Consider the following 72089-nt stretch of genomic DNA (forward strand, 5'->3'; position numbering starts at 1 on the left):
ATTCTTCATTATCTTGTACAGTGGAGGGGATCTCATGAATTCTTGCCAATTTGCTCCAAAGCTCCTTGGCATCTTCAAACTCTCCAATTTGTTCCAAGATGTTGCTTGGCAATAAATTGACCAAAAGCTTGGTCACTTTGTCATTGGCCTTACATCTTTGAATTTGGTCTTTGCTCCACTTGCTCCTTTTGAGTACTTTGCCCTTGGAATTTGTGGGAGCTTCAAAACCTTCCATGAGAGCAAACCATTGCTCTATCTCCATCATAAGAAAATTTTCAATTCTTGATCTCCAAGAATCGAAGCTTGCCGATGTGTATGGTGGAGCCACCCTTGTGTCAAATCCAAGTCCATCTTGGAATTGCATCTTGAAGTTGAGCTTGATACAGTCTTGAACTTGAAGAATTTGCTCCAACTTCTTCACCCTCTAGCTTTTCTTGATATGCTTGACCCTTCCGGCGATGATTCTGGTGAAGAGCGACCTCGCTCTGATACCACTTGTTAGGACCAAAAGTAGCTAGAGGGGGGGGGGAATAGCTCGTCGCGTTCTCTCGGTGCTCTGCGTTGCTTGGCGTTGCTTGTTTCTTCAAGAATATGCAGCGGAAAATACAGAAACAAATGCAACAACGCTAACACGGTTGGTTTACTTGGTATCCACCTCACAAGAGGTGACTAGTCCAAGGATCCACACCACGCACGCACCCTCCACTATGAAAACACTCCTTTTCGGTAACTACCGAGGGCGGAGAAGCCCTACAAGACTCTCAGTACAAGAAGAAAGGAAAGGGAAACAAAATACAAGCGCAAAGCTTACAATGAGTACAGAAAACCCTAACCCTAGCTTCTCTTCTTGCCTTTGATCCGCCTCTTGACTTGGAAAGCTTCCAAGATCCTTCAAGAACTAGCGACCTGATCTTTGAGAGCGCTGTGGAGGAGCTGGTGAGTAATCTGGAGTGAATCGGTGAAGCGATTCCGAAGGAATCGTGCGCCTGCGGCTTTTATCGACGCCAACGGTCGGATCCCGATCGATTCGAATGTTCTCAATCGATCGGGGAGACTTTGGATCGATCCACGGATCGATCCAGAGCGTCTCTGTGCTCTGGGAAAACGCCTGGATCGATCCACGGATCGATCCAGCGCTTATCGCGCGAAGCAGCAGCGTCCCAATCGATCGGCTGATCGATTGGGACCTCTGGATCGATCCACCGATCGATCCAGAGGCTCTCTGTTCGCTGGGAAAGATCTGGATCGATCCACTGATCGATCCAGATCCTGGATCGATCCACTGATCGATCCAGCACTTGGTTTTTGCCCAAAACCAAGTCCCGAACCTCTCAAACCAACATCCGGTCAACCTTGACCTATTGGTATGTCATGCCTAGCATCTGGTCACTCCCTTGACCTGCCAGGACTTCCCACCAAGTGTCCGGTCAATCCCTTTGACCCACTTGGACTTTTCTCTGTGCCAAGTATCCGGTCAATCCCTTTGACCTACTTGGACTTCCCAACACCAGATGTCCGATCATCCTTGATCCATCTGAATCTCCCTTGCCTGGCTTCACTCACCAGGACTTTCACCTAGCTTCACTGACTAGGGTTTTCCATCTGCCTAGCTTCACTCACTAGGACTTTCACCTGGCTTCACTCACCAGGACTTTCACCTAGCTTCACTCACTAGGATTTTCTTCTGCCTAGCTTCACTCACTAGGACTTTCCAGTCAAGTATCCGGTCAACCTTGACCTACTTGACTCTCCTTCAATCAGTATCTTATTGTCAAACATCTAAACTCAAACCAAGACTCAGCTTGGTTAACCAGGTCAACCTTGACCTGAGGGATATTGCACCAACAAAGATCTCGAGGTTTTTAGCATACAAGGAAGAGGTAAAACTAGTATTTAATTTTCGCATCATACTAGTTAATTTTTCTTTGTATAAATACCAAATACAAGAGACATTCGATTCTTGTTTTTCGAATTTAATTTCAATGTTGTGTTATTTTTCTTTTTTCCTTGTGATTTGATTGTTCCTTTTGGTTAACCTAGAGTTATATAAGGAAATTAAATATTAACTTCCCTTAAAAGGCTTTGTCTAGTCGGTGGTGGTTGCTCCCATATCTAAGAAGGTCAAGTGCCTCGCCATGCAGTACTAGAAGCCAATTTTGGAAACTAATATTTAATTGAATTTATAACCTAGGTGATTTGGATCAAACGTGTTAAGTTCCACAGGAGATCCAAATCTAAACCTAAAGGAACATATAAGTTAAACTTGGAATCAAACGTGTTAAGTTCCGCAGGAGATACAAGTTTAACTTAAAAGAACACATGGTAGCTAGGAAAGGTTCAGATCACGTACAAAATTTTTGTACAGTGGAGCCATTGGGTTTTTCGAGTAGCAACCAGCACAGGTATCCTAGATCTAACTATTATGGCCCTAATGTGTTTGTGTGTGATTGGACCCTCGCACATGTCAAGGGCATTTTATGTGTGTATGCATGATTGTAATATTAAATACAGCAAGAACTGTATTAGCTATTAGGATTTTATATTTTTGTTCAATTTAGATTATATGCACATTCCTTCATGGAATATAGGATCGATAAATGTAAAATTCTATTTTTGTCGCGGATCGTATCCTTGCGAGGCGTGGTGATATTGGAGGACTAGAGGCGTAGCGGAAAAGGAAGCTCGATGGACACGACGACATGAGCCTTAGGACTAGCGGTTAGAGTTGACGATTGCTAGGGCTGGTGGCACACAAAGGACAGTGATGGAAGAGGTCATAATAGTTGGAAAATTATTTTTTCATATTTATTGCTTTTATTTGCTGTGATGTGTGTATGTGTGCTTGCATGATAAAATTCCTCATTTTAAATAACTAAGTGGGAGAGAGATTTTAAATAAATTCCACGGTCTCCATTACTGGTTTGTAAGTGAGACAAACAAACTTGCGTGTTGGCTCTGAGTTTCTTCCTCCACAATGGATGAGTTTGTTTGCGGATCACTAGATCAAATTTCCTTACTGGATGGTTATAGAAAATTATTTAGAAGTGTGTGATCTTCTCCAACTGAAAGGACACAATCCTATTTAATGGACTAAGTATCAAGAAATGGTATACACTTAGGCACATTTAATATTATCCTCCCCAACGGAGTCACTGCTATTATTTGTGTGACCAAAGAAAAATCAACTATTAATTTGTCATAAAGTTAGGATGACAAGATAATTAATGGGTAAAACCCTCCTTTTACAAATGATTGATTTTGTATACGTCCACACTAACGTGGCATACAAAATTCACGGTGTTTGAGGTGTTGGTGAATTTAAATGAAATTTTTTGAGGAATCAATATTATTTTAAATTCTAAAGTATTAACCAAAACTTATTTTTGTGATTCTTAGGATTTCAAAATGACCTTCAATCCACTTGCTGTTATTCTGAAAGAGAATAAACTTACTGGTCTAAATTATATAGATTGGAAAAGAAAGCTGGACATTGTCCTAACTGCTGAAGGCTATAAGTTTGTACTGATAGAGGTCTACCCTAATGCGCATAGTAGCGATTCTAGTGAAGAGAAGATTGAGTGTTATAAGAAATGGGTTAAGGCAGATGAGATGGCGCGGTGTTACATTTTAGCTTCTATGTCAAATGTGCTGCAACATCAGCATCAGACCATGCCTACTACTTATGACATAATGTACAATCTCAAGGATCTCTTCGAACACCAAAATAGGGCTGCTAGGCAAGAGACTATGAGAAACTTGATGACAACCACCATGTCTGAGGGGACGCCCGTAAGAGATTATATCCTCAAAATGATAGCTTACTTGAATGAGGTACATTTCCTTGGAGTTGAAATCGATGGGGAAACCTAGATCGATATTATTCTCCAAACGCTACCCAGAAGTTTTGAGCAATTCCGCCTGAACTATAACATGAACAAAAGGACTTATACGTTGGCAGAACTTCTGACAGAACTTTAGGCAGCAGAAGGTATATTTCGTCATAGTTCTCAGATTCACTTTGCTGAAAATGTTTCTACTTCTAAGTCGAAAGGCAAGAAGAAGAAAAAGAAATAAGCTGGTTCGACAAAGAAAGTGAATCGATATCTAGGTACTGGACTAAAAGCAGGAGTGAAGAAGCTGAAAGGCAAGTGCTTGTTTGCAAGCAGGTAGGACATTGGAAGGCGGACTGTCCTCGTAGGAAGGAAAACAATAAAGGTATATCTTATTCTCTAGTTGCTGAAACATGTTTAGCGGTGTTATCTACCGGTACCTGGTGTGTAGATACAGGAGCCACTGATTATGTCTTCAATTCATTGTAGGGGTTCTAGGAAACCCAACGACTATATGAAGGAGAGATTACCGTCTACATGGGCAATGCTACGAAAGTGGCAGCTATTGCAGTGGGAGACATCTACTTATCATTTGATAGGAATAGAACTTTGATTTTGAGAAATTATCTTTATGTACCAAGTTTTAGAAAGAATTTAATTTCAGTTTTTAAACTATTTTTGGATGGATATTCTGTTACTTTTGATAACAATATGATTGTCAAGAAAAATAGAGTAATTATCTGTTCAGATATATTGGTTGATAATTTGTATACTCTAAATCCAATTACTCCCACAAAGCAACCAATGAAAATTAATAACACATCTTCTAATTCTAATAAGAGAAAAGAACTTTCGGAAATGAACCAAACATATCTTTGGTATCTTAGGCTAGGTCATATTAACTTGAGTAGAATTCAAAGGTTAATAGCCGATGGCCTTTTGGGTGCATTGGTGGTGGAAAATTTCCCAACCTGCGAGTCTTGCTTGGAAGGAAAGATGATCAAGAGACCTTTTAAGGCCAAGGGGTATAGAGCCAAAAATGTATTGGAATTGGTTCATTCTGATTTATGTGGACCTATAACTATCCAGGTAAGAGGTGGTTTCGAATATTTTATCTCTTTTATAGACGACTATTCGAGATACGGATACATTTACTTAATGCGCCATAAATCTGAGTGCTTTGACAAGTTCAAAGAATACAAGGCTGATGTGGAGAAACGTCATGGTAAAAGTATCAAGACACTACGGTCTGATCGTGGTGGCGAGTACCTCTTAGGAGAGTTTAAGAGTTACTTATCAGAGGCTGGGATTCAATCCCAACTGGCTACACCTGGTACACCCAACAGAATGGTGTGGCAGAACGAAAGAATAGGACTCTTATGGAAATGGTTAGATCAATGATGAGTTATTCAGAATTACCAAATTTGAACATGTTCGGATTTGGAGTCTGAAACATGTTTGGATTTGGAGTAGTCCGACACATGTGCTGAAGGGAGATGCTAATAAGTTGGAATCTCGTACAGAAGTTCGCTTGTTTATAGGATATCCTAAAGGAACGAAAGGTGATCTATTTTATAATCCTAAAGATCAGAAGGTCATTGATAGCACTAATGTCCGATTTTAAAAAAGGACTATATAATAAACTACAAGCCCATGAGTAAAATTGTTCTAGAAGAAATAAGAGAGGACACGTCTACTTTAGTACCAACAGTGCAAAATGAAATATCACAAGAAACTACAACACGTATCACAAATGATACACAACTACAGATAGTGCCTTGTCGTAGTGGGAGGGTTGTGAGGCAACCTGAAAGATTCATGTTTTTGGGAGAGTCTTCAGACTTGATCTCAGGTAAACATGAACCTCATCCCCGAACATATGACGAAACACTCCAAGATAAAGATGCAGCATCTTGGCAAAGAGTAATAAATTCAGAAATAGAATCTATGTATTCTAACAAAGTCTGGGAACTAGTAGAACCATCAAATGGTGTAAAAGCTATTGGATGTAAATGGATCTACAAAAGGAAAAGAGAGACAGACGGGAAGGTGGAAACCTTCAAAGCAAGGCTTGTTGCGAAAGGGTATACTCAAAAAGAATGAATCGATTATGGGGAAATTTTTTCGCCAGTAGCCATGCTTAAGTCTATCCGGACACTTTTATCTATTGCTGCTCATATGTATTATGAGGTTTGGCAAATGGATGTCAAGACAACTTTTCTTAATGAAAGTCTTAAAGAAAACATCCATATGAAGCAACCAGAAGGGTCCATTGCAAAGGGCAAAGAGCATCTTGTATGTAAGCTCAATCGGTCTATTTATGGACTGAAGCAAGCTTCAAGGTCTTGGAACATCCGGTTTAATGAAGTAATCCAATCTTATGGATTTATTCAGTGTCCGGATGAGTCTTGTGTATACAAGAAGTGTGATGGAAACGTGGTGGTATTTCTTGTACTATACGTAGATGGCATTTCGTTAGTTGGCAACAATATCAAAGTGTTATTGGAAGTAAGGGTATGGTTGTCCAAGCAATTCGATATGAAGGACTTGGGAGAATGCGCACATATTCTTGGAATCAAAGTAATAAGGGATCGCAAGAAAAGAATGTTGTGCTTATCCCAAGCTTTATATATCGATACTATCCTAGCTCGTTTTAGCATGCAAGACTCCAAGAAAAGTTTTCTACCTTTTCGGCATGGAGTGTCTTTATCTAAATTTGATGTCTCCTAAGACATCAAAAGAGATAGAAGAAATGAAGGCAGTTCCTTATGCTTCGGCCGTAGGAAGTCTAATGTATGCAATGTTATGTACGAGACCAAATATCTGTTTTACCGTGGGCATGATTAGTAGATATCAATGTAATCCAGGATAGAGACATTGGACTACTGTAAAACATATATTAAAGTACCTGAGTAGGACTAGAGATTATATGCTGGTTTATCAAGCAGATGATTTGCTCCTTGTAGGTTACATGGATTCTGGCTTCCAATCAGATAAGGACAATAGTAAGTCTACCTCAGGTTACGTGTTTACTTTAGGAGGTGGAGCCATCGCATGGAGGAGTGTTAAGAAGAAATGCATTTCAAATTCAACCATGGAAGCTGAGTATGTAGCAGCCTCTAAGGCAGCCAAAGAAGTTGTATGGCTTAGGAACTTTTGGATGGACTTAGATTTGATTCCTGGTTTGCCCAAAATCATCACAATTTATTGTGATAATAGTGGTGCAGTAGCAAACTCGAAGGAACCACGAGCCCATAAGATAAGTAACACATTGAGCGCAAGTACCACCTGATACGAGACATCGTAAAGCGAGGAGAAGTTGTTGTCGCCAAGATTGCATCAGTAAATAACCTGGCAGATCCTTTCACTAAGGCCCTTCTGGTGAATGCTTTTGTTCGGCATGTTAAGGGGATGGGAATCAGATGTATGACAACGTTTATGGCACATTACAACAAAAACCTTCATAGACATCGGTTTTCCACCGGTGTCTATTTCATTTTCGACCGATGTCTATGAAGCCGATGTTAAAAGTCTGCCATTTTAGACATCGGGTAAAAACCGGTGTAGTATCACTTAACGACACCGGTCTTCGAATCGGTTATTAACCGGTGTAGTATCACTTAACGACACCGTTTCATCAACGGTGTAAAACCGATGTAATATTGTATGTTAATAACACCAGTTTTGGCAGCGGTAAATGACCGATGTAATATTAGTTAATAACACCGGTTTTGCAGCGGTGGAAAACCGATGTAATATGTATATTTTTTAACAGCACAAATTTGATTTCCGAAACAATGAAAAACCGACAATAACAAAAAAAAATACACAAATATTCATAAATTATACAAATATTCTTCATTCAATAATATCCATAAAATACACAAATATTCACAAATTATATAAATAATCTTCTTACAGCAATATCCATAAAATACCCAAACATTATTTTTACATCAAAAGCTAGCTAATAGATATCAAAATCAAGGTAGAACATTCTTTTAACACATCAAGGTAGAACCGCACTTCAAATGTAATCTAGCATGCATTTAGTCCACTCGAACCGCACTTCATCAATTTCAACTTTGAAGTATTTGAGATTTGTAAACTGTAAAAACACATAAATCCACCATATGTCAAATAACTAAAACAAATGTGTACATGTATCAAATAAAATAGAATACTGAGTTTTTAAAAGCTGCTGTGGAAGATAACAAATATAACATAGAATCTAAAACTTTCATATATGACACTTAGTATATGCTGCTTAGAATATAACATAGATAATTTACTCCTTCTAATTCAAGTGTACAGATTGATAAGAACTGACAGCATCATACAACAACTTACTAGGCATGATAATGGTTGAACAAAGAAATATGACTACACAACAAATCCAGTGAAGGAAGCATAGAAGAACAAAGCTACCTCTGATGAAGAGATATACTATTTATTGTACTACCTCTGATGCCATCTTGGTATCCTGAATATCCTGCACTAAGCCCCCTATTTTCTGTGATTTCTGCTACCAACCACAGCAGCAAGGAATGCGGCAAGAAGGCAGCTGGCTCCTTAGTTCAGCACCCAAAACAGCAAGTTAGAACTTCCTTTTGGGTCCCTTCAATCCTCTAGTAAGTAGAAACTATTTTCCCTTTGGTTTATGATGGATTTGGAGTGTCTTGACCTAAGATATAATCCTCTTGTAGCCCTCTATATTAAAGGCCAGTATACATGGAAAATTCAGCATGTTCTTCTGAAGTCATAATAGGGTAGGTAAACTTTACTTGTAGTTTTTATTCATTTGCTTCATGTAGGAGTAGATTCTAGTAAATTCCCACACATTTAATGTTTAATGACAGGATGACAGGATGAATTTTGAATTTAAGTAATAGCAATAAAGTTAAACTAGATAACTTGGACAACGTATGATTTGAACACATTAGAAACAATTCAAAGAAATGTCAATCAATCAAAAAAAATTAAAGAAATCAGTCACAGGACAACATCGAGACTGAGGCAAAATAATTAGCTTGCCTTTTGTGCTTCAGTCAAGGTGCGACCAAATCGAGGAGGAGCAGGCCTCTTAGTTAGTCTTTTTACATCTACCTCTGCTCCCCTGTTAGAGTGTAAAGAAATGCAACAAGGAGAATAAGAATCAGATAAAAGATAAAGAACATATTAGGAAAAGTGCAAACATTGTGTCTACAAACTCCCTAATATTCTGAACATTTAAATGTTCCTCTCTTCAAGAAGAAAAGTACATGGATATATTACTGGATGGAAAGCCCTAACAAATATTTTCACCATTTCATATTTAGGTATTTCTGCCAGACTTCACAACACGACCCCGGTAGATCATACCTATTTTCACCCAGCTTATCAACAGGCCACAGCTCATCCCCAAAGAAGCTGCTTGTGTACAATACTTGGTCTCCAGCCCTAAGTCCTGCCTTTGCTGCATTTCCACTAGAATCTACTGCCTAGAAAATAATCAATCATGGTACATTAGTCAACCAAAAAAGATTAACCAAATGCCTATCGATATTATATCACTTGATTGGCGTTCTGTTTTATTATGTGGCATTAGAAGTGACAATAGTCTTGAATAGAATTCAATGCAAAAATAAGATTAACATATCATCATGATGAAAATGAGAGCATTATGGTAACGTCAAGCTACTGGCTAACTTTACCTAGAAATGAAATCTATGCGAGAAACAGATACAAAATTTAAACAGAAACAATCAGGGTGAAAAAAAGACATCCACTCTGCATCTTGTCGATGGAGCCAGAAGCCCCCCTCTCTTTGCAGTGTTGGTACTACTGTCTTTTATTTCAGGAACACATTTATTGAAGTGAGAACTATAAACCGATTAGCTTCTTGTGAGAATGCATGGTATTTTGAGTAACATAAAAAAACTGGTTAATAGATGTTAGTGAGTCATTTGGGATCAAACCTCTGAAACTTCTTGGACAAAAATCTGATCAACATCAAAGATACAATGTTGTCTCCTAATGAACAAATGCAAGGAATTAATCATACACTAACAAGTCAGTGTGAGCATGATTTAATAGTTCAATTAAAATAAAATCAGTACCTATTTGCTTGATCAGAAGAACTGCTTGCTGCCTCACAAGGCGGGATATTAGATCATTTATCAAATGTTACTGCACATCTACAATACCATGAAAAAGATAACAGAGTGTGACTCAGCATCCAAAAAACTTGTCAGGTTTTAACGATCTAGTATGAAAATAAAAAAAGTTTCGACTAAGTATAAAGTTATAATCACATCTTGTGGAGTTTGAAAGTATAAAGATAAATTTAACATGGACCTGATGCATCACAACATAAGCAAAACCTTTTTTAGGAAAACCCTGTAGCCAACAAATAATTCTAGCACTTCTTCAAAGGGTGCCTGCAAGTAGACACAGGTCAGTAGAAACTAAGGAAACATTGTTGTAGTAAAAAAGAGAGTTTAGACTAAAAATAAGTAGATAAATGGTACCTTAAAAAAGAGTGTATCAGTTGCAAAAAACAATAAAAATTTGTCAAATTACTAGACATAACAGTAAAAGCTATAAATGATTGAGCAACTGGTATCTGTGTTACTTTCAAACAGAACAAAACAATTTATAATCAGTTCCCTGTAATTTGATAAGAAGATAAATTAACAAATATATATTGCATCACAAGAGTTTTAAGATGACTTATTGAAGTTCAATCTTGCCCATTACTAGTTACTAGTAGCATCACAAATGTAAATCTGGTAGGTAATGACATACCATTCAATGGTTGACCAATAGAATGCGCAACTTGGTTCAATTTTTCCTTTACAATCTGCAATGCAATAAAAAATATTTTCCTATAAGTACTAAAAGACATCCTAGATAAAACCATGGCCAAAGAACGTGAGAAAAATGCATCTCGATAGAAAGAGATGTCTAAAAATTTGTAGTATTGTAATATGACCAGAAATATGGTGCATAAATTTGCAGTCATACCTCGAATTCTGCATGACTAATAGCCTTATAGGGTAGCTGAAATTCAGACATGAGTGACCTCTACGAGCAATAGAACATAATTTTGGTAAATGAAATTAGATAAGAGCTCCAAACCTCATACAAGGTATCCAGAATATACCTATGACTCGGGGCTTTCTAGTCAGAATCGATAGCGGAAAAGAGAAGTCTCCATGGAAAGAAACCATTTCCTTAATTCATCCCTAGGAGGTGAAGGAGATAACACTCAGGAAAGATAGTGTGATATCAAAATAAAACATGACCATAAAAATCAAAACCTACATTCTACAATATGCAAGACGAAGAACGAAGTGTGAAATGATATCTTTGTTCATGACCTCTGATGGATCTTGATGCCTCATATGTGCCCTCCATAGTTCAGTTACCTAATTTTCCCAAAATAAAACATATATTTAAAAGTAAAATGAACGATCCAAACAAAATCACACGCAATACCAATCTCTCCATCTCTTCGGGCCTTTTTCCTCGAGGCAAACCATCTGAAATACCCTGCAGGACTTCATGAAAACAATCGAATATAAGTTACCAACAAAGCCAAAGAGATGCAGGATAGGGAAGTTGATCAAGGAAGGGAAGGTATACAACGAACCACAAACCCTAGAAATGGGAAAAGATGAGGTTTTGCAAGGTACCTCGGAGGCAATCTATGGCGTAGAGTTCAAAATCTTAATAATGGAGGACTTCGTCGAGTTCATCAAATACAAAATCCTAAGTAAACTTAATCTGTTAGAAAATGGAAGGCATAATAACCTTTTGAAACATTGGTAAACTCTAAACTCAAATTATCACTCTTCAAATATCAAACAATGTATATGTTAGTTTTTAACCTTGTCGTTCTCATATCCAATGCAGTGTGGTGACATCTCGTAGTGAAAGATAAAAAAAAACAAGTATATACGAGGTTTATGAGATTTATATTCCAAACCAAGTTTCTGTTGGAATTATTTCCAACTATGAATTTATTTTAATGTGCTTTGTGGTTGTCAAATGTCATCTTTAAGACAGAATTATCAATCAAATAACAAGTGGAACACATTTTAATTAAGGGCAAGGTTTGTTCTATTTCATTCAGATTTCCCCATGAGTGGTTTAGCATTTGAACCACAAGTACTCATAACATAGATATAGGTATGCAAGACTTTGTAATAAGTCTAAAACCCAAAATTCTACATAGCACATTTCCAGGTTAAATCCAGAATTTATACCATGTAGCTTGACACATTACTTCACTGATAATATCTAAAGCCCAATGTGGGACTTCCAGTTAAAAGCCTAGAGAACTTTAGATCCTTAAGGGAAAAAAAAGTTCAAAACCATGCCAAGCTATTAACCTGTAAATCATTAGTGGAAGCTCTTGACTGTGCTCATTACTTTTGCTACAAGAAAGTAGGAAAGGAAAATGTACATTAGCTAATCTCACATGAATGATAGTATCAGCACCAAAGTTGATCCTCCACTGGAGCATCTCAGACCACATATGAGTAGCTTTTTCAATATTGAACCCTCGTGCCTTTAGAAATCTGGAAATGATAAGTCAAAGGTTCAAAAGAAAATGTGTAGCATGATAAATCATAATCTTACACTAAAATTAGATGCATTTGATAGATCATTCTGACATCCTTAAGTGTGTTCAATCCTTGAGAAGCAATAAGAGTTGATGAGTAGGTGGTTAATAGATTCCAATGAAAAACCACATGTAATTAAGTCATGATCAATTGGTCTAGATGCTTTAAGGCCTGAGTGTGAACTTGTCCAAGTAGGATTAACCAACTATTGAGAGGAATGAAAAATTATATTATGTCACACAGTCCTCCTCCTCAAGCTATAATATAAATGGTATCTATATCCAGCTTATTATGTAAATTAAACAAGATCTCACAGAAGAAAAAGATAAAATGAACTGAGACATGATAACAATGAAAATGAAAATGCCAAAACTAGCACAACAACCTTGCATTGATGATTGGTTGAGGTTTATGGCGATCTTCTTCCTTTTACTTCCCTTCAAATTTAATGAATTGTGGATTTTGAAATTTGTGAGGATGAAATGATAATAGCCCTAGTGGGATAAGGTTTGGTTGTTGTTGTTGTTGTTGAGGATGAAATCATAACTTGTGAGATGTTGCCAAATGAAATAAATAAATCAGGATTCCAACATCTAAGACTTAATATTGAGAGAAAATGAGCAAATGTGGAGAGACAACGACAACAAATGGTTTTCATAGACTAAAAGGAGTTTATGATAATAACCAAGAACACAATCACACTTGGACCGAATCTGGCTTCAAATGTTGTGAGCTTACTTCGAACCATATTAAATCAGCTTCAAATGTTGTGAGCTTACTTCAAACCATATTAAATTGATTTTGTTCCTTTTACTGTGATTGTGTTATTCAACCTTAAGAGATGAAGATCCCACAACATGGACATGTGGTGGAGGCAATTCTACATTTTTAAAGCACAAGATAATATCTACATGGTCTGAGACAATAAGTTGTAGCAAGTGGTGAACAGGTGGTATTAGAGGAATGTGATCCCTAAGTTACATAGAGCTCCCTGAACAGGTGGTGAACAAGTGGGTATTACACAGAGCTCCCTGAACTCTCCCCTCCAAATGTGCAGAAGTTCCCTAAGTTATCCTTCAACTACTCAAAGCTTCTTGAGCTCTTCTCCGATTACTCAGCAGAGCCAAATAGACACAGGATAGGGAAGTTGATCAAGGAAGGGGAGGTATACAACGAACCACAAACCCTAGAAATGGGAAAAGATGAGGTTTTGCAAGGTACCTCGGAGGCGATCTATGGCATAGAGTTCAAAATCTTCCATCTGGACCTCGAGGGAGTAGACAACGAACTACAAACCCTAGAAATGGGAAAAGATGAGGTTTTGCAAGGTACCTCGGAGGCGATATATGGCGTAGAGTTCAAAATCTTCCAGTCGGACCTCGAGGGAGTATACAACGAACCACAAACCTTAAAAATGGGAAAAGATGAGGTTTTGCAAGGTACCTTGGAGGCGATCTATGCCGTAGAGTTCAAAATCTTCTAGCCGAACCTTGAGCGCAGGCGCGGAGCGGTAGAAAGAGAGTTTAGCCGACGTTGTCGAGGCGGCAGCATGAGTCGATTCCCTCTGTGATCGAACAATCTCCATTCCCTACGTCTGTGAATGCTCCAGCAGCTAAGGACTCGGGGGTTATTCGTGTGAGGGTTTGGCCGTATTTGTGGGCAAGCTAGAAAAGGGTTATCGTGACGGTATACGGACGGCGCGATATAGGTTTAGGTTTGGAGGGAAGAATGAAATGTTGCAAATTGTGGTTAAGTATTGGTGGAAAAATTAAAATATTTTATTTTGGTTCATTAACATCGGGTTTTAAAAACCGTTGTTAAAACCGGTGTCTATTAACGAAAAAAAAGGCGCTCATAGACATCGCCTAAAAAACCGATGTCTATGAGCTAAAATCTGCGCTCATAGACACCGGTTTTTGAAAAACCCGGTGTAAAATACTCAAAGACATAGGTTTTTGCTTAAAACCGTTGTTGTTCCACTGATGTCTATTGTAACGACCCACCTTCTGGGTACTAGGCTGTAAGGCGAATCGCTACAGTTAATGCTAAACTATACTGTACGGAAAGCTGGGCTAATTAAAATTTTGCTAACTATTATCTTTGAAAAACTAATCTGAATGTTCTAGGTGTACCTAAGAGTTGTACACATGATAGGGGAGGGAAACTGGACATCCCAACTGAGCTAGGAACTATAAACTAAACTTCCCAACTACCTACCGAACCTGTCGATCGATCCACAGATCGATCGGAGCTGCGGTCGTTCTGTTCCCAACTGGATCGGTCGGCAAACCGATCCAGGTATGTCTGGATCGGTCGGCAGACCGATCCAGGTACCCGAAACTCTCTGGAACACTACTGTATCGTGCTGGATCGGTCGGCTGACCGATCCAGGAGGATACAGTAGCCTACTGTATCTGTCTGGATCGGTCGGCTGACCGATCCAGTGACACTGCCCAGGCCCTGATCGGTCTGGAGACCGATCAGAGTTCTGATTTCAGCCCTGAACTCTGATTTCAGCACTTGTTCGTGCTAAAATCTCACATATGAGTTATACACTACATGAGGGACATACTGATGACATAAAAACTAGTATTCTAACATAATTACTTCAACTTAAACCAATCTTCCATGTGTTAAACATTCTAGCATTTCAAAAGTGCATAAAACACGAAAACTAAAACTAATGAACTGTAAAATGCTATAGTAGGTGCAAATCCCTAGAGGATCTTTTATTCCAGTTCCTGCCACACACATCTTGGTCTGCATTGACCTCCAGCCTCCACTGCTAGTCCATCTTTCCTTTACCTTTATCTGCAGTATAAGGAAAAATAGTATCTGTAAGCTTAAATCTTAGTAAGAAACCATCTACCTCACAAAAACATGCAACGATGCAAATATGATTTAAAATCATGCCGTTTAAAACATATGCTGAATATACCGAGTAAACTAAGCATGGCATGGCATATAAGCACAAAATCATGGCATATATCATACAATACACAGCAATCAAAACTAGCCATGGCATACTATCAACTAAAGCATGTGAACATGAACAGAACATAGAGCTATCATACCCAAATCATAGAAAAACTGGGCTGAACATATAATGAGCTAAGCTGAAACTAACTGATACTGAATTCAACTCAACTAACATAACTAATTTTGAGTTTTGAAAACTAATTCATAATAAGTGAAAATACATAATCATGCTGTTTGGGCCCGGCAGCTGTACTTGCTATGCGCGCATCCCTAACTAGACCCGGGTTTGCAAGTCCCGAATTTAGTAGGGTTAACTAGGTTATCTAAACCTAGGGACGACTGTGGGAGTCCAACCCAATGGATATCTAATCCAGTACAGTGCCACTGAAAATAAAATACTGAAATAGCTAATACTTGCTTATTCTATTGTTTCTAGGTTATCTGAACCTAGAGCTAGGTTATCTAAACCTAGAGGCGACTGTGGGAGCCCACCCATTGGATATCTGATCCATATAAGCTGTAATAAACTGAGAATACTGAATAGATACTTCTAACGTATCTAACTGAGCTGTTAAAGATGCATATAGTGCATTTTTACTAAACTAGCTATTTTATCGAACACTTAGTGTGCCCTAACTCTCCTCTCTATTAGGGAGACCGCCTCTAGGCACCCGACAACATCAACCTCCTATCTGAAGAGGGAAGACATGCCCGGCCCATCTAGAGGTGCTCAACTAAACCCCTAATCTGCGAAGAGAGTTAAATACACCCTAGATATCGATAAAAAATCTGTATACATCCTAACTAAAGCATAAAAACTCAATCGGAAGCTATTATACTGCGGTGAGGGGTTTCTTACCTCCTATTCGTAATTTCTTACGATTCTATTCGCTAGAATTCCGGTGGAGATGAGCTTCTCAACGATCCGCTCACGTCTTCGCGTGCTCTACTCGCAAAGGGAACGTCCTCTTGCTAAAATCGCCGCCGGAGAATATCCTTGGGGCCCTAGGGAGGGAACCCTAGGGTTTCCTTGGTGTGGCGTCGAAAGAAGGAGGAAGGGGAGAAGAGTTGGCGTGAGGGCTTCGGTGGAGAGGGATTTTGCCGAACCAAAATCTAAAATAAACCAAACCCTCTTTAAGTTTCCTATTTATATTAAGTGGTTTAATGAACCCAACTCTAATATAAATATATTTGGTTCTCCTTTCTTTCAGCACGGCCCTACTGGGTTCAACCGGTTACTAACATTATCCCTAAACCATAGGTCTCGGGTTCGATTCCCGCCTAAGCTATTTTGCGGTTCTATTTATTTTTGCTACTTCCGATACTCGGAAAATTCCGGAAAAATATCTAAAATTCCAGAAAAATCATAGAATAATTCTAAAATAGTTTTGAGAATTTTCGGGCGTTACATCTATGAGGGTTTTTGTTGTAGTGGCAACATAGTCTTTTAGTATAAGTGGGAGATTGTTAGAGTGTATACTAAAAGTCTAGCTTTTTGTATAAACAATTATTTTGAAATAAGAATCACATTGGTCAAATATCTACATTTATGCTAAGTGTAATTGTCCATTTAATTTATATTGTAGATAACATGGTGTGAGGAGCCACATAGAAGATCATGTTATCGGATCCTTATAAATTATAAATAAGAGCTCACAACCAAGATGGAATGAGACAAACTATTGGAGTGGTTGTAGTGTAATTTGGTATTAGTTTATCTTGACTATAATATTACACTAGTACACTATGAGTGTATTGAGCAGGACCATTTGAGATATTTTCTTTTTATACTGACTACATAAAAGAACAAAACCTCTGTCATTATGGAAGTGCGTACTCTTAATCATGATATAATAACAAGCACGTATACTTAATATTTGTTTCTTTAATTTATCAAAGGGTGTGATTTAGTTCGTTAAATCAATATGCCCGATAAGTTGGGAAATGATATTATTTATATGGTGTGTTGTTGATTATAGAATGAAACTGTGTCCTACTAATCTAGGTTGATGATGTCCACTTGAGGAGCTCATAAGGATTGTCATGTAAATCTTGCAGATGGACTTAGTCCGACATGACAATAAGGTTGAGTGGTACTACTCTTGGAGCTAGATATTAATTAAGTGAGTTATCAGTAAATCATTTAATTAGTGGACATTAAATATCTTAAACACAGGGAGACTAACGCACTCACGATAAAAAGGAGCTTATATTGTAATATGAGATTGGTGCGGTAGTGCAATAATAACTCTTAAGTGGTATGAGTTATTATTGATGAACTTGAGTTGGGTGTTCGGGGCGAACACGGGAAGCTCAAGCTCATCGGGAGACCAAAACCAATTTCTCCTCTCGGTCTCTATTGTAGCCTCTTATTTATAAAGCCTTATACCCACTTAGAGTCAAACTTCTTACCCATCTTGTTGTGGTCGACCAAGCGATGCTTGGAGCCCAAGCTAGGGCCGGCCAAGCCAAAGGATGGAGCCATGTTTATGGTTGGCTAAGCTTGGAGCCCAAGCTAGGTGGCCGGCCACATTAAATTAAAAGGTTATTTTAATTTTAAATCTTTCCTTTTGTGGATGCCATGATTTTAAAAGAGAATTTTAAAATTTTAAAATATTTCTTTTTATAATTTTCTACAAAGGATTAAGAGAAAGATTTGATATATTTCCTTATTTGTAGTTAAGAGAAAGATTTTAATTTTTTATAAAACTTTCCTTTTTGTAACCATCGACATGTTTTATAAAATTTTCCTTTTATAACCAACAAGGGATTTAAATGAGAAATTTTTATTAAATTTTTTTACCAGAAACAAATAATGAAGTTTTAATTTTATGTTTAAAACTTTCCTTGTTTGGAGCAATAGGGGGTGGTCGGCCATGACAAGAAGAAAAGGAAGTTTTATTTTTTTGTTTTAAAACTTTCCTTTTTAGTAATTGGCAAGGAAAATAAGGAAGTTTTAATTATGTTTAAAACTTTACTTTTTAGTAATTGGCAAGGAAAATAATGAAGTTTTAATTATGTTTAAAACTTTTCCTTTTTGCCAAGACCAAGGATTATAAAAAAGAAGGAGAGGGTGTCTCGCCCAACAACACATCTTCTATTCCTCTCTTCCAATCCTTGGTGGCCGTCCCTTGTTCCTTTGCTCTTCTCCTTTCGTTTTCTTCCTTGGAGGCCAGCGGCATCAATTGTGGGAGTCTCTTAGTGGCCGATTGCTTGAAGGAGAAGAAGAAGAGAAGGAAGCTCTCTTGTCTATAATCCCTTGGAGGTTAGTTGGTGGTCGGATCTTGGAAGCCTTGGAAGAAGCTTGAGTGGATCTCATCTTGGAAGATCGTCGCCCACACGACGTCCAAGAGAAGGAGGGGAATACAACAGAAGATTAAGAGGTCCATAAGCTACAAAAGGTATAACTAGTTATTAGTTTCCGCATCATAACTAGTTCATCTTTTGTATAGATCTTAAAAAACCAAACACAAGAGGTTATCGGTTTTAGTTTATCGTTTTGTTATCGATTTTACTTTTCAATTTCATATTTCGATAATGTGCTTCTATTGAGGTCTCTATAGTTAAACTTAGTTTACTGTAAGAAGTTAAATATCCAATTTCTTTGTGAGAATTTGTCTAAGAAGTGGAGGATGATCTCATACCCAAGAAGGCCTAGTGTCTCGCCATGTTTAACCTGGAAGTCGATCTTTGAAATAGATATTTGATAACTTCTGTAATATAGTTTAACTTAAGAAGATCACATCAGTTAAACTTAGAGTAAGAATGTTAAGTATCATTTCCAATCCAAGTTTAACTTCTGAAGAACAATTTGGATTAATAATGTTAAGCATCGTTTGCAATTCAAATTTAACTTCAGTAGAGCACATGGGTAGCTAGGATAGTTCTATGCTTGTATAAATTTTTATACAGGGGAACTAGGACGGTATTCCGAGTAACAACCAACACCTCCATCTTCACGCTCCTGAATAGGTGAAGGAAGTTCCCACAGACGACGCCAAATTGATCCTGTCCGGAATCTGAGTCAGATGAAGGCCGGATGAGTTGTTGTTAGCGTTGACGGAGGGGCGAATAAGACACCCTTCGCGTATGTACCCTCGAGAACGAACCCCCACGTGGTGCTGACGGACAACAATGACTAAGTTGACGACTAGAGTTCTGCGCACACTCAAATAAGCACACGGAATGTTAGAGCCCGAAAGGGAAAAAGTCTCCGGAGCATACCCTCCGATGTTTTCCCCCAGAAGAACAATGTACGAAGGAGAAAGAAAAGTAGAAGACAAATGCAAATGTGCGAGAGAGTGTACCCGTGTAAGGGAGAGGACCTCCATTTTTATATGACTATGCGTACTTCTGGAGCCTGGCTCATGTCAGAGGATGTTTGGTGTCAGGACTTGTCGGGTAATGGAGGGCACATGCCAACCTTCTATGGGATGGAAGAAGGTTCCACTCACGGAGGATGGTCGACCCTTGGAATATTCCCTGACATGCAATAATCATTCTCTAACAGGCAGTTATGATTCCCTAACCTTGTTGTCATCTAGCGCATTCTGTCCCGCCCGAGTATGACTAAGGGCAGCTCGAGGATGGTCAGTTGACCTATTGGGGGCCAGTCCTGGATATAACCGAGCTGTGGGAATCCGACCAGTTAGAGCAGGTCAGGCATCACCCCTGCTGCCCACCATGCCATAGACCTGGGTGTCTCAAATATGGGATCTTGGTCTGTCAGAACCCGGTCAGGCACCATGTCACTGATATCGTCAAACGGTATTACCTCTTCTTCTCCCTAGCTGCCGATTGTCATGTCATCTTGACTTCTAGTGACCACGCCCCGATGACTTCTAACTGGCACGTCCCCTTGACTTCTGACTGACACGGCCCACTGACTTCTGACTGCTATATCCTCTTGACTTATGATTATCACGTCCCTCTGACTTTTGACTGTCACATCCCCTTAACTTAATTCTGACTGTCACGTCCCTTTGATTTCTGACTGCCCAACTTTATCGGACTCTATTATTATACACACCGTATTACTAGCAATTTAGGTCAAACATGCGAATCGATCTAGCATTTTTAATTAAAAATATTACTTAGATCTAAGCTTACTAAAATTAAAAGTACGAAATAGTATATAGACTAAATTGAGCCGGAATGAAGATTTTGGTTTTGTTTTTTCAACCCGAACCGTTTTCAGTTTGTTTGATAACTCAATTTTTTTAGCTCGACTAATGCTATTTTTTTTCTTATAATTTAATTAAAATATTGAGCTAATTCATTGTACTTATTTGTTTTAATTATTTTTAGTTTGTTAAAGAAAAGTTAAATTCACAAAATAATATGTATTATTATAGTTTATTTGTTCAAATAAATTAATAATCAATATTTGAACAAATTTATTCATAAATTATTCTCAAGTTTTATTTAAAACATTAATCAATCCAATTCATTTATTTTTTATTATTAAGTAAATAAATAAATAAAATAAATGGGCTTTCATGGAATTAAGAGCCTGCGAGGGATATTCCGATAGTTTTAATTTGTTTTAAAAAATGCTAACTAATTCATTAAATCATAAAAATAAAAAAAAACTGATATTTCAGGTACCATATTTATAATTCCTGGCGGTTCAAAAGCAATAATTAATTAACTTGGAAAAACAGTTAGAAAATGAGAACACAAAATAAATCTTAATTTGTAACTTTTGATTAAGATTTACCATAATATATATATAAAAAAATAGCTCGGTGCATGAAGCTCCCGACTCTATTTTTTACAAGAGATTATTTTCATGATTTGAAATCGTGATTTACCAAATTAACATAATTAACATAATTAAATCCAGTGCACACCTGTAACTTAGACCCAAGCCAGTGCATATTAAAGCCACCTTCAACCATTTGAGCTTCACCAACTCCCTCTCTTCTTCTTCTTCTCCTCCTCCTCCTCCTCCTCTTGCTGCTCTCCCTTCTCCGGCGGTTGTCTTGACCACGTGGTAGAAAACAGAGTAGAGGCTCGCGTAGGCTCCGAAGCCGAGGGAGATGAGGAGAGGGAAGTACAGGGAGGGGTGGCGGTGCCGCAGTTGTTCGTCCCCATGAATCGAATAGAGTCCAATGCACGCCGCCAACGGCATGGCCAATTCTCCGATGGTCTTTAAGTTACTAGTGTTTGAAACCCTGGCCTCCTCAGCCACTGCAGTCGGACCACGCCCTCTCCCTGCCCGACCCTCACCATCGCCACCGCAGCCAAGGCCCCAGCCGCCGCCACTACTGTTTGAGACCGCTCTGTCCTCTGCCGCCTTCTCCAGATCTAGCGTCAGCGCATGTGCTGTTGGAAGTTGCAGTTCGGCCTGCGCGTAAAATTTTAAGATGTTTTATGATATATTATTATATTATATATGATTTGATTTTGAGAGGACTCCGCTGTACCTCGAGGGCTTGTGGGAGCTCTCTTTGCAAATTATTTTATAATATGACGGAATTTTAATATACAACTGGTCCTGTCTTAAATGTTAAATGTGAAGAGATAACATAAAGAGATGATATGCCGGACAGATAACACTACTGTTGACTGAGAGATAGAAGGGACTGTCAACGGAGAAAAAGTTAATGAGCTAAATAAGAAAGGGACTCCGGGCACCTTTCTCTTCTTTGTATATATAGAAAAATAAGCCAACACAATATTAAGTGAGAATCAGAAAGGGATCCTTAGTATAGATCCTTTGATACTCAGATTATTTGACGTTCAAGTCAGTAGATTAGTCGAGTGAAAAAATAGGGAAGAATGCAATAGATGCGTATATGTAAATGAGATTGTTGTGTGTTAACTAGAGAGAGAAGAGATAATAAAATAAGCATCTTAATTAATTTGTCCATGAAATATACAGTATATATAGGGAGGTATTATATACTTGGTCAATTGACAAAATAATAAAAGGACACTAGTTAATTGATTTATTCTAATAATTACTATATCTTAATTTTGATTTGGTTTGTTGAATAATTCTCTTTTACCCCTTGCAAATTCAATGGGAGATCTCTGACATTGAATTTGCTTACTAGCTTGTTGAAATATTATTTGGATAATGACTTAGTAAAGATATCAGTAATTTGATCCTCCGTAAAAATATAAGAGATCGATAATTGTTGAGTCACCAGACGCTTTCGAACAAAATAAAAATCAATTTAATTTTTACATGTTTTATATGAGCATGAAAAATTAGATTTACTATGAGATATGTTGCTCCAATATTATTACACTAAATTTTTGGTGCAATATTTGATGCAAGATGAAGTTCAGAAAGAAGTGATTAAAGTCAAATAATTTCAAATGTTGTATTTGCTATAACTTTATATTTTGCCTTAATGCTTGAACGAGATACTGTAGGTTATTTTATTGAATTCAATGAGATAAGGTTCTATCTAAGAAATATTGCATATCCATTAGTAAAGTGTTTAATTATCTTCAGGAGAACTTGCCCAATCTGCATCACTATAGACATGTAAATCTTGAGACGATTGGCGATATAAAAGAAAACCATGTAGAATAGTACCTTTGAGATAGCGAAGTATTCTTTTTACATTATCTTAATTTTGTTTAGTTGGAGCATGCATGAATTGACAAGCACGATTTACTACAAAGGTAATATGCGTGTAATAGTGACATATTGTGAGACTCCAATAATGCTTCGATAAATCTGTGGATTAGATAGAGTAAGAGAGGATAAAGTTGAAAAGTTGTTTATAGTAATTGGTGTAAAGACTGGATGCGCTCCATCTATTTAGCTCTTTGGAGAAGTCCAGTAATGTACTTGCTCTGAGAAAGAAGATAGTCTTCATTATGTAGAATAAGTTCAATACTAAGAAAAAAATGAGCAATACCCAAATCTCGAGTAGAAAATTCTTGATTGAGAAGACTTAATAAAGTTATGATACCCTTGTGATCATTTCCTTTTACTGTGAAGCGTAATTGAGCGTAATCGAGCGTACTTGGCCAACGGAGAGGACTTCCCCTTTCTATATCACCTCTTATAACCTCCACAATCATAAGATGACAAAGAACATCCGATGTCAGTATTTGTCGAGTAAAGGAAGACATACAGCTTAGGAGATGTTTAGTCATCATCTGAGGAATCTTCCGTTATACATGTGCACTGCCTTTGTAGCTTACATCATTAATGAAGCGGTTTAAGAGAATATTCTATCAGCTAAGGGAAGATGTATAGTCATCTTCAAAGAAGGTTCCATTGAATGCATATGTTATAATAGAAGAATATTCTATGGCAAATGTCTATTACTCTTTGACAGATTGTTGTGATTTTTTGGCAATGCTCTCCCCTGAAGATATTTGGGTTGGATCTTTAGTCAACCGACTATATATTGTATAGGCTGATCGATGCATAAGTAGGATACCAAGTCCAATATGACCGTTCGACCCCTAGGCCGCTCGACTAAGTATTGTGATGCTGGGAATCTAATTAAAACAACAGAGAACTAAGTCTCATAGGCCCGTTAGATTCTATGACCGATCGATCATACGTTGGGATACTTGCTTCTGAAGGATAGGGAACCAATTCTCAAGAGATCTGATCGGTACTTTTATCCGATCGAATTTGTCATGAGAATTGTCTGGCGTCTGTCTTGCATACATACAGGAAACAAAGATGTTGAAAAGTGTGAACCTGATCAGCATTATAATCAACCGGCTATATACCAAGAATCATACTATAGCAACGGAGAATTGTATCTCGTATGATCGACCGACGTGTTAAGGTAGGTCGAATTTTCTTTGTGTATCTTGGTAGTGAGTGGAGCTACCAATCCTTGCAATTTGACTAGCTTTAGGGTTGACTGAACCATATGCTGAGAGCTATTCTTTGAGAATGGGAAGATAGATCCCTGAATCTAGCCCAATGTAAGTATGAATGGAGTTATGGAAGACCGACCCTCTATTAAACCCAATCGTCTCATGGATGGTTGGATATATACTAGGCGTCTTAACACAGAAGTTAAGCACTAGGTACTTCTGGTCTGACCGACTCTTGGCAGGTCGTCCTCCTATTGAAAGCTTTAGCGTTGGGTGAGGAGAGAAATCTTGTCAAGAGTGACACGCCGACTACCACCTTCACTTGACTTTTATCGTCACCTCACCTTGACTTTGATTGCTACGTCATTCCTAGGCCCACTCATAACATTCTGTATCACTAGCCTCCCCTTCAAATCTAGTCGAAGGAGGTTTGTAGCCGACTAACTGGACTCGAGTCTTATCTTTGCTCGATCGCCCAAATTATTGGTCCGACTGGCTGGACGTGCTTCCGTTCACTCTTTAAATATTGCGATCAACTTTTATCTTAGAAAGATGCATGCTAGGCTTTTGACAAGCCAAGTAATGCGCTAATGATAAGTGAGAAGGTATTTTGTAGAGTAGTGATGTGGTTGTCTTATTCATCATAAATACCCATTTATAGGTAAGTGCCACATGTCCCACTACCTCATTCTCTGAAGCGATAGCTAACACATGCATTTTCATATGGATCAACGACACTCCCTCCTTTGCAATACAACAATTACCAGTGAGTAAGTCATTTTGATTAAACGATTGAGATTGGTAAGTATCTCATGGCTTTTGTTTAAATACCCAAAGTCATGAGGAAACCCATTACTTGTGCTTCATCTTCTCTGATCTTTCCTCCAATGATTTCTGTCAACGACCTTCTTCTTGCAATCAGTGCTAGTAAGTTCCTTCCTTAATCGTCCTCTATTTTCCTCATACTTCCTCATAGCACATGAAACATTCGCTCTCTGTAACACCTTCACTCGTTCTTGTTGGGGCAAATTTCCCCTGGGTCAAGGTTGACCAGGTTGACTAAGCTTGAGTTGGCTCAAGCTTGAGTCGTGATGTTTAAATTTTGATGTTTGACAATATGTGGAGATTGCAGGTGCAATTGTCCATATGGGAACTGATGGTCAAAGTTTGATTAGAAGTCAAGTAGATCAAGGTTGACCGGATATTTGACTAGGGAGTCCTAATTAGAGGTTAGGTAAGGGCAAGACCAATGAGAAGGTTGGAAGAAGATGAAAATCCAAGTGGGTCAGTGTTAACCGGACACTTGATGTGGAAGTCCCAGTGAGTGAAACCAGACAGTGTAAAAGTCCTGATGAGTGAAGTAACACAGTGTGAATGTCCTGGTGAGTGGAACTAGGCAATTGAAAAAATCCTAGTGAGTGAAGCTAGGCAGTCAGAAAGTCTTGGTGAGTGAAGCCAGTCAGTTGAAAAGTCTCGGTGAGTAAAGCTAGGCAATGAAAAAATCCTAGTGAGTGAAGCTGGGTAATGGAAAGTCCTGGTGAGTGAAAACAGACAATTGGAAAAACTCTAGTGAGTGAAGCTAGGTAGTGAGAAAGTCCTGGTGAGTGAAGCCAAGCAGTTGGGAAGTCCCGGTGAGTGAAGCAGGGTAGTGGGAAAATCTTAGTGAGTAAAGTTAGGTCATGAAAAGTTCTGGTTAGTGAAGCCAAGCAGTTTGAAAGTCCTAGTGAGTTAAGCTAGGCAGATGGAAGTTTTGGTAAGTGAAGTCAGATGAAAAGCCCTAGTGAGTTAAGCTAAGCAGCAGGAAAGTCTTGGTGAGTGAAGCCAGACATGTAGAAATCCAGGTGGATTAAAATTGACCGGACACTTGGTGTTTGGAAGTCCAAGTGGGTTATGGAGGACCGAACATTTGGCACGAGATGGTAAGTCCAAGTGGGTCAAGGTTGACCGGACACTTGTCATGGATAGAAAAGTTCAAGTGGGTCAAAGGATTGACCGAACACTTGGTGACGAAGCCCCAGCAGGTCAAGGTTGACCATATGTTAGGCATGAGAAAGTCCCAACAGGTCGAGGTTAATCGGATGTTGGCAAGGAAGCCCTAGACTTGTTTAGGAGAGATAGGGCAACTGATCGATTAGCCTGAAGCCCAATCGATTAGTTGATTGATTGGGAGCACTATTTCGACAAAGGCGACCCAATTGATTAGCCGATCGATTGGGTTACTCCAATCAATCAGCTAATCAATTGAGAGTTTATCCCAAACATATAGAGGATTTCCTAATCGATCAGTTGATCGATTGGGACACGCCAATCGATCAAGCGATTGATTGAGGATCGATTTCTCATAGTGATACGAGGAAAGTCGAAATTGATTGGTCAATCGATTCTGAGGACTTCTATGATAGCATAGAAGCATTTTGGATCGATCATCAAGTTGATCCAGTTGCTCCCAATCGATCAGCTGATCAATTAGGAGATGACTATTGCATAGGTTGTAACTTTTGGATGGTTGGGATTGCTCAAAACTGACGTGGCAATCAATTGAGAGCAAGCCAAATTGATTGGGAACCCTAGAAGCGTAGATATAAAGGCGACGACAAGTTTAAACACACAATCTCTTCACTCCATCTTCTCCGCCAGTTCTTGGAAGATTTGGGAGACAAAGTGTTATTGCATTTCTTTAAAAACTACTTTGACAATCTTTCTCGAATTTTTTTTTTCAAAATCTTGCTTAGCAAACTTTTTTACTATGAAAATCTTTACTTGGCAAATTATTAGAAAATATTTACTAAAATATCATTCCTTTGCAAATATTTACTTAGAAAATTTTTCCATACAATTATTTTTGATAATCCTTAAATCCTTGTAAAAGTTTACTTAGAAATTAAAAAAAAATATTCAGAAAATTTTAAAGAAGTTTACTTAGAAAATTCTTTAACAAAGCCTTACTTGGACCATAATTTTGAAAGCCTTACTTGGACCATAATTTTGACAAAGCTTTACTTAGAAAATGCTCTTAAAAAATATTTACAAATTTTTTCTGCTAAACTAAACCCTTGTTCAAACCTCTTCCTAAGTCCTATACATACAAAGTGCACACTTTCAATTATGCTTCTGCATTAATATTTGGTATTAGTTATCCTATATCATGCCTATCTTTCTGTTACCTTAGCTTTTTATGATAATTGCCAAAGGAGGAGTGTAAGGGTTAATGTATAAAAAGAACAAATAAACTTGATCAACTAAATCAAATTCAAAACTAACTTAGATCATTTGTTTACATTTTGCATATTGTCTTTCAATATTATTTTTTTAAACTTTAATGCAGGTTATCATTGCATCAAAAAGGGGGAGATTGTTGATACAATTTGTACTAATCTAACTCAGGTTTTGATGAATGATAAGTGAATTAAAGTTAGATTGTTTATGGTCTAATTGTTTTACCACGTATGCAGGAGTTGACGTGTCTAGAGGACCTGACACCAGGCAGAAATCCAGCTAGGTCCGTGGAACTCGATAGCTGGTGCGAAGTTTAAATAGGTCTGTAGGACCCAATATTTGGCGGAAAGTCCAGTTGAGTCCGTAGGACCTGACAACCGGCCAAAATCCAGTTGAGTCTATGGACCTGACAATTGCAGAAAGACCTAGTGGGTCAACGACCAGTCAAGTAACTACAGTTGGTAAGTAAAAGGTAAGTGACTCCAGGAGAGATCCAGTGAGGACACATTCTCGGTTGAGGGAACAGTAGGCATCGGTCCAACTTAGGTCCATTTGAGAAACCTAAGTTGAGACCTTGACTAGATCTTGGTCTTTGGAAGATATGATCTAATTACTACTACTATCTTTTTGTGTTAGCTTTGTTTTGAAAGATAAATATGTTTTCGTTGCCTGGACTAACTTTTTTTTACATGAAAAAGAAGGCTTAAAAGGAGTGGTCCGGGCGCTCGGAAGGGATCCGGTGCCTGGACTAGCTTCACAGGGCGGGTGCTGGGCCAAGCACCCGGGTGGTCCGAGCACCCAAAGCAAGTCCAGGGGCTTGGACAAAAAAATTCATCCAGAAGCTGAGTTCGAGCACGACGATTGGCCGAACCACGTCAACGGTCCAAGTGTTAGAGTGTATACTAAAAGTCTAGCTTTTGTATAAATATTTATAAGAATCACATTGGTCAAATGTCTACATTTATATGTAAAGTGTAGTTGTTCAATTAATTTATATTGTAGATAATATGGTCTGCGGTGTCACACACACAAGATCATGTTATCAGTTCCTTATAAATTATAAACAGTAGCTCACGACTAAGATGGATAGGAACAAACCATTGGAATACTCGTAGTGTAATTTGATATTAGTTTATCTTGACTATAAAGTTACACTAGTACACTCTAGGTGTATTGAGCAGGACCATTTGAGGTAGTTTCTTTTTATACTGACTAAAAAAAATAGCAAGTCCTCTTTTATTATGGAAGTGTGTGCTCTTAATCCTAATATAATAACAAGCACATATACTTAATATTTATTTCTTTGATTTATCAAAGGGTGCGATTTAGTTCGATAAATCAATAGACTCGATAAATTGGAAATGATATTATTTATAGTGTGTGTTGTTGATTATAAAAGGAAACTGTGTCCTAGAAATCTAGGTTGATGATGTCTCCAAGAGGAGCTCATAAGGATTGTCATGTAAACCTTACAGGCGGACTCAGTCGGACATGACGATAAGGTTGAGTGGTACTACTCTTGGAGCTAGATATTAATTAAGTGAGTTGTCAATAGTTCATTTAATTAGTGGGCATTCAATATCTTAAACACAGGGAGATTAACACACTCATGATAAAAATGATCTCATATAGTAATATGGGATTGGTACGGTAGTTCAATAATAACTCTTTAGTAGTATGAGTTATTATTGATAAACTCGAGTTGGGTGTTCGAGGCGAACACGGGAAGCTGAAGTTCATCGGGAGACCAAAATCAATTCCTCCTCTCGGTCCCTATCGTAGCCTCTTAATTATAAAGTATTATACTCACCCCTACCCACCTTCTTACCCACCTTAAGATGGCCAGCCAAGCTTAGCTTGGAGCCCAAGCTAGGAATGGCCAAACCAAGGTTAGATGGGTCAAGGTGGTGGCCGGCCCTAGCTTGAACCCAAGCTTAGGTGGTCGGCCACAATTAAATTAAAAGGATTTTAATTTTTAAAACTTTTCTAATATGGAAGCTATAGTTTTAAAAGAGAGTTTAAAATTTAAATCTTTCCTTTTATAGCTTTCTACAAAAGATTAAGAGAAAAATTTGATATCTTTTCTTATATATAGTTAAAAGGAAGATTTTAATTTTTAATAAAACTTTCTTTTTTTGTAACCATCCTCATGGTTTTAAAAGAGAGTTTTAAAAATTATAAATCTTTCTTTTTATAACTTTCTACAAAAGATTAAAAGAAAGATTTAATATCTTTCCTTATTTATAAATTGAAAGGAAGATTTTAATTTTGGAGAAAACTTTCCTTATTGTAATTATCCACATGTTTTAATAGAGAGATTTTAATTTATAAAAGTTTCCTTTTATAGCTAACCATGAAGGGAATTTTTTAAAAAGAAATTTTTATTTTAAAAATTTCCGGAAACAAATTAGGAAGTTTTAATTTTGTGTTTAAAATTTTTCTTATTTGGAGGAGTTGTAGGGGTCGGCCAATAGAAATAAGAAAAGGAAATTTTAATTTAATTTTCCTTTCATTAGTAAGAAAAATAAGTAAGATTTTATTAAAACTTTCCTTATTTGTCAAGATCAAGGAATATAAAAGAGAGGGTAGAGGTGCCTCACCTCATAATAATATATCATCTATTATTTCCTCTCTTCTCTTCCTTGGTGGTGGCCGACCCTCTCTTCTTTCTCTTCCCCTATTCTTCTTCTTAAGTGGCCGGCGGCATAATCTTCTTGGAGAGATCTCGGTGACCGGATTTTGCTTGGAGAAGAAGGAGAGATAGGAGGCTTTGTTTATTTGCATCTCTTGGAGCTCGATGGTGGTGGTCGAACCTCATCTTCTCTTGGAGTTCTTGTGGTGGCCGAAACTTTCTTGGAGAAGAAGGAAGCTTGGGTGGATTCTCGTCTCGGTAGATCGTCGCCCACACGACGTCCGAGATAAGAAGAGGAATACGACAGAAAATCGTAAGGTTTATAAGCTACATAAGGTATAACTAGTTATTAGTTTCTACATCATAACTATTTCATCCTTTTGTTACATCTTGAAATACCAAACACAAGAGACTAATGAATCTAGGCTATCGAATTTATGTTTTCGATTTTGTGTTTCTTTTGTTTTTCAAACTTGTGATTTGATTATTCTTTTTGGTTAAACCTAGGGTTACTATAAGGAGATTAAATATTGAATTTCGTTGAAAGGCTTTGTCTAGGAAGTAGTGGATGCTCCCATAACCAAGAAGACCTAGTGCCTCGCCATGTTTAACCTGGAAGTCGATCTCTGAAATAAATATTTAATCGAATTTGTAACATGGGTGGATTTGGATCAATAATGTTAAGCATCGTTTGCAATCCAAGTCAAAACCACTAAGAACAGATAAGTTGAATTTGGAATCAATAATGTTAAGTTCCGTTTGCGATTCCAAATTTAATTTCTAAAGAACACAATAGGTTGTTAGGAAAAGGTTCGGGACTTGTACAAAATTTTTGTACAGGAGAACCGGTATGTTATTTCGAGTAGTAACCAACAATTGGTATCAAAGCAAGGGTTTACCTCTATGTGTTTGGTTTTCAATTTAATTATGCACATGTCATACATAATTTAGGTAGGATAATAGTAGGATATGCTAACTCTGTGGTTGCAGGCTCCAACTATTATGACTTATTGTGATTGTGTGTGATTGGACCCTTGGACATGTCAAGGGCATTTTATGTGTGTGCATGATTGTATGTATTAAATATAGCAGGAGTTGTATTAGTTATAGGATTTTATATTTTTGTTTCGATCTAGATTACATGTACATTCCTTTGTGGAATATAGGATTGATAAATGTAAAATTCTATTTTTTTCGCGGATCGTATCCTTGAGAGGCGTGGGACTATTGGAGGACCAGAGGCGTAGTAGAAAAGTAAGCTTGATGGACCCGACGAACGAACCCTAGGGATGGCAGCACACCGAGGACAGTGATGGAAGATGTCATAATAGTTGGAAAATTAATTTCCATATTTATTACTTTTATTTACTGTGATGTGTTTGTGCATGTGATGTGTGCTTGCATAGTTCAAAATTCCTCACTTTAAATAACTAAGTGGGAGAGGAATTAATAAATAAATTCCACGGTCTCTATTACTGGTTTGTAAGTGATGCAACAAACTTGCGTGTTGACTCTGAGTGCCTCCCTCCACAACGGATAAGTTTGTTTGTGGATCACTAGATCAAACTTCCATTATGTATGGTTATAGGAAATTATTTAGGATGTGTGTGATCTTCCCCAACTGAAGGGGCACAATTTTATTTAATGGACTTAGTATCAAGTAATGATATACACTTAGACACATTTAATAGTATACTCCCCAACAGAGTCATTGCTATTATATGTGTGACCAAAGGAAAACCAACTATTAATTTGTCATAAAACTAGGTTGACAAGATAATAAAATTAATGAGCAAATCCCTCTTACAAATGTTTAAATTTGTATAAGTCCACACTAACATGGCATACAAAATTCACGGTGTTTGAGGTAATTTTATTTGTCATAAAGTTAGGTTGAAAAGATAATAAAATTAATGGGTAAAACCCCTCTTACAAATGTTTGATTTATATACGTCCACACTAACGTGATATAAAAAATTCACGGTGTTTGAAGTAATTTTATTTATCATAAAGTTAGGTTGACAAGATGATTAATGGGTAAAACCCTCCTCTTACAAATGTTTGAATTTGTATACGTTCACATTAACGTGTCATACAAAATTCACGGTGTTTGAGGTGTTGGTGAATTTAAATGATATTGTTTTGAGGAATCAATATTATTTTAAATTCTAAAATTTTGACCAAATATTTGAGCGAAGGCAGACCAACTATTAATTTTATTTGTCATAAAGATAGGTTGACAAGAAAATAAAATTAATGGATAAAATCTCCTCTTTGAATTTATATATGTCCACACTAACGTGACATACAAAATTCACGGGGATTTTAAGATATTGGTCTTGACCAAATATTTTTGTGATTCTTAGGATTTCAAATGATTTTCAATCTCCTAGTTGTTATACTAAAGAATAGACTTTGTAGTCCGATTGGAAAACTTGGACACTAAGGTTGACCGTCCTCCTAGAACTGAGAACAATAAAGGTATATTATATTCATTAGTTGTTGAAACATATTTAGTGGTGTTATCTACCGGTACCTGGTGTGTAGATACGGGAGCCACTGATCATGTCTGCAATTCAGTGCAGGGGTTCCAAGAAACCCGACAACTATATGAAATCACCGTCTACATGGGCACTACTGCAAAAGTAGTAGCTGTTGCAGTGAGAGATGTTTATCCTTTGATAGAAATAGAACATGGATTTTAAGAAATTGTCTTTATGTACCAAGTTTAGAAAAAACTTAATTTCAGTTTCTAAACTATTCAAAGAACTTGATATTCTATCTATTTTGATAACAAAGTTGTTATCAAGAAAAATAGGGAAGTTATCTGTTCTGGTACGTTGGTTGGTAATTTATATATTCTAAATCCAAAAACTCCCACGATGCAACAAATGAAAATTAATAACACATCTTCTAACTCTAATAAGAGAGAATAACCTTCGGAAATGAACCAATCATATCTTTGACATCTAAGGCTAGGACATATTAACTTGAGTAGGATTCAAAGGATAATAGCTGATGAATTTTTGGGTTTATTGGTGGTGGAAAACTTTCCAACCTGCGGGTCTTATTTGGAAGGAAAAATGACCAGGAGGCTTTTTAAGTCTAAGGGGTATAAAGCCAAAGATGTGTTGGAATTAGTTCATTCTGATTTGTGTGGACCTATGACTATCCATGAAAGAGGTAGTTTCGAATATTTCGTCTCTTTTATAGATGACTATTCGAGATACGGGTATATTTATTTGATACGCCGCAAGTCTAAGTGCTTTGATAAGTTCAAAGAGCACAAGGCTGATGTGGAGAAATGTGAAGGTAAAAGTATCAAGACACTACGGTGAGATCTAGTGGCAAGTACATCTTAGGAGAGTTTAGGAATCATTAGAAGTCGGGATTCAATCCCAACTAACTGCACCTGGTACACCCTAACAGAATGGTGTGGCAGAACGAAGGCATATGACTCTTATAGAAATGATTAGATCGATGATGAGTTATTCAGAACTACCAAATTCTTTAAAAGGATATATTCTGGAAACGACAATGAACAGAGTACCTTCTAAGTCAGTACCCTCTACTCCCATAGAATTGTGGAATAGGCGTAAGCCTAGTCTGAAGCATATTCAGATTTGGGGTAGTCCAGCACATGTGCTGAAGGGAGACACTGATCACATACAGAAGTTCACTTGGTTGTGAGTTATCCTAGATAAACGAAAGGTGGTTTATAGTCCTAAAGATCAGAAGGTCATTGTTGGAACCAATGCCTGATTTTTAGAAGATAACTATGTTATAAACCACAAGCCCATGAGTAAAATTGTTCTTAAGGAAATAATAAAGCACACATTTAATCTAGTACCAACAGTACAAGATGAGATACCACAAGAAACTGCAACACGTGTCAAAAATGATGCACAATTACAGACGGTGCCTCATCATAGTGGGAGGGTCGTTAGGCAGCCTGAAAGATTCATGTTTTGGGAGAGTCTTTGGACTTGATCTCTGGTGAACATGAATCTGGTCCCTAAACATATGACGAAGCACTCTAAGATAAAGATGCAACATCTTGGCAAAGAGCAATGAATATAGAAATAGAATCTATGTAAGTCTGGGAGCTTGTAGAACCACCAAATGATATAAAAGTCATTGGGTGTAAATATGTCTACAAAAGAAAATAGGGACAAACGGGAGGGTGGAAACCTTCAAAGCAAGGCTTGTTGAAAAAGGGTATTGATTATAAGGAAACCTTTTCACCGGTAGTCATGCTTAAGTCCATCTAGATTCTTTTATCTATTGCTGCTCATATGGATTATGAGATTTAGCAAATGGATGTCAAGACAACTTTCCTTAATGGAAGTCTTGAAGAAAATATCCATATGAAGCAACCAGAGGGATTCATTGCAAAGGGCAAAGAGCATCTTGTATGTAAGCTCAATCGGTCTATGGACTGAAGCAAGCTTCAAGGTCTTGGAACATCCTGTTGTAATCCAGTCTCATGGATTTATTCAGTGTCCGGATGAGTCTTGTGTATACAAGAAGTGTGATGGAAACGTAGTGGTATTTCTTGTACTATACGTAGATGACAATTTTGATAGTTGGAAACAATATCAAAGAGTTGTCGGAAGTAAGGGTATGGTTGTCCAAGCAATTCGATATGAAGGCCTTGCGAGAATACGGACATATTCTTGGATTAAAGTAATTAAGGATCGCAAGAAAAGAATGTTGTGCTTATTCTAAGCTTCATATATCGATACAATCCTAGCTCGTTTTAGCATGCAAGACTCTAAGAAAGGTTTTCTACCTTTTCGGTAAAGAGTATCTTTATCTAAAGAAATATCTCCGAAGACATCAAAAGAGATAGAAGAAATGAAGGCAGTTCCTTATAATTCTACTGTAGGAAGCCTAATATATGCTATGCACGAGATCGGATATCTGTTTTGCCATGGGCATGTTTAGCAGGTATCAAAGTAACTTTGGACAAGGGTATTAGACTGTTATAAAGTATAATTGAAGTACCTAAGAAGAACTAGAGATTATGTTGGTTTACCAAGCAAATGATTTGCTCCCTGTGGGTTACACGGATTCTGACTTCTAATCAGATAGAGACAATAGTAAGTCAACCTCGGGATTTTGTGTTTACTTTAGGAGGTGAAGCCATAACTATGGAGGAGTGTTAAGCATAGGTATTTTTTCAGACTCCACTATGAAAGTTGAGTATATGACAGTCTCTGAGGCAGCCATAGAAGCTGAATGGCTCAGTAACCTCATGATGGACTTAGATGTGATTCCTAGTTCACCAAAATTATTTGGTACAGTAGCAAACTTGAAGGAACCACGAGCCCATAAGGCAAATAAACACATAGAGCGCAAGTATCACCCAATACGAGACATCGTATAAAGAGGAGAAGTTGTTGTCGCCTAGATTGCATCAGCAGATAACCTGGAAGATCCTTTCACTAAGGCCTTAAGGCAAGAACTTTTGATGGGCATGTTGAGGGGTTGAGGAATCAGATGTATTGCAGGATATATGGCAGCATAATCTTTTAGTATAAGTAGGATATTGTTAGAGTGTATAATAAAAGCCTAGCTTTTATATAAATATTTATAAGAATCACATTGGTCAAATGTCTACATTTATATGCTAAGTGTAGTTGTTCAATTAATTTATATTGTAGATAACATGGTGTGTGGTGTCACACACAGAAGATCATGTTATAAGTTCCTTATAAATTATAAACAGTAGCTCACGACTAAGATGGATAGGAAAAAACCATTGGAATAGTCATAGTGTAATTTGGTATTAGTTTATCTTGACTATAAAGTTACACTAGTACACTCTGAGTGTAATGAGCAGGACCATTTGAGGTAGTTTCTTTTTATACTGACTAAATAAAAGAACAAGACATCTGTTATTATGGAAGTGTGTACTCTTAATCCTAATATAATAACAAGCACATATACTTAATATTTATTTCTTTGATTTATCAAAGGGTGCGATTTAGTTCGATAAATCAATAGGCCCGATAAGTTGGAAAAAGATATTATTTATAATGTGTTGTTGATTATAGAAGGAAACTGTGTCCTAGAAATCTAGGTTGATGATGTCCCCAAGAGGAGCTCATAAGGATTGTCATGTAAACCCTACAGGTAGACTTTGTCCGACATGACGATAAGGTTGAGTGGTACTACTCTTGGAGCTAGATATTAATTAAGTGAGTTGTCAGTAATTCATTTAATTAGTAGATATTCAATATCTTAAACACGGGGAGATTAACACACTTATGATAAGAAGGAGCCCATATAGTAATATGAGATTGGTGCGGTAGTTCAATAATAACTCTTTAGTAGTATGAGTTATTATTGATGAACTCGAGTTGGGTGTTCGGGATGAACACGGGAAGCTCAAGTTCATCGGGAGACCAAAACCAATTCCTCCTCTCGGTCCCTGTCATAGCCTCTTAATTATAAAGTGTTATACTCACTCATACCCACCTTGTTACCCACCTTAAGGTGGTCAGCCAAGCTTAGTTTGGAGCCCAAGTTAGGGCCGACCAAACCAAGGTTAGATGGGTCAAGTAGGTGGTCGGCCCTAGCTTGAACCCAAGCTTAGGTGGCCGACCACAATTAAATTAAAAGGATTTTAATTTTTAAAATCTTTTCTTATGTGAAAGCTATGGTTTTAAAAGAGAATTTAAAATTTAAATCTTTCCTCTTATAGCTTTCTACAAAAGATTAAGAGAAAGGTTTGATATCTTTCCTTATTTGTAGTTAAAAAGAAAATTTTAATTTTTGATAAAACTTTCCTTTTTTAACCATCCTCATGGTTTTAAAAGAGAGTTTTAAAAATTTTAAATCTTTCCTTTTATAGCTTTCTACAATAGATTAAAAGAAAATTTTGATATATTTCCTTATTTGTAGATTGAAAGAAGATTTTAATTTTGGAGAAAACTTTCCTTATTGTAATCATCCACATATTTTAATAGAGAGATTTTAATTTATAAAAGTTTCTTTTATAGCCAACTATGAAGGGAATTTTTTAAAGAGAACCTTTTATTTTAAAAAATTTTGGAAACAAATTAGGAAATTTTAATTTTGTGTTTAATACTTTCCTTGTTTGGAGGAGTTGTAGGGGTCGGCCAATAGAAATAAGAAACAGAAATTTTAATTAAATTTTCCATTCATTGGCAAGAAAAATAAAGAAGTTTTTATTAAAACTTTCCTTAATTGTCAAAACCAAGGAATATAAAAGAGATGGTAGAGGTGTCTCACCTCATAACAATATATCATCTATTATTTCCTCTGCTCTCTTACTTGGTTGTGGCCGGCCCTCTCTTTTTTCTCTTCCCCTATTCTTCTTCTTAAGTAGCCGGCGGCATCATCTTCTTGGAGAGATCTTGGTGGCCGGATTTTGCTTGGAGAAGAAGAAGAGATAAGAGGCTTTGTTTCTTTGCATCCCTAGGAGCTTGGTGGTAGTGGTCGAACCTCATCTTCTCTAGGAGTTCTTGTGGTGGCCGAAACTTACTTGGAGAAGAAGAAAGCTTGGGTGGATTCTCGTCTCGGTAGATCGTCATCCACACGACGTCCGAGATAAGAAGAGGAATACGACAGAAGATCGTGAGATCTATAAGCTACATAAGGTATAATTTGTTATTAGTTTCCGCATGATAACAAGTTCATCCTTTTGTTTAGATCTTGAAATACCAAACGAAGAGGCTAATAAATCTAGGCTATCGAATTTATGTTTTCGATTTTGTATTTCTTTTGTTTTTCGAACTTGTGATTCGATTGTTCTTTTTGGTTAAACCTAGGGTTACTATAAGGAGATTAAATATTGATTTTTGTTGAAAGGCTTTGTCTAGGAAGTGGTGGATGCTCCCATAACCAAGAAGACCTAGTGTCTCGCCATGTTTAACCTAGAAATCGATCTCAGAAATAAATATTTAATCGAATTTGTAACATGGGTGGATTTAGATCAATAATGTTAATCATCGTTTGCGATCCAAGTCTAAACCACTAAGAACAGATAAGTCGAATTTGGAATCAATAATGTTAAGTTCCGTTTATGATTCCAAATTTAATTTCTAAAGAACACAATAGGTTGTTAGGAAAGGTTCAGAACTTGTTCAAAATTTTTGTACAGGGGAACCGGTACGTTATTCCGAGTAGCAACCAACAATTGGTATCAGAGCTAGGGTTTGTCTCTATGTGTTTGGTTTTCAGTTTAATTATGCACATGTCATACATAATTTCGGCAAGATAATAGTACGATATACTAACTCTATGGTTGCAGGCTCCAACTATTATGACTTATTGTGATTGTGTGTGATTGGACCCTTAGACATGTCAAGGGCATTTTATGTGTGTGCATGATTATCTGTATTAAATATAGCAGAAGCTGTATTAGTTATAGGATTTTATATTTTTGTTTCGATTTAGATTACATGTACATTCCCTTGTGGAATATAGGATCGATAAATATAAAATTCTATTTTTGTCGCGGATCGTATCCTTGAGAGGCGTGGGACTATTAGAGGACCAGAGGCGTATCAGAAAAGGAAGCTCGATGGACCCGACGACATGAACCTTAAGGATGGCAGCACACAGAGGATAGTGATGGAAGAATCCATAATAGTTGAAAAATTAATTTTCATTTTTATTGTTTTTATTTACTGTGATGTGTGTGTGCATGTGATGTGTGCTTGCATAGTTTAAAATTCCTCACTTTAAATAACTAAGTGGGAAAGGGATTAGTAAATAAATTCCATGGTCTCCATTACTGGTTTATAAGTGATGCAACAAACTTGTGTGTTGGCTCTAAGTGTCTCCCTCCACAACGGATGAGTTTGTTTGCGGATCACTAGATCAAACTTCCTTTATGGATTATTATAGGAAATTATTTAGGATGTGTGTGATCTTCCCCAACTGAAGGGGAACAATTCTATTTAATGGACTTAGTATCAAGTAATAGTATACACTTAGGCACATTTAATAGTATACTCCCCAACGGAGTCACTGCTATTATATGTGTGACCAAAGAAAAACCAACTATTAATTTGTCATAAAACTAGATTGACAAGATAATAAAATTAATGGGTAAAATCTCTCTTACAAATGTTTGAATTTATATACGTCCACACTAACATGGCATACAAAATTCACGGTGTTTAAGGTAATTTTATTTGTCATAAAGTTAGGTTGACATGATGATTAATGGGTAAAACTCTCCTCTTACAAATGTTTGAATTTGTATACGCCCACACTAACGTATCATACAAAATTTACGGTGTTTGAGGTGTTAGTGAATTTAAATGATATTGTTTTGAGGAATCAATATTATTTTAAATTCTAAAATTTTGACCAAATATTTGAGCGAAGATAGATCAACTATTAATTGTATTTGTCATAAAGATAGGTTGACAAGAAAATAAAATTAATGGATAAAATCTCCTCTTTGAATTTGTATATGTCCACACTAACGTGACATACAAAATTCATGGGGATTTTAAGATGTTGGTCTTGACCAAATATTTTTGTGATTCTTAGGATTTCAAATGTTTTTCAATCCCCTAGTTGTTATACTAAAGAATAGACTTTGTAGTCCCAATTATAATGATTGAAAAACTTGGACACTAAGGTTGACTGTCCTCCCAGAACTGAGAACAATAAAGGTGTATTATATTCATTAGTTGTTGAAACATATTTAGTGGTGTTATCTACTGGTACCTGGTGTGTAGATACGGGAGCCACTGATCATGTCTGCAATTCATTACAGGGGTTCCAAGAAACTCGACAACTATATAATATCACCGTCTACATGGGTACTGCTGCAAAAGTAGCAACTATTGCAGTGAGAGATGTTTATCCTCTGATAGGAATAGAACATGAATTTTAAGAAATTGTCTTTACGTACCAAGTTTAGAAAAAACTGGATTTCAGTTTCTAAACTATTCAAAGAACTTGATATTCTGTCTATTTTGATAACAAGTTGTTATCAAGAAAAATAGAGAAGTTATCTATTCTGGTACGTTAGTTGGCAATTTATATATTCTAAATCCAAAAACTCCCATGATACAACAAATGGAAATTAATAACACATCTTCTAACTCTAATAAGAGAAAGCAACCTTCGGAAATGAACCAATCATATCTTTGGCATCTAAGGCTAGGACATATTAACTTGAGTAGGATTTAAAGGATAATAACCGATGAACTTTTTAGTTCATTGGTGGTGGAAAACTTTCCAACCTACGAGTCTTACTTGGAAGGAAAAATGACCAAGAGGTTTTTTAAGTCTAAGGGGTATAAAGCCAAAGATGTGTTAGAATTGGTTCATTATGATTTGTGTGGACATATGACTATCCAGGCAAGAGGTGGTTTTGAATATTTTATCTCTTTTATAGATGACTATTTGAGATACGGGTATATTTACTTGATACGCCGCAAGTCTAAGTGCTTTGATAAATTTAGAGAGTACAAGGCTGATGTGGAGAAACGTCAAGGTAAAAGTATCAAGACACTACGGTGAGATCGTAGTGGCAAGTACCTCTTAGGAGAGTTTAGGAATCATTAGAAGTCGGGATTCAATCCCAACTAACTGCACTTGGTACACCCAAACAGAATGGTGTGGCAGAACGAAGGTATAGAACTCTTATAGAAATGATTAGATCGATGATGAGTTATTCAGAACTACCAAATTCGCTAAAAGGATATATTCTGGAAACGACAATAAACATAGTACATTCTAAGTCAGTATCCTCTACTCTCATAGAATTGTGGAATAGGCGTAAGCCTAGTCTAAAGCATATTCGGATTTGGGGTAGTCTAACACATGTGCTGAAGGGAGACACTGATCACGTACAGAAGTTCACTTGGTTGTGGGTTATCCTAGATAAACGGAAGGTGGTTTATAGTCCTAAAGATCAGAAGGTCATTGTTAGAACCAATGCCTGATTTTTAGAAGAGGACTATGGTATAAACCACAAGCCCATGAGTAAAATTATTCTTAAGGAAATAATAAAGGATACGTCTAATCTAGTACCAACAGTACAAGATAAGATACCACAAGAAACTGCAACACGTGTCACAAATGATGCACAATTATTAGGAGGGTCATTATGCAGCCTGAAAGATTCATGTTTTGGGAGAGTCTTTGGACTTGATCCCTGGTGAAATGAATTTGATCCCCGCACATATGACGAAGCACTCCAAGATAAAGATACAACATCTTGGCAAGAGCAATAAATATAGAAATAGAATCTATGTAAGTCTGGGAGCTTGTAGAACCACCAAATGATGTAAAAGCCATTGAGTGTAAATATGTCTACAAAAGAAAAAGAGGGACAAACGGGAAGGTGGAAACCTTCAAAGCAAGGCTTGTTGAAAAAGGGTATCGATTATAAGGAAACTTTTTCACCGGTAGTCATGCTTAAGTCTATCCAGATTCTTTTATCTATTGTTGCTCATATGGATTATGAGATTTGGCAAATGGATGTCAAGACAGCTTTCCTTAATGGAAGTTTTGAAGAAAATATCCATATGAAGCAACTAGAGGGATTCATTGCAAAGGGCAAAGAGCATCTTGTATGTAACCTCAATCAGTCTATGGACTGAAGCAAGCTTCAAGATCTGGGAACATCCTGTTGTAATCCAGTCTCATGGATTTATTGAGTGTCTGGATGAGTCTTGTGTATACAAGAAGTGTGATGGAAATGTGATGGTATTTCTTGTACTATACGTAGAAGACAATTTTGATAATTGAAAATAATATCAAAGTGTTGTCGGAAGTAAGGGTATGGTTGTCCAAGCAATTCGATATGAAGGACTTGGGAGAATGCGGACATATTCTTGGATTAAAGTAATTAAGGATCGCAAGAAAAGAATGTTGTACTTATCCCAAGCTTCATATATCGATACAATCCTAGCCCGTTTTAGCATGCAAGACTCTAAGAAAAGTTTTCTACCTTTTCGGTAAGGAGTATCTTTATCTAAAAAGATGTCTCCGAAGACATCAAAAGATATAGAAGAAATGAAGGTAGTTCCTTATGCTTCTGCTGTAGGAAGCCTAATGTATGCTATGCACGAGACCGGATATCTATTTTGCCATGGGCATGGTTAGCAAGTATCAAAGTAACCCTGGACAAGGACATTGGACTGCTGTAAAGCATTTATTGAAGTACCTAAAAAGGACTAGAGATTATGCTGGTTTACCAAGCAGATGATTTGCTCCCTATGAGTTACACGGATTTTGACTTCCAATCAGACAGGGATAATAGTAAGTCAACCTCAAGGTTTTGCATTTACTTTAGGAGATGAAGCCATAACTATGGAAAAGTGTGAAACATAGTTGCTTTTTCGGACTCCTCTATAGAAGCTGAGTATATGACAGTATCTGAGGCAGCTATAGAAGCTGAATGACTCAGTACCTCATGATGGACTTAGATGTGATTCCTGGTTTGCCCAAAATTATTTGGTGCAGTAGCAAACTCCAAGGAACAACGAGCCCATAAGGCAAGTAAACACATAGAGCGCAAGTACCACCCAATACGAGACATCGTATAAAGAGGAGAAGTTGTTGTCGCCTAGATTGCATCAGCAAATAACCTGGAAGATCCTTTCACTAAAGCCCTTAAGGCAAGAACTTTTGATAGGCATGTTGAGGGGTTGGGGAATCAGATGTATGACAGGATATATGGCAGCATAGTATTTTAGAATAAGTGGGAGATTGTTAGAGTGTATACTAAAAGCATAGCTTTTATATAAACATTTATAAGAATCATATTGGTCAAATGTCTACATTTATATGCTAAGTGTAGTTGTTCAATTAATTTATATTGTAGATAACATGGTGTGTGGTGTCACACACAAAAGATCATGTTATCAGTTCCTTATAAATTATAAACAGTAGCTCACGACTAAGATGGATAGGAAAAACCATTGGAATAGTCATAGTTTAATTTGGTATTAGTTTATCTTGACTATAAAGTTACACTAGTACACTCTGAGTGTATTGAGCAGGACCATTTGAGGTAGTTTCTTTTTATACTGACTAAATAAAATAGCAAGTCCTCTTTTATTATGGAAGTGTGTGCTCTTAATCCTAATATAATAACAAGCACATATACTTAATATTTATTTCTTTGATTTATCAAAGGGTGTGATTTAGTTCGATAAATCAATAGGCCCGATAAGTTGGGAAATGATATTATTTATAGTGTGTGTTGTTGATTATAGAAAGAAACTGTGTCCTAAAAATCTAGGTTGATGATGTCCCCAAGAGGAGCTCATAAGGATTGTCATGTAAACCCTGCAGGTGGACTTAGTCCAACATGACGATAAGATTGAGTGATATTACTCTTGGAGCTAGATATTAATTAAGTGAGTTGTCAGTAGCTCATTTAATTAGTGGGCATTCAATATCTTAAACACAGGGAGATTAACACATTCATGATAAGAAAGAGCCCATATAGTAATATGGGATTGGTGCGGTAGTTCAATAATAACTCTTTAGTAGTATGAGTTATTATTGATAAACTCGAGTTGGGTGTTCGAAGCGAACATGGGAAGCTGAAGTTCATCGGGAGACCAAAACCAATTCCTCCTCTCGGTCCCTATCGTATCCTCTTAATTATAAAGTGTTATACCCACGCATACCCACCTTCTTACCCACCTTAAGATGGCCAGCCAAGCTTAGCTTGGAGCCCAAGCTAGGAATGGCCAAACCAAGGTTACATGGGTCAAGATGGTGGTCGGCCCTAGCTTGAACCCAAGCTTAGGTGGCCGGCCACAATTAAATTGAAAGGATTTTAATTTTTAAAATCTTTTTTTATATGGAAGCTATGATTTTAAAAGAGAGTTTAAAATTTAAATTTGTCCTTTTATAGCTTTCTACAAAAGATTAAGAGAAAGGTTTGATATCTTCCTTATTTGTAGTTAAAAGGAAGATTTTAATTTTTGATAAAACTTTCCTTTTTTGTAGCCATCCTCATGGTTTTAAAAGAGAGTTTTAAAAATTATAAATCTTTCCTTTTATAACTTTCTACAAAAGATGAAAAGAAAGATTTGATATCTTTCCTTATTTGTAGATTGAAAGGAAGATTTTAATTTTGGAAAAAACTTTCCTTATTGTAGTCATCCACATGTTTTAATAGAGAGATTTTAATTTATAAAAGTTTCCTTTTATAGCCACCCATGAAAGGAATTTTTTAAAGAGACATTTTTATTTTAAAATTTTTCGGAAACAAATTAGGAAGTTTTAATTTTGTGTTTAAAATTTTCCTTGTTTAGAGGAGTTGTAAGGGTCGACCAATAGAAACAAGAAAATAAAATTTTAATTAAATTTTCCTTTCATTGGCAAGAAAAATAAGAAAGTTTTTATTAAAACTTTCCTTATTTGCTAAGACCAAGGAATATAAAAAAGAGGATAGAGGTGCCTCACCTCATAACAATATATCATCTATTATTTCTTCTCCTCTCTTCCTTGGTAGTAGTTGGCCCTCTCTTCTTTCTCTTCCCCTATTCTTCTTCTTAAGTGGTCGGCGGCATCATCTTCTTGGAGAGATCTTGGTGGCCGGATTTTTCTTGGAGAAGAAGGAGAGATAAGAGACTTTGTTTCTTTGCATCCCTTGGAGCTTGGTGGTGGTGGCCGAACCTCATCTTCTCTTGGAGTTCTTGTGGTGGCCGAAACTTGCTTGGAGAAGAAGGAAGCTTGGGTGGATTCTCGTCTCGGTAGATCATCGCCCACACGACGTCCGAGATAAGAAGAGGAATACGACAGAAGATCGTGAGTTCTATAAGCTACATAAGGTATAACTAGTTACTATTTTCCGCATCATAACTGGCTCATCCTTTTGTTTAGATCTTGAAATACCAAACACAAGATGCTAATGAATCTAGGCTATCGAATTTATGTTTTCGATTTTGTATTTCTTTTGGTTTTCAAACTTGTGATTCGATTGTTCTTTTTAGTTAAACATAGGGTTACTTTAAGGAGATTAAATATTGAATTTCGTTGAAAGGCTTTGTCTAGGAAGTGGTGGATGCTCCCATAACCAAGAAGGCCTAATGACTCGCCATGTTTAACCTGGAAGCCGATCTCTGAAATAAATATTTAATCGAATTTGTAACATGGGTGGATTTGGATCAATAATGTTAATCATCGTTTGCGATCCAAGTCAAAACCACTTAGAACAGATAAATTGAATTTGGAATCAATAATGTTAACTTCCGTTTGCGATTCCAAATTTAATTTCTAAAGAACACAATAGGTTGTTAGGAAAAGATTCAGGACTTGTACAAAATTTTTGTACAGGGGAACCGGTACGTTATTCCGAGTAGCAACCAACACCAGGCACCAAGCACCAAGAGGTGGATAAACTTTGCGGATGAAGTTTCGACAAGAACTCACCATGTTCAGCACAGTTCAGGTGCCCAGGAGGGGATCCAGGCACTCGGACGAGGCTATAAAAGGAGCTTTCAACCAGCATTTTCATAACAACATTTGCTACGGCTTTCATATTCGCGCACTGCTCAGAAAAGGCTCCGATGACACCGAAAGGCTCCTTTGAAGTTCGAAGAATGAAGACTTCATATTTCCTTTCTGTTTGTCAATAACATTTACATTTCAGCTATTGTACTTAACTTTGTAAATATATTTTGAATTGATAGTGATTGCCCATTGAAAGCTCTCTCACATGTGGGCCTTGGAGTAGGAGTCGTCGAAAGCTCCGAACCAAGTAAAACTACTTGTGTTAGTGTGTGCTTTTGTTCTCTCTCTTTTCCGCTACATGACTTGTTTTAAATCGTGATTTTCTATTAATAATATTCACCCCCTCCAGTGTATTTACGGTCCTACACTTGTGTTTGTTCCTCGCTACACTAGATTGCATGGATTTCTAATCAGTGAGTGTGTGATTTTCTCGCCCAGTTGGAGTCTCTGTCGGTTGAGCCCCCTGCAATCATACCAATATCTCTTCGAACGACATTATTGTGGTTTTCCTCTTGTGGCGTCGAGGGATGATCCTATCCAACTCAGGCGAGGGTTGGGGTCTGATTTTCTTGCTGCTAAGGTGTATGCTAGCGTCGGCCCTAGTTGTGATGATCCCTTCCAGGCCGTCCATTTGGGCAATGGTAACGTCGATGATTGGGGACGACGAGTGCCAGTGGAATCCTTGGTTGATCACCCGATGCATTTTCAGACTGTAATGATAACAATCCTGAGTGTTATGCATGTCTTACTGGTGGTAAGTGCAGAATTTGGGAGCCCATCTAGGGGGCTCAAGAAATCTCATCTGCTCGGTCGCCATGCGCTGTACCTCTTGAGACTGTGGCTCTTGATGATGAGGTTGAGGACATGCTCTGGGTCCTTTATGAGGAAGAGGCAGGGAAGGTGCTCGGTGTTCTAGAGCAGGTGCTGGAGCAGGCGCGGTGACCTCCTTCTTTCGAGCGGGCTGTGCCTCTTCGTCATTAATGTACTTGGTCGCTTGACCAAGTAGATGATCGAAGTCCTTGCGGGCTCCTTTATCAAAGAGCAAAAAAACTCACTATCTATGAGCCCTTGAGAAAAGATGCTCATGAGAATTTTTGGGGGTGGCCGATGGAACGTCCATAGCTATTTGGTTGAATTTTTTTGATATAAGCCCTCAACTTTTCCTTTGGCCCCTACTTAAGGTAGAACAAGTTGAGGGCCATTTTGTGATACCGGCGGCTGTTGGCAAAGTCATGAAGGAAAACTTTACAGATATCCTTGAAGCAACAGATGGATTCGGCTGGTAGTCGGTTGAACCACCGTTGTGCTGAGCTAGAGAGCGTAGTGAGGAACACTTGGCACTTTACGTCATCCGTATATTGATACAGAATGGCGACGTTCTCGAACTTGAGAAGGTGGTCCTCTGGGTCGGGTTGCGCTAACTTTTGGTCTCGAGCTTCTACCAGCAAGTTAAAATCCTCTTGAGACAAGGTGACGATGATGAATCATCCAGCTTCTTCTATCTCTACATTTCATATTCTGGTGAAAGTTTCTATAGATGACGCTAAATTTAATCCTGTCTAAAAGTTGAAGAGATGATGCACCGAGCAGGTGGCTTTGTTGTTGATTGGGAGAGGACTTTGAACGGAGAAAAAGCTAATGAGCTAGAACAAGGAAGGGGCTCCAGGTGCCTCCCTCTTCTCTAAACACTTGGAAAAACAAGTCATAAGAATGTTAGAGTGAGAATCAGGGAAGGGGTCCCTTGCGTAGGTCCTCCGACGCTCAAATCAGTATACTGTCTGAGTGGAAACATGGAGAAGAATACAGTAGATGCATGCACGTGAGACTGTTGTGAAGTGTAATTGAGCATAATAGAGCATACCTGGTCAACGGAGAGAATTTTCCTTTTATATGCCACCTCTCATAACCTCTACAGTCATAAGATGATAAAGAATGTTGGGTGTCAGTATTTATCGAGTAAAGGAAAACGTACAGCTTGGGAAATGTTTAGTCACCGTTTGAGGAATCTTCCATTGCACATGTACACTACCTTTGTAGCTTATGCCATTAATGAAGCGGTTTAAGAGAATATTATATCGGCTAATGGAAGATGTATAGTCATCATCTTCGAAGAAGGTTCCATTAAATGTATATATTGTAATAGAAGAATATTCTTTGACAAATATTTATTACTCTTTGACAGGTTGTTATGATTCTCTGACAATGTTGTCCCCTGGAGATATTTCGATTGGATCTTAAGTCAACTGACTGTATATTATATGGGCAGATTGATGCATAAGTAGGATACCAAGTCCAGTACATCCGTCCGGCCCCTGGGCCGCTCAGCTAAGTATTGTGATACTGGGAATCTAATTAAAGCAACAGAGAACCAAGTCCCGTAGGCCCGACTGGTTCTATGACCGATCGACTATACGTTAGGATACTTGCTTCTGAAAGACGGGGAACCAAGTCCCAAGAGATCTGATTCGTACTTTTATTCGGTCGGGGTTTGTAATAAGAATCGCCTGACGTATGTCTTACATACATATAGGAAACAAAGATGCTGAGTTGTGTGAACCTAATTGGTATTGTGATTGACCAGCTATATAACGAGAATCATACTGTAGCAGCGAAGAATTGTATCTCGTATGCTTGACTGACGCGTTAAGGCTGGTCGAATTTGTTTTGTGTATCTTGGCAGCGAGTGGAGCTACCAATCCTTACAATTTGACCAGCTTTAGGATCAACCGACCATATGTTGAGAATTGTGCTCTGAGAATGGGAAGATAGATACCTTGAATCCAGCCGAATGTAAGTATGACCGGAGTTATGGAAGATCGGCAGCTCATGGATGGTCAGATATATACTAGGCATCTTAGCATAGGAGTGAAGTACTAGGTACTTCTAGTTAGATCAATAATTGGGCCGGGCGTCCTCCTATTGAAAGTCTTAGTGCTGAGTGAGTAGTAAAATCCTGTTGAGAGTGATACGTTGGTTGTCACTTTCCTTTGATTTTAATCGTCATCTCACTTTGACTTTGACTTTGACTTTGACTTTGACTTTGACTTTGACTGCTACGTTATTCCTAGATTCACTTGTAACATTTCGTATCAACAACCTTAGAATGATAAATGAATAATTTCAAAGAAAGTTAAATTCGACCTGGCGGCCGTGAATGGCAACAAAGACCGGCACTGCGAATTAAATCATACATACGGACAGAAGAGCAGCTGGAAGATCAAATGCTTACCTGTAATTTCAGCGTTCGAAATCCCAGACCTCGCACTTCCTTGCCGTAAACTCTGACCATTTCCCTGATCCCATCCATTAAAAAGCATATAATTAACATATTTTAATTTCTCATAATTAATTAAGAAGATTTAAAAACACTTCAAAAGTTTGGCTTCGGACGTCAAAAGTAAAAAAATTAAATCAAAGAGGTGACGTGTGTGCTTACGTCACACAGGTGAAATCGCTTAATATTTTTTTGAAAGAAAAATAAATTAAAAATAATTATATTGACTGACTTGAAGGAAGAGTAACTGGAAGGCTGCTTGGGGGTGAAATCTTGAAGGGGATAGCAATGGAGTCGAAGGTAGTCCCTCCAGTTTTGCACCGTCTCCTTCCTGCTGTTTAAGCTCGTCGAGAACCTTATCTTCTTCGTCGGATCGTCGGAGTAGTACTTCGCTTCCTGCTCCGCCGGCAGCCGAAAAAACTCCTGCGCCACCTCCATTGTCCCCCTTGTCCCCCACATCGACTCCATCCTCACTCCATGATTCACCGCCTAGTTAATGGATTATAGTCGTTCGTTGCTTCAATTGATTGTGGATCTTTAATCTGATCGATTAGTGGGGGAGGTACCTGGAGGAATTCGTAATACGCGCAGGCGTCGACGATGGGTATGGTGGCGTCGCTGATAACTTCGTCGAGGCGCGGACGCTGGGACTCGGGCCGGACGTAGAGCTCCGGTGAGGAACCGAGTTGGTGGGAGGCGGCGGAGAGCAATAGATCCGCCATCGCTGGCCTGGCGCAAGGGAAAGGAGAATAATTAATGGAGAGAACGTGCTGACTATGGCGTTTATACAAGACGCGTTTTTAAAAGAGCAGACGCGTTTTTTGCGTTTACTGGCGTTCGAGTGTTGTGCAGGGCCCGCTTGGAGCATGGTGTTGCAAGGACATCTACAAGGTTTTACATCGTTATAACACCCATCGTATCAATAAAATATCATCACATACTCATTATAATAAAATATTTTTTCTACTCATATTCTTTTTAATATTAACACTTATTATTTATTTCTGATCTCATAATCCATCCAATCATTTTAAAATTATATCATATTAAATAAATATATTTTAAATATATTAAAAATATTTAAATTATTATTATTTTTAATAATAATCTTACTTTTAAAAATCAAATCTAATTTTATTGTTTTCCAAAAATAATATTAATTTTTAAAATATATTTATTAAATAAAATAGATGGTTGTGAGTGATGCGGTGATAAGGAAGGGCTCCATCCCGTGAAGGATAGCGGTCACGGTGGAGGTCAAAGTCAAGGTGGTCAACGCTCAGATAACATCGGCCGGTCAGGCGAGCATGCCCCGACCAGGGGCGTAGCCAGAATTCAAATTTAGGTGGGGCTAACTATCGACAAGACATAACCTCTATTTGCAGACCTAGACTTATGTCGCTCATTGCCTGACAAGACAGTGACCTCCTCACATGTGACGGCTAGTGAAGGAGTTGCACATCACCTAGTGAGGTAGTGTCTGCCTCGTGTGCGATTGCTTCACAGGTGGTCGCACGTGAATTGGTTGTTGGTCACTTGGCGAGGTAGCGTCCGACTCACGAGCGATCATTGCTCGTTGCCTCATCGACCACCACTCGAGCGGCTGATGCTCGTTGGCTCTTGCTCAATGATGGAATTTTATTTTATTGAATAAGAAATAAAAAATTTAGGTTAACTTTGAATAGTGAATTCCTTGTTTGCTACGGAGAGTAAAAGAGACAATGTTGCGAGTAAGTTTAGGGTAAAACACATAAAAAAAAGTTAGAATTAATATGTTTATTATCATAAATATATTTATAATGACTTTTATAAAATTTATCATTCTAATTTGATATTTTAAAATATTATTTTTGAATTTGATATTTTAAAATTTGTCAGCGCACGAGAATAATCAATTAATGGATATATATGGGGTTGATGCATAACAAATCAAAATTATTCATGATGTTTTTTAGAAAGGAGGTGGGGCTGGAGCCCACCCTAGCCCAAGGGTGGCTCCGCCCCTGGCCCCGACCAGGGGGAGAAAGTCCCGATCCGATGCCGCCTTTGACACGGGGAGGTGTCAAACAACTGACGCTCAATGGAGTAGGAGATGTCGGATGAAGAAGGAGACGATGTGTAGAAGCCATGCCTGTTGGTGCAACCTTAGGTCAAGGTTGACCTGGTTGACCTGACTCGAGTTGACCTGACTCGAGTTGTATTTTGATGTTTGACTTAGGAAGATTGTTGGTGCAACCTTAGGTCAAGGTTGACCTAGTTGAGTTGTATTTTGATGTTTGACACTCGTGGAAGAGTTGTATTCTTGATATGGGACAAGAATAGATGTTTGGGAGATTATTGGTGCAACCGTAGGTCAAGGTTGACCTGGTTGACCTGATTCGGGAAAGAGTCCAAGTATGGAGACTTGACAACGAAAAAAGTCCAAGCAGGGAACTTGGCACTGGAAAAGTCCAAGCAGGGAGCTTGGCACGCGAAAAGTCCAAGTGTGGAGACTTGGCACGGGAAAAGTCCAAGTATGGAGACTTGGCACTGGAAAAGTCCAAGTATGGAGACTTGGCACGGAGAAGTCCAAGCAGGGAGCTTGGCACTAGGGAAAGTCCTAACTGGGATGTTAGGCAGGTGGAAAGTCCCGTGAGTGAAGCCAGTGGGAAAGTCCTAACTGGGATGTTAGGCAAGGTGGAAAGTCCCGTGAGTGAAGCTGCAGGCGGGAAAGTCCTAACGGGATGTTAGGCATTGGAAAGTCCCGTGAGTGAAGCCAAGCAGAAGAAAGTCCTAATTGGGATGTTAGGCGGTGTGGAAATCCTGGTGAAGCGGTGAAAGTCCGGTGAGTGAAGCAGGTAGCAGATCGATGGAGTGACCAGATACATGGTGTTGAGGAAAGTCCAAGTAGGTCAAAGGATTGACCGACACTTGGTGGGAATTCTAGCAGTCAAGGGTGACAGATTCTAGGATGAACCAACAGTCGAGGTTGACCGAATGTTGGTTTGAAGGCTTGGGACTTGGTTTGGGCAAAACCAAGTCACTAGTTATCTGATCGGTGCGGTGACCGATCAAGAATCGACAAGGTGTTATCGATCGGTATTCGATCTGCACCGATCGAAGGTGATCGAGCCGTGAAAGGCGCGATCGGTGCGTAGACCGATCAGAGCTTCGACGGCCGTGGCCACCGATCGAGAGGCGATGTCGCGGAAGGAAGAGCTTCAGTTAAGAGTTGGGATCGCGTGGACCAATCCATGTGGCCCTGATCGGTCCCACGAACGATCGAGTACGCACGTAATCTTTCAGATCGACCGATCGGTCTGGGGACCGATCAGCGCAGGGCCTGATCGGTCCACAGACCGATCAGGGTTCTAGCCGTTGCAACGCAACGGCTAGTTTCTTCGCTGTTTCTTCTTCGCAGGTATAAAGGAGACGAGGGCATCTTCTGTGCTACTGCTTCTTTCTCTTCTCTTCTGCTACAGAGCTGCTGTTCTGGTGCTTGAGCTTTGTTGAGCTCTTCTTCGCAAGTTTCGCGTGAGCTTCTTCCTTCGGCTGGGACTCCGACTGAGCTGCTGCTGTGGTTGGCGTCTGAGAAGCTGTTGCTTCTTCAACAGTCGACAAGAAGGCAAGGGTTGTTTACATTTGCTGTGTATTTACTTCTTGCTTCTCTTGTATTTGTACTCCTTATCTTGCTGTTGCAAGAAGTAGTTGTGGCGAGGTTTCTCCACCCATAAGGAGCTCATATTTAGCCGGTTCTCTGGGGACTCATCCACCGACGGATTGGTAGGCTTCGTCCACCTTACGGACACGCCGAGGAGTAGGAGTTCATCTCCGAACATCGTTACATCGGTTTGTTTTTCTTCTCCTTAGTTTCTTCCTTGTATTTCCGCTGCGACTAACCCTAACTGTAGGAAGAACGCGAGAATTTGGGACGACTATTCACACCCCCCCTCTCTAGCCGAGTACGAACGATCCCAACAAGTGGTATCAGAGCGAGGCCGCTCTTCGACGGATCAACACCCGGGGGAGCACGGGCTAGAGATGGATCTCTATGGAGAAGATGTCACGATTCAACCCTTCTACGAGTCTCACGACAACTTCAAATATTGGAAGGTAAGGATGATGTATTTTCTTAGGACTAATATGTTAAATTGGTTTTGTATACAAGAAGGGTTTTCCCCTCCGATGGATGAGGAAGGAAAACCTATCAAGAAGAAGGAGTGGACGAAAGAGCAAATCCGACAATCCGAAATCAATGACGAGGTAACAAAAATTATTGAATTTGCTTTACCTAATAATGTTTTGTGCAAGATAGATAGGTACAACAACGCCAAGGAATTGTGGAACAATTTGGCAAAATTCCATGAAGAGGAGCCTAGTGAGCCAAGTAGCTCACATCATGGAGGAAGCGAATTGGGAGTTGAGGGCTACTCAACATCCAAGGAAGAAGAGGAGGAGAGCTCTTGTTCAAGATCGGAGCAAGAAGAGGCATCTACCTCCGGAAGGGATGAAGAAGAAAGCTCATCTACATCCACAACCCTAGGTAACTCAAACACTGTGATTTCAAGCAAATTACACATAATGTGTTTTGAGTGTAGGAAGTTTGGGCACTACAAGAGTAAGTGTCCAAAGAGGGTTAGAAAGACTCCACCGGCACCAAAGGTCAAGGAAGCCGGAGTCCCGACATGCAAGAGCAAGAAGCACGTGGTGTGCTTCCAATGCAAGCAACGGGGACACTATAGGAGTCAATGTCCAAGGGGGAGGCAACCTCACAAGGACAAGAGGCCAAACACGTGTAAAGGGGGAGCTAAGGCAAACCCTAAGGTAACATTTAAAGCTCATTCTTGCAATTCTAGTAGGATGCATGCTAGTAGTCTTATTGCCATTGTCAATAATGATAAGCATGTTAACACTAGAAATCGATACATGTGCTTAGGACAAACATGTTAGCCTAGATAAGAACAATTCTAGAAATGCTAACCCTAGAATTAACTCATCTAAGGCTAAGGAAAATCTAGATAGAAATCCCAAATCATCTAGACACATGCCTAGGAATACCTCAAAGAAAAATGATAAATCAAAACTTGAGGTATTAGAGAAAGAAAATCAAGTCTTGAGGTCAAGACTTGACTCTCTAGAAAAGGCTCTTAAGGATTTGACTCTAGGGTCTAGGGGTCAAAAACCCAAGTCCAAGGACAAGAAAGGTTTGGGTCACAAACCTAAGTCCCAATTGGTCAAGCCCACTTATCATAATGTTTCATTCGATTATGGAACAAAACCTAGGGCTAGGAAGACCATTACCAAGGTCACAAGGGGAGTCACCCCTATAGTTGACCTTGATGAGACCCAAATGACCAAGGCTTTAAAGCCTAAGAGGGTCATTAGGAGGGTTGCTAGGGAAGTTATCCCTAGTGAATATTTAGTGAACCCAATGAGCTCTAATAGGTATTGGGTTCCTAGGAGCATCTTCTCTACCCCATAGATGGGTTAGAGAGTGTCAACTCCGATTAGAAGGGTAGTTAACCCAACTTTGAGGAAATTGACACTCAAGGAGCATTTTCAAGGTTTTGAGAACTTTTGAAAATGAAATGGAATTATCATTTACTCCTTTGAAGAGTTAAATGTGCCTAAAGATTGGAAATTTTCATTTTTAATCTCAATTGGCACAATTTGGGAAAATCTAGAGAACTCTCGAAGAAAAAAAAATGAAACATGCCAAGTTTTGAGGATAAATTTGATCTTTAAGTGGCATGAATTAATCTAGAGTTCAAGAAGTGTCAAAATTAGGATTTTGGCATTTTGGGGCAATCTAGGATTAAATTTGAAGTTAGCCAAGTGGTTAAGGATACTTAGATAGGTAATTTAGGTATATTTATTTATGCTAAATTTTGCCATGATTGTTTGCGCTCACATGTCATGACATCATGTTTAGTTTTATTATCATTTGAAATGTCATGATAATGCTTAGGCTAGTTTTTATGTCATGTTTATTTAAGTTTCAAACTTTATGCCATGACATCATGACATTGGCACATGTTTTCATTTATGATACCATTTTATGCCATGTCATCATCTCTTGCATTAATAATCAATTGAATTGATTTAAGGATGAAAAACACATTTTGATATTGAGATCAAATTTGTGTTTAGAAAATGCATGAGACCTTAGTCTAAGATACCTAAACCCATATCTCACATCAAAATTGCCATGGATGTGTTTGATACACTTTAGATGTGTGTGAGATATTAGGATCATGAATTAGGATCAAGGTGCATAGTTCTTGTACCTAGATGAGCCTAATTCAAGAAATGGAGGATCATAGGGAAAGCTTGTGTACAAGTCATGTACATTTAGCCCTAAGATTATGGTCCTAAATTAAAAGGTTTAAAATCATTTTGAAATTGATTTGGAAAACCTTGATGAAGCCATCTTAGTGATTGCATTCATCATTGAACATTGTGATACAAAGTTGAGTTAAACTTGAACTATTTCAAAGTTTTTGAACTTTGTATCAAGATTGAAAAATGGAAGTTATTTTCATAGAAAACTATTTTTCCATGATAGTATATGTTATGAGGAATGTATCCTCAAAATTTCACAATTTTTCGAATTTTCTGGAATTTTCTAGGAGTTTCTGAATTTCGGGAAGGAAATTTCAGAAAACTCCTGTCAGAGTCTGGATCGGTCTGGGGACCGATCCAGGGAAGTCCTGATCGGTCTGCGGACCGATCCAGTGAAGCATGGATCGGTCTGCAGACCGATCCAGTAAGATCCAGAGAGCTTGGTGCGATCTGGTGGAGGCCTGATCGGTCTGGTGACCGATCAGTGACGATCCAGTGCGATCAGTGAAGCGTGGATCGGTCTGGGGACCGATCCAGGGGGCTTCTGATCGGTCTGAGGACCGATCAGTGCGTGCCAGTTTCTAATTTTCAGCAGGTGTCTGAAATTTCAATTTTTGGGAGTGAGTTTCGGGTTTCTAAAGGTTTGAAACTCTCCAAGACATTGTTGGTGCAATGGTCAAGGGGGAGTTGACCTTTAGGGGGAGTTTTACCTAATTGTCAAGGGGGAGTTGACTTTTAGGGGGAGTTTTTACTCCTTAAGACTTTTGAGGATTAGTGATATGGGATTATCACTAAGTTGATTGTTTGAGTTTAGTATCAAGGGGGAAATTAAGAGTTTCAATGAAAGGTATGGGACTTTCATTAGGAGGAAACTCTTGACCTTGATTCTCTCTTTTTGATGTGTGTCAAAAAGGGGGAGAGGGTTGGAGAATGGGAGAATGTTCTAGATAATGTTCAAGGAAGAACATTGAAGAACATTGGGAAACCTAAGTTAGGTTATCGGATTAACCTAACTTGATTATGGTTTTGTCAAACATCAAAAAGGGGGAGATTGTTGGTGCAACCTTAGGTCAAGGTTGACCTGGTTGACCTGACTCGAGTTGACCTGACTCGAGTTGTATTTTGATGTTTGACTTAGGAAGATTGTTGGTGCAACCTTAGGTCAAGGTTGACATAGTTGAGTTGTATTTTGATGTTTGACACTCGTGGAAGAGTTGTATTCTTGATATGGGACAAGAATAGATGTTTGGGAGATTATTGGTGCAACCGTAGGTCAAGGTTGACCTGGTTGACCTGATTCGGGAAAGAGTCCAAGTATGGAGACTTGGCAACGGAAAAGTCCAAGCAGGGAACTTGGCACTGGAAAAGTCCAAGCAGGGAGCTTGGCACGCGAAAAGTCCAAGTGTGGAGACTTGGCACGGGAAAAGTCCAAGTATGGAGACTTGGCACTGGAAAAGTCCAAGTATGGAGACTTGGCACGGAGAAGTCCAAGCAGGGAGCTTGGCACGAGGGAAAGTCCTAACTGGGATGTTAGGCAGGTGGAAAGTCCTGGTGAGTGAAGCCAGGCAGTGGGAAAGTCCTAACTGGGATGTTAGGCAGTGTGGAAAGTCCTGGTGAGTGAAGCCAGGCAGTGGGAAAGTCCTAACTGGGATGTTAGGCAGTTGGAAAGTCCCGTGAGTGAAGCTGCAAGAAGAAAGTCCTAAGCGGGATGTTAGGCAAGAGTGAAATCCGTGAGTGAAGCCGTGAAAGTCCGGTGAGTGAAGCCGGAGGGAAAATCCAGATGGATCGGGGATGATCGAACATCCGTGTTGAGGAAAGTCAAGTAGGTCAAAGGATTGACCGACACTTGGGGAAATCTAGCAGTCAAGGAAGTGACCGGATGCTAGGAATGAAGTACCAACAGTCGAGGTTGACCGAATGTTGGTTTGGAAGGCTTGGGACTTGGTTTGGGCAAAACCAAGTCACTAGTTATCTGATCGGTCCGGTGACCGATCGGAATCGATCGATGTGTTTGATCGGTATCGTCGATCGGCCCGCACCGATCGGTGATCGATCAGCGAGAAGACGCGATCGGTGCGTGGACCGATCAGAGCTTCGATCGCGCCACCATCAGAGACGATGTCGCGGAAGGAAGAGCTTCAAAGTTAAGAGTTGGGATCGGTGCGTGGACCAATCAGTTGGCTCGATCGGTCCACGCATCGATCGTAGTACGCATGTAATCTTTACGTATTGACCGATCGGCCGGGACCGATCGGATGGCCTTGATCGGTCCACGGCATCGATCGGGGTTCTAGCGTTGCAACGCAACGGCCAGTTTCTTCTTTCTTCTTCGCAGGTATAAAGGAGACGAGGGCATCTTCTGTGCTACTGCTTCTTCCTCTTCTCTTCTGCTACAGAGCCGCTGTTCTGGTGCTTGAGCTTTGTTGAGCTCTTCTTCGCAAGCTTCACGTGAGCTTCTTCCTTCGGCTGGGACTCCGACTGAGCTGCTGCTGTGGTTGGCGTCTGAGACAAGAAGGCAAGGGTTGTTTACATTTGCTGTGTATTTACTTCTTGCTTCTCTTGTATTTGTACTCCTTATCTTGCTGTTGCAAGAAGTAGTTGTGGCGAGGTTTCTCCACCCATAAGGAGCTCATATTTAGCCGGTTCTCCGGGGACTCATCCACCGACGGATTGGTAGGCTTCGTCCACCTTACGGACACGCCGAGGAGTAGGAGTTCATCTCCGAACATCGTTACATCGGTTTGTTTTTCTTCTCCTTAGTTTCTTCCTTGTATTTCCGCTGCGACTAACCCTAACTGTAGGAAGAACGCGAGAATTTGGGGTGACTATTCACACCCCTCCTCTCTAGCCGAGTACGAACGATCCCAACAAGTGGTATCAGAGCGAGGCCGCTCTTCGACGGATCAACACCCGGGGGAGCACGGGCTAGAGATGGATCTCTATGGAGAAGATGTCACGATTCAACCCTTCTACGAGTCTCACGACAACTTCAAATATTGGAAGGTAAGGATGATGTATTTTCTTAGGACTAATATGTTAAATTGGTTTTGTGTACAAGAAGGGTTTTCCCCTCCGATGGATGAGGAAGGAAAACCTATCAAGAAGAAGGAGTGGACGAAAGAGCAAATCCGACAATCCGAAATCAATGACGAGGTAACAAAAATTATTGAATTTGCTTTACCTAATAATGTTTTGTGCAAGATAGATAGGTACAACAACACCAAGGAATTGTGGAACAATTTGGCAAAATTCCATGAAGAGGAGCCTAGTGAGCCAAGTAGCTCACATCATGGAGGAAGCGAATTGGGAGTTGAGGGCTACTCAACATCCAAGGAAGAAGAGGAGGAGAGCTCTTGTTCAAGATCGGAGCAAGAAGAGGCATCTACCTCCGGAAGGGATGAAGAAGAAAGCTCATCTCACACATCCAGGTAACAGAACGTGATTTCAAGCAAATTACACATAATGTGTTTTGAGTGTAGGAAGTTTGGGCACTACAAGAGTAAGTGTCCAAAGAGGGTTAGAAAGACTCCACCGGCACCAAAGGTCAAGGAAGCCGGAGTCCCGACATGCAAGAGCAAGAAGCACGTGGTGTGCTTCCAATGCAAGCAACGGGGACACTATAGGAGTCAATGTCCAAGGGGAGGCAACCTCACAAGGACAAGAGGCCAAACACGTGTAAAGGGGGAGGTAAGGCAAACCCTAAGGTAACATTTAAAGCTCATTCTTGCAATTCTAGTAGGATGCATGCTAGTAGTCTTATTGCCATTGTCAATAATGATAAGCATGTTAACACTAGAAATCGATACATGTGCTTAGGAGCCAAGCATGTTAGCCTAGATAAGAACAATTCTAGAAATGCTAACCCTAGAATTAACTCATCTAAGGCTAAGGAAAATCTAGATAGAAATCCCAAATCATCTAGACACATGCCTAGGAATACCTCAAAGAAAAATGATAAATCAAAACTTGAGGTATTAGAGAAAGAAAATCAAGTCTTGAGGTCAAGACTTGACTCTCTAGAAAAGGCTCTTAAGGATTTGACTCTAGGGTCTAGGGGTCAAAAACCCAAGTCCAAGGACAAGAAAGGTTTGGGTCACAAACCTAAGTCTCAATTGGTCAAGCCCACTTATCATAATGTTTCATTCGATTATGGAACAAAACCTAGGGCTAGGAAGACCATTACCAAGGTCACAAGGGGAGTCACCCCTATAGTTGACCTTGATGAGACCCAAATGACCAAGGCTTTAAAGCCTAAGAGGGTCATTAGGAGGGTTGCTAGGGAAGTTATCCCTAGTGAATATTTAGTGAACCCAATGAGCTCTAATAGGTATTGGGTTCCTAGGAGCATCTTCTCTACCCCATAGATAGGTTAGAGAGTATCAACTCCGATTAGAAGGGTAGTTAACCCAACTTTGAGGAAATTGACACTCAAGGAGCATTTTCAAGGTTTTGAGAACTTTTGAAAATGAAATGGAATTATCATTTACTCCTTTGAAGAGTTAAATGTGCCTAAAGATTGGAAATTTTCATTTTTAATCTCAATTGGCACAATTTGGGAAAATCTAGAGAACTCTTGAAGAAAAAAAAATGAAACATGCCAAGTTTTGAGGATAAATTTGATCTTTAAGTGGCATGAATTAATCTAGAGTTCAAGAAGTGTCAAAATTAGGATTTTGGCATTTTGGGGCAATCTAGGATTAAATTTGAAGTTAGCCAAGTGGTTAAGGATACTTAGATAGGTAATCTAGGTATATTTATTTATGCTAAATTTTGCCATGATTGTTTGCGCTCACATGTCATGACATCATGTTTAGTTTTATTATCATTTGAAATGTCATGATAATGCTTAGGCTAGTTTTTATGTCATGTTTATTTAAGTTTCAAACTTTATGCCATGACATCATGACATTGGCACATGTTTTCATTTATGATACCATTTTATGCCATGTCATCATCTCTTGCATTAATAATCAATTGAATTGATTTAAGGATGAAAACACATTTTGATATTGAGATCAAATTTGTGTTTAGAAAATGCATGAGACCTTAGTCTAAGATACCTAAACCCATATCTCACATCAAAATTGCCATGGATGTGTTTGATACACTTTAGATGTGTGTGAGATATTAGGATCATGAATTAGGATCAAGGTGCATAGTTCTTGTACCTAGATGAGCCTAATTCAAGAAATGGAGGATCATAGGGAAAGCTTGTGTACAAGTTATGTACATTTAGCCCTAAGATTATGGTCCTAAATTAAAAGGTTTAAAATCATTTTGAAATTGATTTGGAAAACCTTGATGAAGCCATCTTAGTGATTGCATTCATCATTGAACATTGTGATACAAAGTTGAGTTAAACTTGAACTATTTCAAAGTTTTTGAACTTTGTATCAAGATTGAAAAATGGAAGTTATTTTCATAGAAAACTATTTTTCCATGATAGTATATGTTATGAGGAATGTATCCTCAAAATTTCATAATTTTTCGAATTTTCTGGAATTTTCTAGGAGTTTCTGAATTTCGGGAAGGAAATTTCAGAAATCTCCTGTCAGAGTCTGGACCGATCTAGGGAAGTCCTGATCGGTCTGCGGACCGATCCAGTGAAGCATGGATCGGTCTGCAGACCGATCCAGTAAGATCCAGAGAGCTTGGTGCGATCTGGTGAAGGCCTGATCGGTCTGGTGACCGATCAGTGACGATCCAGTGCGATCAATGAAGCATGGATCGGTCTGGGGACCGATCCAGGGGGTTTTTTGATCGGTCTTAGGACCGATCAGTGTGTGCCAGTTTCTGATTTTCAGCAGGTGTCTGAAATTTCAGTTTTTGGGAGTTGAGTTTCGGGTTTCTAAAGGTTTGAAACTCTCCAAGACATTGTTGGTGCAATGGTAAAGGGGGAGTTGACCTTTAGGGGGAGTTTTTACCTAATTGTCAAGGGGAGTTGACTCTTAGGGGGAGTTTTTACTCCTTAAGACTTTTGAGGATCAGTGATATAGGATTGTCACTAAGTTGATTGTTGAGTTTAGTATCAAGGGGGAAATTAAGAGTTTCAATGAAAGGTATGGGACTTTCATTAGGAGGAAACTCTTGACCTTGATTCTCTCTTTTTGATGTGTGTCAAAAAGGGGGAGAGTGTTGGAGAATGGGAGAATGTTCTAGATAATGTTTAAGGAAGAACATTGAAGAACATTGGGAAACCTAAGTTAGGTTATCGGATAACCTAACTTGATTATGGTTTTGTCAAACATCAAAAAGGGGGAGATTGTTGGTGCAACCTTAGGTCAAGGTTGACCTGGTTGACCTGACTCGAGTTGACCTGACTCGAGTTGTATTTTGATGTTTGACTTAGGAAGATTGTTGGTGCAACCTTAGGTCAAGGTTGACATAGTTGAGTTGTATTTTGATGTTTGACACTCGTGGAAGAGTTGTATTCTTGATATGGGACAAGAATAGATGTTTGGGAGATTATTGGTGCAACCGTAAGTCAAGGTTGACCTGGTTGACCTGATTCGGGAAAGAGTCCAAGTATGGAGACTTGGCAACGGAAAAAGTCCAAGCAGGGAACTTGGCACTGGAAAAGTCCAAGCAGGGAGCTTGGCACGCGAAAAGTCCAAGTGTGGAGACTTGGCACGGGAAAAGTCCAAGTATGGAGACTTGGCACTGGAAAAGTCCAAGTATGGAGACTTGGCACGGAGAAGTCCAAGAAGGGAGCTTGGCACGAGGGAAAGTCCTAACTGGGATGTTAGGCAGGTGGAAAGTCCTAGTGAGTGAAGCCAGGCAGTGGGAAAGTCCTAACTGGGATGTTAGGCAGTGTGGAAAGTCCTGGTGAGTGAAGCCAGGCAGTGGGAAAGTCCTAACTAGGATGTTAGGTAGTTGGAAAGTCCTGGTGAGTGAAGCCAGGCAGTAAGAAAGTCCTAACTGGGATGTTAGGCAGTATGGAAATCCTGGTGAGTGAAGCCAGGTGAAAGTCCGGGTGAGTGAAGCCAGGCAAGGGAAAATCCAGATGGATCAGGGATGATCGAACATCTGGTGTTGAGGAAAGTCCAAGTAGGTCAAAGGGATTGACCGGACACTTGGCGGGGAATTCTAGCAGGTCAAGGAAGTGACCAGATGCTAGGAATGAAGTACCAACAGGTCGAGGTTGACCGAATGTTGGTTTGGAAGGCTTGGGACTTGGTTTGGGCAAAAACCAAGTCACTAGTTATCTGATCGGTCTGGTGACTGATCAGTAACCGATCAGTGTGCTACTGATCGGTATCTGATCGGGCACCGATCGAAGGTGATCGATGGCCGCGAGAAAGGCGCTGATCGGTGCGTGGACCGATCAGAGCTTCTGATCGGTCGTGGCCACCAATCGAGACGATGTCGGAAGGAAGAGCTTCAAAGCCAAGAGTTGGGATCGGTCGTGGACCAATCCAGGCCTTATCGGTCCACGCATCGATCGAGTACGCACGTAATCTTTACGTGCATTGATCGATGCGGGACCGATCGAACTGATCGGTCCACGCATCGATCAGGTTCTAGCTGCAACGCAACCGGCTAGTTTCTTCATTTCTTCTTCGCGGTATAAAGGAGACGAGGCATCTTACGTACACGCTTCTTTCTCTTCTCTTACGCTCTGCTGCATTCGGTGCTTGAGCTTTGTTGAGCTCTTCTTCGCAAGCTTCGCGTGAGCTTCTTCCTTCGGCTGGGACTCCGACTGAGCTGCTGCTGTGGTTGGCGTCTGAGAAGCTGTTGCTTCTTCAACAGTCGACAAGAAGGCAAGGGTTGTTTACATTTGCTGTGTATTTACTTCTTGCTTCTCTTGTATTTGTACTCCTTATCTTGCTTTTGCAAGAAGTAGTTGTGGCGAGGTTTCTCCACCCATAAGGAGCTCATATTTAGCCGGTTCTCCGGGGACTCATCCACCGACGGATTGGTAGGCTTCGTCCACCTTACGGACACGCCGAGGAGTAGGAGTTCATCTCCGAACCTCGTTACATCGGTTTGTTTTTCTTCTCCTTAGTTTCTTCCTTGTATTTCCGCTGCGACTAACCCTAACTGTAGGAAGAACGCGAGAATTTGGGGCGGCTATTCACACCCCCCCTCTCTAGCCGAGTACGAACGATCCCAACAATGCCGAGCGGGGTAGATGTGCAGAAGCCAGGCTGAGTGGCTACCCCGCTCGGCCTGGCAGCAGGATGTGACATAAGCATAGTAGAACTTCGGCCGAGCGGATGCGACACAAACAAAGTGGAGTAAGGTCGAACAGTCGAGTTCCGCCCGAGCGGATGAGATACAAGAACAGCGAAGTTTCGGCCAAGCGGCCAACCAGCTCGGCCTAGCATCATACTCTCTCTGGTATCCATTGACATCCCTTTGGGAGTTATGCTGCCGACACCAGGCATGGACAGTCAGAAGACTATACGGTGGACCTTCCACCGTCACTTCAGAGATATGCTCGTTCTGTTAAGGTACTGTGTCAGGGACATTTTACTGACAAATCATTTTAAGGAAAACTTGGGGAAGCATGCTCGTCTTGGGAAACGTACACGCGCGCTATAGGAGCTCTATACAAAGGGGGGTCCAAGCATCGGCGGAGGTACACAATACGGGATATACACTATGCTCTCTACTATTCATTCTTATTTGCTCCGCCTTCTACTTCATCGCTAGTGACTGACTTGAGCGTCGAAGGGTCAATGTCGGGGATCCCTTCCCTAGCTCGACACTTACGTAATTTATGTTCCAAGCCCAAGCGGAGCCTACAGGCGGTCAGCAGGAGTGCCATATCCCTAGCTTTCCATTTCCTCGACTTTCGAACAGGATTAGTGAGAAAATGAAATTATAAAGTTGGGAAGATGAAATTATAACTGAGTGGATAAAATTACAAAGTTGGGAAAATGAAATTACAACTGAGCGGCTAAAATTACAATGTTGGGAAAATGAAATTTATTTTAAATTACCATGTAATTATGAAATTGAAATGCAACAATAACTTAAATAAACCACACTATGATGAAATTAAAAATAATATATGAAATACTAATTCATGGATTGTTATTGTATTGCCCCCAGATATGCTCAACTAAGTCGGCGCGAAGTTGGTGATGAACTTGAGTGTTATGTAGCTTAGAAGTTGTTTGAAGATAATCCCGAAATCCTCGGTTTTAGCCATGGATATGTTGTGCGGATTCGTCACCTTCATCGTTATACCAATTTGTCACGTGACCTCCCTCATCCTCAATAATGATATTATGCAAAATAATGCATGATAACATGATTTGTTTTAACTTTTTACTATACCAATAACGAGCTGGACCTCTAACAATCACCCATCGAGATTGGAGCACCTGAAATGCCCATTCGACATCTTTTCTTATAGACTCATGTCTTTCCTTAAACAACTTCTTCTTAGGATCCTCCGAGCAAGGAAAAGCCTTAACGAAAGTAGCCCACTCGGGATATATATTCTATCTCCTAGATAATAGCCCTTCGTATATGCAGTGTCGTTCACTGTGAAATTAATCTCCAGTGTATTTACTTGCAAGACGTTGTTGAATATGGGAGATTCTTATAATACAATAATATCGTTACGTGAATTGGAAATCTCAAAGAATGCATGTCATATCCACAAGTCATGAGACGCGGTCGCTTCAAGTACGATTGTTGGTGACTCATGTCCCCTTGTAAATTGACCTTTCTAAGTAACTGGACAATTTTTCCATTTCCAGTGCATACAATCAAGGTTAGCTAACATGCCAGGGAAGCTATGTCTCTCATCCTGCATTTGAAGAAGACATTGAATATCATTAACATTTGACCTTCTCAAGTACCTATCACCAAATATTTCAACCACGTATTCGCAGAACTTGAAAAGACACATGATAGCAGTTGATTCACCCATACATAGGTATTCGTCAAGATGATCAACGGGGACTCCGTAAGCCAGTTGACAAATCACAGCGGTGTATTTTTGTAGTGGTGGCAACCCTTTTCTTTCGCACAGCATCGTCCTTATGTTGAAAAAATATTGAATAATTCTCTAATGCATTCACTATGCAATTCGAAATCGTCTTCGAAATATTTCATTGTGATACATTGGTTTTATAGAGAAATAATCATTGACGAGCCTCTCATGCCCGACTTCACGATTTCTTTGGACGAACCTTCTTCTGCGTGTGTCCCTCCTCTGATATGCTTCTATAAGTTGTTGGTGTTGTTGAAGAATCAATAACATCAGTTCTTCACCCGGATCATAAGCATGCTCATCGATTTCAACATGGACTTCGTCTTCGTTTGGCGAGCTGGAATTTGAGCTAGAGTTGCCTGTAAAATGAGATATTTTTGGAGGAAACACGTTTTAATATATGTATTTGAGAAATGGTATGATAGTCGAATGAAAATCTTGTAGCACAATGTGTCTCTATATATTGTTTTTCTCATGCAACGGCTAGTTTGCAATAGCTAGTTTGCAACGTCTAGTTGCAACAGCTAATTTGCAACGGCTAGTTTGTAATGCCTAGTTTGCAATGACTAGTTTCCAATGGCTAGTTGCAATAGCTAGTTTGCAATGGATAATTTACAATGACTATTTTGTAAAATTATAATAATTTAAAATCACATTAATCGAAATGAGAAATACAATAATTAAAAATTACAATCACTCGAAAATACAATAATACTAGAAAATGAACATTGAGTAAACAATTTAGATATTCCATCTCGACCTAATGTCCTGGCATAGACATTCATGTATGAGAAGTTGCTCCTTTGTAATCTGCGAGATGACTTTGTTCAATATTGTTGTAGTTTTAGATTTGGACAAGGCAACTTTTGTCTTAATCTCCTCTGCTACGAGTTGTTTTTATTTTCAGATCAACTTCGAACTTCTTCATGCTTGTGTATTCAGTGAACTTTGTAATAATATTATTGTAGTTTACTGTCAGATCATTCATGATCATTTTACTTTGTCTTTTCCCTTTCTTTTTGCTGCCTTTTGTCCCATTGGATGAGTATCTTCATCATCCAGGTCTATACTCACATCTTGGCTGGAGGAGGTGTTGCTTGCTCCCAACTCTGAGGTCCTCGTCTTCTTTGTGGCCACAAAGTGATCAGTGGACTATGGAGTAAACATTGGACAGTCTTTGACAATTCTCCACATATGTTCGAGATTCAATGCAACGCCATTATTTTCAGATCGATATTTTTCGTACGCAAACCTCAATATATCTTCGTCACTGTGACCACTTCGATATGAACTGTAAACACTATTGTAATTTGTGTTGAATTGATATACCTTCTTTTGGATTGTATTGTGTCAATGAGATCGTATAACATTTGCACTTTTGGTGTTTGAACCTAGGAGAAGATTCTCATTATAGTAGCTTGCAACACGTCCCCAAAAAGCATCTACCTTTTGATCATTGTCGATTATTGGATCATCGCTAATAGTGACAAAACTTCTCACTAAGACCTCGTCTTCAACCTCTGTCCAACTTGAACGCTTTCGTGTACCCTCATCATTTGAAATGTTTTTTCAAAATTGACCACCTCAATTGGGGATTCATGGTCAGAAAGTTGAGTCTCCGAGACAAAAGTCTGAGTTTCAGGTTCATTCAACATCAAAGAAGTGAAAGACATACGAGTTGTGTGTGGGGTATCATATCCATGAACAACCAACGACATGAAATACAGATGATTCATGTTTTCCAATATTCAGTTGGAAGCGGTTGATATAGTCCTCAAGGGGCATAATTCGGATGATTCATAGAATTTCCAAAACCTTGGAATTTTTGAAGATTTTGTTGAGGAAATGACATATTTGGAAATGGATGTGAGTATTGATAATTTGGTCGAATTTATGGATTTTGGGAAGATGAATATTCTTGCGAGTTGTTTGTAGAATTCAAGAAATTTGTAAAAAATATCCTATTATTTTCATCCAATTCGGATAGAAAATAAGATGGTAGGAACTTAAAAAAATAGATGGGGAGAATATTTAGAGAGTAGAATTGAAATATTAATGAGTTGGAATGAAAATATGTGTACATATTGGTGCATATTTATAGATGGAATTTCAAACTAGCCGTTAAAAAACTAACTGTTTTACTTAATTTTTAATTTTAAAATTTATAATTTTGTAATAAATAAAATAAAAAAATTATACACATGGGATGGGCCAGCACTGGCCCATCCCATGTTTGCTTGAATGCGTTCACACGTTCAAGACATTGAACACGTTCAAGACATTGAACGCGTTTAAGCAGAGGGGTATTATAACACCCCTCCACAACGTCGATTAACGCACAATTAGATTATACATCATATTAACAACTGCATTGCAGATGGCCTAAAGTAAATTGCTTCTTCCCCCTCTAACAACATCCTCTCCTCTCTCTTTCCTTTTCAAATGACTATTCTATCCTCTTTCTTCCTATTATTTATTTTCTCAATTTTATTTAGTTTTTATTTAATTTTTATTTAATTTTATTTTTTTAATTAATTTTATTTATTATTTCTTTCATAAATACTGGTATATTTTTTAATTTTATGTAATTTTTAATAGTTTTATTTTTTTAATCAATTTTGTTTATTTTTTTAAATTTTATTTAATTTTTATTTAGTTTTATTTTTTAAGCAAGTTTGTTTATTATTTTTTATCAATATTTTATGTTTATCAATTTTATTTAAATTTTATTTAGTTTTATTTTTTAATCAATTTTGTTTATTATTTTTTTCATCAATACTATTTTTTTAAAAAAAATTAAAATTTTTATTTAGTTTTATTTTTTTAATCAATGTTGTTTATTATTTTTTTATCAATTTTTTAAATTTTTTATTTTATATAATTTTTAAAATATGTCAGAATCTGACCCTTTCTTTAAATTACCTTTATAATTCGATACTTAAATTACTATCATTTAACTTTTGACACATGTCAGAACCTTCTCTCCTTTTAAATTATCTCCCCTCCAACCCTTGACATATGACGCATGTCAGAACCTCTCACTCTCTTTAAATTACTCATCCTCCAACTATTGACACCTGTCAAGACACCCCCTCCCTTTAAATTACCCCTCTTCAACGCTTGCCATATGTCAGAGCATCCTCTCCTTTTAAATTACCCACCCTTCAATCCTTGACACATGTCAAAACACCACTCTCCCTTTAAACTACCCCCTCCAACTTTTAACACATGTCAGAACCTCTCATTCCTTTAAATTACGTCCTTCCAACCCTTGACACATGTCAAAATCTCTCATCCCTTTAAATTACCCCCCCTTCCAACTCTTGACACATGTCATAACTTCTCACTCTCTTTAAATTACCCACTCTACAATCCTTGATGCATGTCAAAACACCCCTCTCCCTTTAAATTATCCCTTCCAACTCTTGACATATGTCAGAACCTCCTCTCCCCTTAAATTACCCACCCTTCAACTCTTGACATATGGCAGAATCTCCCCTTTTAAATCCTCCTCTCGCACTTCATTTTTAGTCACTCTTCAGTCACATCTGTTGGTGCAATATCCCCTGGGTCAGGTTGACTAAGCTTGAGTTGGCTCAAGCTTGAGTCTTGATGTTTGGATTTCGATATTTGATAATATATGAAGACTGCAGGTGCAATCGTCCGATTGGGGAGATTATTAGAGTAATTCTCCTCTGGTCAAGGTTTGACCAGATTGATGTGAAGAAGAGTCAAATAGGTCAAGGTTGACTGGATACTTGACTGGAAATCCAAGTGAGTGAAGTAAGGTAAAAGACCTAGTGAGTAAAGTTATGCAGTTGTGAAAATCTTAGTGAGTGAAGATAGGTGAAAGTCCTGGTGAGTGAAGTCAGGCAATTGGAAAGTCCTAATGAGTGAAGCTAGGCAGTTGAAAAATCCTAGTGAGTGAAGATAGGTGAAAGTCCAGGTGAGTGAAGCTAGGCAGTTGGAAAGTTCTAGTCAGTGAAGCTAGGTAGTTGGAAAATCCTGGTGAGTGAAGCCATGTAGGTGAAAGTCCTAGTGAGTGAAGCTAGGCAAGTGAAAGTCCTGGTGAGTGTAGCCAGACAGATAGAAAGACCTAGTGAGTGAAGCTAGGCACGTGGAAATCTATGTTGGTCAAGATTGACCGGATAGTGTTGGAAAGTCCAAGTAGGTCAAAGGAGTGACCGGATACTTGGCACGCGAAAATCCTTGTGGGTCAAGGTTGATCGGACACCTAGTGTTGGGAAGTCCAAGTAGGTCAAAGGGTTGACCGGATACTTGGCACAAGGAAATCCAGATGGGTCAAGGATGACCGGACATCTGGTGGAAGGAAGTCCAAGTGGGTTATGGAGGACCGAACATTTGGTACCAGTCAGTAAGTCCAAGTGGATCATGGAGGACCAGACACTTGGCACGAGATAGTAAGTCCAAGTGGGTCAAGATTGACCGGACACTTGGTACGAGGAGAAAAGTCCAAGTGGGTCAAAGGGTTGACCAAACACTTGGTGAAGAAGTCTCAGCAGGTCAAGGTTGACCGGATGCTAGGCATGAGGAGTTCTAACAGGTCACAGTTGACTGGATGTTGGATTTGGGGACCCTTGAGCTTAGTTTAGGCAACTCAAGGGTGATCAATCAATCAGCCGATCGATTAGAGAATGCTAAGATAAATAGCAAGCCAATCGATTGGTCGATCGATTAAGAGCCTTTATCGCGCAAACAAAATGCTCCCTAATCGATCGGTCTATCGATTGTGCACCTCCAATTGATCGCGTGATAGATTGGGGGCTATTTCTCGCTCGTGGACTTGAGGGAGGTTGAATCGATCAGCTGATCGATTCAAGCTTCCCCAATCGATTGGTCAATCGATTGGGAAATGACCGTTGTGCAGGATGCGGGTTTTAGATGGCTGAGATCGCTGGGATCTCACGTGGCAATCGATTAAGAGCCTTAGAAACGATGAGTATAAAGTCGTGGCGAGTTTTCTTCTCCACAGTCCTTACACGATTCTTCACTACGACTCATCACTGAACTAAGAGCTTGGAAGAGAAGTGTTCTTTCACTTTCCAAAGGGTCCAGAGGCATCTACAAGCTACAAGGGTTCAAGCATGAAGGTTTTTCATTTGTATTATCTTATATTTACCTCTTGTTTCGAGTTGTATGCTTGTGTGAGTTTGTACAAGGTTTCTCCACCTCCGGTAGTTATCGAGAAGGAGTGTTTTTCTTAGTGGAGTGAGTGTCGTGTGTGGATCCTTGGATTAGTCACCTTTTCTTGAGATGGATACCAAGTAAATCCTTTTGTTAGCATTGTAAGTGTGTTTCGTGGTTTATTCCACTGCATATCATCATAAAAAAGCAAGATAACGAAGCGCGACGAGCTATTCACCGCCCTTAGCACCAACCGACCATAATAGGTGGTATCAGAACGAGATCGCTCTTCATCGGAATCATCACCGAAAGGGTAAAAAGCTAGAGGGTAAAGAAGTTGAGGCAAGTTCATCAAAGTCAAAGATTTCAAAAGAGTTCAACTTCAAATGGAATTCTAAGATGGACTTGGATACGACACAAGGGTGCCTTTACCATTTACAATGACAAGCTTCGATTCTTTGAAATCAACAATCAAAAATTTCTTCATGATGGAGATAGAGCAATGGTTTGCTCTAATGGAATGCTTTTAAGCTCCAAAGAATTCAAAAGGTAAAATCATCAAGAAGATAAAATGGAGTCAAGAGCAAATTCAAAGGAGCGAGGTAAATGACAAAGTAACCAAGCTATTGGTCAACTTACACTACAAGAAAAATCCTCATAGACATTGGTTTTCCACCACTGTCTATTACAAAATCGACCGATGTCTATGAAGGCGATGTAAAAAGGTTTTCCATTTTAGACATCGGGTTATAACCGGTGTAGTATCACTTAACGACACCAGTTTTCAAATCGGTTATGAACGGGTGTAGTATCACTTAACGACACTATTTCAGCAACGGTGTAAAACCGATGTAATATATGTTAATAACACCAGTTTTGGCAGCGGTTTACGACCGATGTAATATTAACAACACCAATTCCATCAATGATGTAAAATTGATGTAATATTAGTTAATGACACCGGTTTTGGCAGCGGTGGAAAACCGATGTAATATCAGTATTGTTTAACGACATTTGATTTCCGAAACAGTGAAAAACTAATATTATATAACATTTTAATACTATAAAATTTAGTTAATATTATTATACATCGGTGTATCTAAATACACCAAGTCAATATCCATGTAACCAACACATAAATATTATTCTTACAACATAAAAAGATAATAGATATTGTATACATCAAGTCCGTATCCACAAATTACACAAATATAATATGACAAATAAGTAAGATGGAACTTAGGAGTACAATCATCAAATATAGAATCACTGGTCACCATTAGAATGTCCATTTGTTCGAACTATTTCTTTTGCCATGTCAGCCATTTGAAAGCATTCCACCTGCACATCAAATTTAACCCAATAACACCAATCAAATCAAGAGAATAATAAAAAATAAGAAGAAAAACTAATAGGTACAAGAACGAATCCTCTTTGTTGTTTCGTGTTCCAAACAAAATATTGTATTCGAAAGCACTATGAAAGTAGGAACTAGCTAAACTAGTTCATGGAAGGACACAAGAAGAAAAAAGGAGGACACTTAAAACTCCACAGTCATACATTCTATACTTGTGATTACTCACTTTGTCGAGCAGCATGTTTGATCTAGTCACATGGAGGTCCAGAAATTCACACAAAACAGGAAAGAAAATTATAATCGATTAGGGAAAAAAACCTTTTCAAGATTTTCAAAGAACAGTTCTACATATCTAGAACTAATTAGGGAATAACTGTCATTTTCCCATTACACGATAGCTTATTTCACAGATATGATATGATTTCCAACTATTGATGCACCTAATTCATTCCAGAGAAGGTAATTAAAAAAATGACTTACTGCATATACGTGTTTTGC

The 72089-nt window shown here is 38.7% G+C and overlaps 1 protein-coding gene across 2 annotated transcripts; it reads right to left on the reverse strand.

Annotated features, from left to right (window-relative positions):
* Positions 1-15213: 15213 nt before the first annotated feature.
* Positions 15214-49603, reverse strand: LOC121996393. Of its 2 annotated transcripts, XM_042550356.1 has the most exons (5): positions 49386-49603; positions 49052-49308; positions 48775-48838; positions 21271-21767; positions 15214-15250 (listed from the first exon to the last, which is right to left on the reverse strand). In XM_042550356.1, exons 1-5 carry the CDS (start codon positions 49539-49541, stop codon positions 15247-15249), a joined length of 978 nt encoding a protein of 325 aa, XP_042406290.1. In that variant the 5' UTR covers positions 49542-49603; the 3' UTR covers positions 15214-15246. The 2 variants fall into 2 exon arrangements, with proteins under 2 accessions (XP_042406290.1, XP_042406289.1); XM_042550355.1 differs by lacking the exon at positions 15214-15250 and having other exon boundaries at positions 21103-21767.
* Positions 49604-72089: the final 22486 nt, after the last annotated feature.

Source organism: Zingiber officinale, chromosome 6A, assembly GCF_018446385.1.
Source record: "Zingiber officinale cultivar Zhangliang chromosome 6A, Zo_v1.1, whole genome shotgun sequence".
NCBI classification, from domain to species: domain Eukaryota; kingdom Viridiplantae; phylum Streptophyta; class Magnoliopsida; order Zingiberales; family Zingiberaceae; genus Zingiber; species Zingiber officinale.

What these genes read in the sequence shown, in the direction of transcription:
- LOC121996393 (XM_042550355.1), bottom strand. Translation starts at nt 49,541, where the DNA reads ATGGCGGATCTATTGCTCTCCGCCGCCTCCCACCAACTCGGTTCCTCA. An exon ending in CGTATTACGAATTCCTCCAG is followed by an intron (nt 49,309 to 49,385) that starts GTACCTCCCCCA and finishes TCCATTAACTAG; the next exon opens with GCGGTGAATCATGGAGTGAG. An exon ending in TCCAGTTACTCTTCCTTCAA is followed by an intron (nt 48,839 to 49,051) that starts GTCAGTCAATAT and finishes GGATGGGATCAG; the next exon opens with GGAAATGGTCAGAGTTTACG.